This window comes from Coregonus lavaretus, assembly GCF_964263955.1.
Source record: "Coregonus lavaretus genome assembly, chromosome: 4".
NCBI classification, from domain to species: Eukaryota; Metazoa; Chordata; class Actinopteri; order Salmoniformes; family Salmonidae; genus Coregonus; species Coregonus lavaretus.
In genome coordinates this window covers 43,820,716-43,884,399 of record NC_139991.1, presented here as the reverse complement: position 1 = coordinate 43,884,399, position 63,684 = coordinate 43,820,716, and the positions used below count along the sequence as shown (strand labels likewise).

The 63,684-nt window shown below is 44.6% G+C and overlaps 3 protein-coding genes across 3 annotated transcripts; 1 reads left to right on the top strand and 2 right to left on the bottom strand.

Moving 5' to 3' along the window:
• Positions 1-3,112: 3,112 nt before the first annotated feature.
• LOC311127093 (chemerin-like receptor 1) lies at positions 3,113-4,443 on the bottom strand. The gene is made up of 2 exons (XM_084158858.1): positions 4,411-4,443; positions 3,113-4,260 (listed from the first exon to the last, which is right to left on the bottom strand). Exon 2 carries the CDS (start codon positions 4,217-4,219, stop codon positions 3,194-3,196), a length of 1,026 nt encoding a protein of 341 aa, XP_084014984.1. The 5' UTR covers positions 4,220-4,260; positions 4,411-4,443; the 3' UTR covers positions 3,113-3,193.
• A 28,228-nt stretch (positions 4,444-32,671) lies between these two features.
• On the top strand, positions 32,672-44,429 carry LOC311127856 (iron-sulfur cluster assembly scaffold protein IscU-like). The gene is made up of 5 exons (XM_084159747.1): positions 32,672-33,001; positions 42,825-42,938; positions 43,203-43,313; positions 43,505-43,583; positions 43,718-44,429. The coding sequence occupies exons 1-5, from the start codon at positions 32,795-32,797 to the stop codon at positions 43,807-43,809; spliced, it is 603 nt and encodes a 200-aa protein (XP_084015873.1). The 5' UTR covers positions 32,672-32,794; the 3' UTR covers positions 43,810-44,429.
• A 1,618-nt stretch (positions 44,430-46,047) lies between these two features.
• Positions 46,048-46,959, bottom strand: tmem119b (transmembrane protein 119b; the record flags this gene model as incomplete). Its single annotated transcript, XM_084159607.1, has 1 exon — positions 46,048-46,959. The coding sequence occupies one exon, from the start codon at positions 46,957-46,959 to the stop codon at positions 46,048-46,050; it is 912 nt and encodes a 303-aa protein (XP_084015733.1).
• Positions 46,960-63,684: the final 16,725 nt, after the last annotated feature.

Here is a 63,684-nt window from a genome sequence, read left to right as displayed (position 1 = left end):
CTTCAGAAGTCACATAATTAGTTAAATAAAGTGTCACATGATCTGTCACATGATCTCAGTATATATACACCTGTTCTGAAAGGCCCCAGAGTCTGCAACACCACTAAGCAAGGGGCACCACCAAGCAAGCGGCACCATGAAGACCAAGGAGCTCTCCAAACAGGTCATGGACAAAGTTGTGGAGAAGTACAGATCAGGGTTGGGTTAAAAACAAAAATCAGAAACTTTGAACATCCCACGGAGCACCATTAAATCCATTATTAAAAAATTGAAAGAATATGGCACCACAACAAACCTGCCAAGAGAGGGCTGCCCACCAAAACTCACGGACCAGGCAAGGAGGGCATTAATCAGATGAGACAAAAATTGAGCTTTTTGGCCATCAAGGAAAACACTATGTCTGGTGCAAACCCAACACCTCTCATCACCCAGAGAACACCAGTGAAGCATGGTGGTGGCAGCATCATGCTGTGGGGATGTTTTTCATCGGCAGGGACTGGGAAACTGGTCAGAATTGAAGGAATGATGGATGGTGCTAAATACAGGGAAATTCTTGAGGGAAACCTGTTTCAGTCTTCCAGAGATTTGAGACTGGGACGGAGGTTCACCTTCCAGCAGGACAATGACCCTAAGCATACTGCTAAAGCAACACTCAAGTGGTTTAAGGGGAAACATTTAAATGTCTTGGAATGGCCTAGTCAAAGCCCAGACCTCAATCCAATTGAGAATCTGTGGTATGACTTAAAGATTGCTGTACACCAGCTGAACCCATCCAACTTGAAGGAGCTGGAGCAGTTTTGCCTTGAACAATGGGCTAGATATGCCAAGCTTATAGAGACATACCCCAAGAGTCTTGCAGCTGGAGTAGTTTTGCCCTGAACCAGTGGCTAGATGTGCCAAGCTTATAGAGACATACCCCAAGAGACTTGCAGCTGTAATTGCTGCAAAAGGTGGCTCTACAAAGTACTGACTTTGGGGGGGGGTGAATAGTTATGCACGCTCAAGTAATTCTTTTTGGTCTTATTTCTTGTTTGTTTCACAAGAAAAAATATTTTGCATCTTCAAAGTGGTAGGCATGTTGTGTAATTCAAATGATACAAACCCCCCAAAAATCAATTTTAATTCCAGGTTGTAAGGCAACAAAATAGGAAAAATGCCAAGGGGGGTGAATACTTTCGCAAGCCACTGTAGGTAAAAAATAGTACTACTTAAGTCGTTTTGTTGGGTATCTGCACTTTACTTTACTATTTATATTTTGGACAACTTTTACTTTTACTCCACTACATTTCCAAAGAAAATAATGTACTTTTTACTCCATACATTTTCCCTGAAACCCAAAAGTACTCGTTAAATGTTGAATGCTTATCAGAACAGGGAACTGATCCAATTCGCACATCCCTACCGCATCTGATCTGGCGGACTCACTAAATTTTGTAAATTATGTCTGAGTGTTGGAGTGTGTCCCTGGCTATCTGTAAATCAAATAAAATAAATAAAATTGTGCCATCTGGTTTGCTTAATATAAGGAATTTGAAATTATTTATACTTTTACTTTTGGTACTTTTGTGCTTGTCTCCACCCCCTCCAGGTGACGCCCATCTTCCACATTATCCCCTGTGCATTTATACCCGTGTTCTCTGTTTGTCTGTTGCCAGTTCGTCTTGTTTCGTCAAGCCTACCAGTGTGTTTTTCGTACTCCTGTTGTTGAGGTTTCCTGGTTTTTATCTTTCTGCATGCCTTGACCATGAGCCTGCCGTTCTGTACCATTTGACACTGCCCTGGATTACTGACCTCTGCCTGCCCCGACCCTGCCTGCCGCTCTGTACCTTACGGACTCTGAGTCATTTTCAATTAACGTAACTTTACTTTTACTAAAGTATGACAATTGGGTACTTTATCCACCACTGCAGTGGACTACCGCCCAAGATGATACTCCCACACTGTTATATGGAAACATTGTGTCATTTTGTGTCATAATGACTGTAAAGCCGAGTGTACACTACATGATTTTGGCCCTGATTTTGAGATCGGAGACAGAATCCCCATGTCGTTGCCTACTCGGGGCGCGTGGCCGTCACCAATGCTTGTTTAATGTGAGCGGGTTCGAGACACAATCTGAAGGCTACCGATCCCGTCTAAGAGGAGAAATCTATTTGTACGTTTTTAACCTCAACCTTTTCCTATGATTCATGACATTATTTTCAGTCATTGCACAACCCCAGTTCCTGAACGGTCACGTGTTGTAGCACACAGATGCTTAATTGTCAAGGCCTGGGAAGGTTTCTTTTTTTTTTGTTACCCAAATATACTGAACAAAAATATAAACACAACATGCAACAATTTCAACGATTTTACTGAGTTACAGTTCATTTAAGGAAATCAGTCAATTGAAATAAACAAATTAGGCCCTAATCTATTGATTTCACATGACTGGGCAGGGGCGCAGCCATGGGTGGACCTGGGAGGTGAAGAAGCCGGATGTGGAGGTCCTGGGCTGGCGTGGTTACACGTGGTCTGCGGTTGTGAGGCCGGCTGGACGTACTGCCAAATTCTCTAAAACGATGTTGGAGGCAAATTATGGTAGAGAAATGAACATTACATTCTCTGGCAACAGCTCTGGTGGACATTCCTGCAGTCAGCATGCCAATTGCTCACTCCCTAAAAACTTGAGACATCTGTGGCATTGTGTTGTGTGACAAAACTGCACATTTTTAGAGTGGCCTTTATTGTCCCCAGCACAAGGTGCACCTGTGTAATGATCATGTTGTTTAATCAGCTTCTTGATATGCCACACCTTTCAGGTGGATGGATTATCTTGGCAAATGTGAAATGCTCACTAACAGGGATGTAAAAAAAAATTGTGCCCAGAATTTCAGAGAAATCTTTTGGGGATCATTTATTTCAGCTCATGAAACATGGGATCAAGACTTGACATGTTGCGTTATCAGTAGATACTTTAAGAAAACATGAGTGGCCATACCTGTGACAAATAATTTTATAGAACTAACATAATAGATTTCCAACAGACGTGTTAATCAGACATGCCTTTTGATATTCATTAAAACTCATATGTACACAGTAACACCTTGAATGAATACATTACAAATCATATTACATCGATAGAAGCAGTACAAAAAGGTACCATCATTACAAACTTACAAACAACCTCAATAAAATGACACAATCTTAAACCTCAGACGTGTGTTAATGCTTTACTCTCAAAAGACCCAGACTTTGAGAGGTTACGTCCACCTGTACGTCCATCTTCTGCCATTGCATTCTCTATCTTCCACAGAACAGACCTCTTTAGGGTTTGCCGAAAGTCATGACCCATGAACACATACAGTATGGGGTTAAGGAAACTGTTTGCTGCAGCCATTGTGCCGCCCACCTTCAGCCCAGTGTCGAGCATATCAAGGCTGTGGTTCCCCAAGTTCAACTCCAACAGGACAAAGGTGTGATAGGGCACCCAGCAAACGAAGAAGGACACGATGAGGACAGTCATTATCTTGACAGGTTTAGTGGATTTCATGGGGCGACTCCTGAGCTGCACAAAGATAACTGAGTAGCATAAGACTATAATCAAAAGAGGAATCACAAAGCCACAGACAAATCGACTCAGAGCCACTGCCTTGTGACCAGTCTGGTAATCAGTGTAGCACAGTGTATCAGCCCCGTGTGTTTTGATCTGACGGTGGACCAGTGAGGGTACAGTCAGGGCAGCAGAGAGGGCCCACACGAGGACGACCACTCCGGATGCTCTGGGCACTGTCCGGTTGTTCTGTGCCCAGACAGGAAAAGTGATTGACACACAGCGGTCAACACCGATCAGAACAAGCAGGAAGACGCTGCTGAACATGTTGAGGAACATAGTGGAGGAGGTCAGCTTACACATGACCAGCCCAAAGGGCCAGTGTGAGGTGGCCATGTAAACAATGTTAAAGGGCAGACAGACACAGAACAGGAAGTCTGAGATGGCCAGACTGAGGTACCAAGTGGTGTTGACCGTTGTCCTCATCTTGAAGCCAGAAATCCAAATTACTATAGCATTTCCACTGAGACCCAGTAGTGATATAAGGATATTGATTACCATCACAGTTTCCACCGAAAAGGACCTGGGACGGTTGAAAGTCACTGAGCCACTCACAGAGATGTTTTCATATGTTCCATTGTCAGCAGTATAATCTTCTCCATATTCTTTATATTCAAAATCCTCCATGTTCCTGTAAGACTTTTCTAGTCAAAGACTCCTAAGACTTCCTGTTGATATACGCACAAATGATCAGCCAACACATTGAAAGCATACAATTACAGCTAGTCCTGTGCTCAAATAACTTCTCATTATGTGCCTTTTGTCAAACTTCAGACTTTAGCACTTTGACATAAAAAAGTGTAAAGTAAAAAACTCACCTTGTGTCAGTGAGAAATGACAGCAGCTATCACAGCATACTGAGAGTGTTCTCTGAGTTTAAATAGCCCTGCCTTTTGACCAATGGCTCACTTCTCCTTTCTTTTCAAGCCACAAAACCATAAAGGGGAACCTAGAAATAAGTAAAGGAACGAGGTGGGTAGATAACTAAGCATGTAATTGTAGCTGGATTTCCAACTGCAATAATTAAAAGTTGACAAATATCGTCTTCTTGTGTTAAACTTAGGAAATGAAATAAACCTGCACGGTTGGTTTGTTTTGTATGTTTTTTAGATTGCTGATAGGAAAGGTCAAGGATACCTCTCTTCACCATGACCACGAACACTCTTCTGTCACACAAGGGCGAAAATAACATACAAATCAAATCAAAGGTTATTTGTCACATGCTCAGAATACAACAGGTGTAGACCTTACCGTGAAATGCTTACTTACAAGCCCTTAACCAACAATGCAGAGTTTTTAAAAAGTAACAAAAATGTGCTAAATAAATGAAAGGAAAAATAGTAACAGAAAATGACAATAATGAGGCGATATACACCGGTACCGGTACCGAGTCAATGTGCAGGGGTACAGGCTAGTCAAGGTAATTGAGGTAATATGTCCCGTGTAGCTCAGTTGGTAGAGCATGGCGTTTGCAACGCCAGGGTTGTGGGTTCGATCCCCACGGGGGGCCAGTATGAAAAAATGTATGCACTCACTAACTGTAAGTCGCTCTGGATAAGAGCGTCTGCTAAATGACTTAAATGTAAATATGTACAGTACCAGTCAAGAGTTTGGACACACCTACTCATTCAAGGGGTTTTCTTTATTTGTACTATTTTCTACATTGTAGAGTAATAGCGAAGACATCAAAACTATGAAATAACACATATGGAATCATGTAGTAACCAAAAAAGTGTTAAACAAATCAAAATATATTTTAGATTTTAGATTGTTCAAAGTAGCCACCCTTTGCCTTGATGAAAGCTTTGCACACTCTTGGAATTCTCTCAACCAGCTTCACCTGGAATGCTTTTTCAACAGTCTTGAAAGAGTTCCCACATATGCTGAGCACTTGTTGGCTGCTTTTCCTTCACTCTGCGGTCCAACTCATCCCAAACCATCTCAATTGGATTGAGGTCGGGTGATTGTGGAGGCCAGGTCTTCTGATGCAGCACTCCATCACTCTACTTCTTGGTCAAATAGCCCTTACACAGCCTGGAGGTGTGTTGGGTCATTGTCCTGTTGAAAAACAAATGATAGTCCCACTAAGCCCAAACCAGATGGGATGGCGTATCGCTGCAGGATGCTGTGGTAGCCATGCTGGTTTAAGTGTGCCTTGAATTCTAGTATGTGTGGGTGTGTGGTTAGAGTCCAGTGAGTGTACATCGAGCCTGTGCAAGAGAGTCAGTGCAAAAAATAATAATTGATAAGAATAAAATAAGGGGGTCAATGCAAATAGTCCGGGTAGCCATTTGAGCTTATGGCTTGGAGGCAGAAGCTGTTAAGGAGCCTTTTGGTCAGAATCTTGGCTCTCCGGTACTGCTTGCCGTGCGGTAGCAGAGAGAACTGTCTATGACTTGGGTGGCTGGAGTCTTTGACAATTTTTAGGGCCTTCCTCTGACACTGGTATAGAGGTCCTGGATGGCAGGGAGCTTTGCCCCAGTGAAGTACTGGGCCGTACGCACTACCCTCTGTAGCACCTTGCAGTTGCCATACCAATTGGTGATGCAACCAGTCAGGATGCTCTCGATGGTGAACAGTGAGTACAGGAGGGGACTAAGCATGCACCCCTGAGGAGCCCCTGTGTTGAGGGTCAGCGTGGCGGATGTGTTGTTGCCTACCCTCACCACCTGGGGGCGGCCCGTCAGGAATTCCAGGATCCAGTTGCAGAGAGAGGTGTTCAGTCCCAGAGTTCTTAGCTTAGTGATGAGCTCGGAGGGCACTATGGTGTTGAACGCTGAGCTGTATTCAATGAACAGCATTCTCACGTAGGTGTTCCTTTTGTCCAGGTGGGAAAGGGCATTATGGAGTGCAATAGAGATTGCGTCATCAGTGGATCTGTTGGGGCGGTATGCGAATTGGAGTGGGTCCAGGGTTTCTGAGATAATGGTGTTGATGTGAGCTATGACCAGCCTTTCAAAGCATTTCATGCCTACAGATATGAGTGCTACAGGTGGTAGGCTCGTTGAGTGCGGTCTTAGTGCCAGCATCGGTTTGTGGTGGTAAAAAGACAGCTACGAAGAATATAAATGAAAACTCTCTTGGTAAATAGTGTGGTCTACAGCTTATCATGAGGTACTCTAACTCAGGCAAGCAAAACCTCAACACTTTCTTGATATTAGAGATTGCGCACCAGCTGTTGTTAATAAAGAGACACCGCCCCCCCCTTGATCTTACCGGAGGCTGCTGTTCTGTATTGCCGATGCACGTAAAACCCAGCTAACTGTATATTATCCATGTCCTTGTTCAGCCACGACTCTGTGAAAAATAGGAAATTACCGTTTTGAATGTCCTGTTGATAGGATAGTCTCGAACGGAGCTCATCTGATTATCCATTCGCTGACGCAGTCTCGCCAGGCATCTGGTTCGCCGACCGCTGTAGTGGCGTCTCCTCTTACTAGTGACAGGGATTTTGGGTCTGGTCCGGGAAGAGCAGTATATCCTTCGCGTCAGACTCATTAAAGAAAAAATCATAGTCCAGGTCAAGGTGAGTAATCGCTGTTCTGATGTCCAAAACCTATTTTCGGCCATAGGAATCGATGGCGGAAACATTATGTACAAAAAAGTTAACAGTGCTAAAAAACACACAAAATAGCACAATTTGTCAGGCGCCTGTAAAACGGTGGCCATCCCCTCCGGTGCCATTCTTATTCCTGGTCTAGGGATGACCTTTTACCTTTTATATGACCTTTTAACCTTTAGTTAGATGAACATGGATGTTTTTCACTTTAGGCTAATTTAGATAGGCCTCTATATGTAACATTTATTACATAGCTTCCGCCGCAGTCACTCCATGGTCAATCACTCCATTGGAGCCACTACTCTGGTACTGGTCCTCAATTGCCAGGAATGTAGTACACACCTGGGTGATGCCAGTTCACTTGCAGAAGTGAAGTATTCTTTACATACATTTCCTGGTCTACCCTTTCAACCTTTAGTTAGATGACCATGTATGTTTTTCACTTTAGGCTAATTTAGATAGTGTACGAAAGACTATTGAGAGTAAATATTAGTTCATCATAGGAGAGCTGTAGCTCCGCCCACCGGTGATGTGGAGCAGAGCATGCTGGACGATCTCTGAGGAGAATGAAGTAACTAGAGAAAGTACACAAGCCATGATAAGTTCCAGCCATCTCCTGCGATTATCTTTAGTTAGCATTGTTTTAGCCAAGGCCAGTGTGCGTCCATTAGAAATGTGTGTTCATATTTCTTACAATTCATGTGTTGTGGATGCACTCCTTTGTTATACTAATTAGCATTTTTATCGCGAGATAGAAACTGTAAGCTTTCTAACCCTGTTGTTTCTGTCATCTCATTTCAGACATTTAGCAGTTCAGTGTCTAGTCTTATATGCCCTGTGGTTATATGGATGTATACTGTATAGATTATGTGGGTATTTTGTTAGCAATGAGCCTTGTGGATGCATTATACATTCAAATTCATGCAGTTGTGTGAGGATGATGGTGCTGCTCAGTAGTGCTGTGTAGTTGCACTCCTCTGATCATTCATTAGTGAAGTCACAGCCATGTTGTTAGGTTGTATTGCCCTGTGCAGCAGATAACCTATTGTAGCCATATTATGTATAGCTTATGTAATTGGAGGTTGTATTAAGCCTATATCTGCAATTTACTATTGTATTTAATTTCCCCCTTTTCAGAACCACACACACTCTTCGTTAACACAGTTGTCAAGCCATACACTGTGCTGTGCTGTTACCTCTCCATGTGAATCATCATCATTAAACAACCTCAACTGGAATCCTACCGGTCTGTCATCTGTGCCCTTACAAGCACCTAGGAGAGAACACATAGTGCTAATTAAAACCTAAACCTACAGAATATACAGTCCACCAAGTCCTTAACTACATTGTGGTCCATTCGAGATGGATCTTCAGTGCTTTTTCCCGGAGCAAGATGCAAGACTACTAAGTGAGTGAAGCTTTCACACAGCCAGCAGTTCATCCGAAGCGTCAGACACGGTCACCACAGCATCTACAAGATTACGAGGTAGGCTATGTGAGCCATAGACGGCACGCTTCACCACACCATAGCACAACACGGTATGATGTACATGGGCAAGAAGAGGAGTGGTATTCTCATCATGAAGGAGCAGCCAAGATGGCCCCCTTCACCTCGCCATGTGCAACCTCATCCACTCGCCAGGTTCAATGGGATGCTGCCCCAGAGAGGGACCATCAGAGCTATCACCACAGTGGGTATGGTTCAGAACCCCAGCTAGCCCACAGCCTGCAGAGAAAAAGAGAGCACATGAAGGTAAGCAGAAAAGCCTCCACACCGTACGCTTACCGGAAACACAGGAAGCTACCAATAGCTTACCAAGCAGAGCTACAGGAGATCCGGAAAGAGAACAAGAAGCTACGTGTCTCTTAACCAGCCGTACAGAGAGAATTTGCCAAGTTTGACGGAGTTAAACAGGAAATGAGGACGCTTGTAGATAAGGTCTGCAGTCTCCAGCCACCCCTTGACCCGACTGCAGCCAGCTACACCCCCACAAAGTCTACTCAACAACAATCTGGCCCCGCTGCACGAATTGAATCGGTTCTCCCAGTCCACCTCATTCCCCCACCTGAGCTAGAGGAAGAGTTCAGCGAGGAGTTCAGCGAGGAGTACGATAATGATGAAGAGGAATACAATGATGTTGAGTGGCCTGATCCACCACCAAGAATCAGAGCAGCCAGAGAAAGAACAAATGGTACACCTCCTGGATAAGATGATGAGTGAGCTCAAAGTCATGAGGGATCAGGCTACTTCTGCTGCTGCTAAGCAGAGCAGACCAGCATCAGTAGTCAAGACTCCAGGCCACCCTCCAAGAGAGGCTATACCTTCACCGTGTCCCAGAGAGTCAAGTTACCACCCTGATGTGGACTATAGCCAACCTCCTCACCAGGCCAGTGCTGCACCTTCACAGCGCTACGTCGGTGCAGTGACCCGGCAGTCTTTTCCTCCTATGGCTCACCCTCATGCAGCAGCCTATGAGCTACGAAGAGCCGCCAGCCAAAGGCAACCAGAGCACTCACCAGGTCGTCAAACCGGTCAGGTTCCATGGATACCTAGGCCAGACCATCAACCCCATCCACAGCCCCCTAGAGGCTTCACCGCCCCAGCAGCAGTGCAGACCTACAGAGGGCCTAGGCCAACCATCCCTAACTTCAACAGCCGACACCCAAATGAGTTCGCTCGCCTGAAGATTGAACTAGGGAACCTCCTGCCAGCTGACGGGAACGAGCTCTTTAAGTATCAGATCCTAGTGGATCACTTAAAGCTAGAAGAAGCCTGCCTAGTGGCAGATTCATATCTCAACTCCCACATGCCTTACTCAGACACCATGGCAGCCCTGAACGAGAAGTTTGGACAGCCACACCATGTTGCCCTGAAGAAGATAGCCAGTGTCATGGACTCTCTCGATGTATGCCATGGAGATACAGCTGCCTTCGAGAAGTTCGCACTACAGGTCCAGTCCTTAGTGGGCATGCTCCGGACACTGGGTACAGATGGCGACAAAGAGCTGATGTGTGGGTCTCATGTGGCATACCTACTCAGCAAGTTACCACCTGAGATGAGGTCAGACTTCCACCGTCACATGTTTCATCAGCCAGGTACCACATACACCTTACTTGAGTTCTCAGAGTGGTTACAGTACGAGTCCTGGTGTCAAGACTATGATGGCCAGTCTTCAAGCAAAGGGCATAAGGACAGACTTGGGCAGAAGTCAGAAGGGCGCCATGGGAAACGGCAAGAAGAAAGGCAAAACCATACTGTCCTTATTGCAACCACCCTGAGCACTATCTCAACCAGTGCTCAGCCATCCAGACGCTCACCAAGGAGCAAGCAACAGAGTGGATCAAGACCAACAAGAAGTGCTAGTATTGTGGAAGGGATCATCAGGCGTCACAGTGCACCCTCAAGAAGCCCTGCGGTCTCTGCAAGGGAATGCATCTACAAGTCCTTCACGAGGTCAATGCCAGAACCCCCAAAGAGGCATCAAAATAGGAGAGCTGCCCGGTAAGCACAGCCACAGAGATGCTTTACCTAGACAGACCAGCTGACTGTAATCGCGTCCTACTGAAGTCCCTGTGCCCAAGGAAGCGAAGGTAACCTGCCTAAATGATTACCGCCCCGTAGCACTCACGTCGGTAGCTATGAAGTGCTTTGAAAGGCTGATCATGGCTCACATCAACAGCATCATCCCGGATACCCTAGACCCACTCCAATTCGCATACCGCCCCAACAGATCCACAGATGACGCAATCTCACTGCCCTTTCCCACCTGGACAAAAGGAACACCTATGTGAGAATGCTGTTCATTGACTAAAGCTCAGCGTTCAACACCATAGTGCCCACAAAGCTCATCACTAAGCTAAGAACCCTGGGACTAAACACCTCCCTCTGCAACTGGATCCTGGACTTCCTGACGGGCTGCCCCCAGGTGGTAAGGGTAGGCAACAACACGTCTGCCACGCTGATCCTCAACACTGGGGCCCCTCAGGAGTGCATGCTTAGTCCCCTCCTGTACTCCCTGTTCACCTACGACTGCGTGTCCAAACACAACACCATCATTAAGTTTGCTGACAACACAACAGTGGTAGGCCTGATCACCGACAACGATCAGAGCCTATAGGGAGGAGGTCAGAGACCTGGCAGTGTGGTGCCAGGCAACAACCTCTCCCTCAATGTGTGCAAGACAAAGGAGCTGATCGTGGACATGGCAAAGGCTATAGGTTATTGTAAAACTACAAATATCCTTATCAACAGCATGCTGACCGGGAGTTTTGTTGCACCTGCCCATTTCTGACAAATACCCACCTCACCACGACTTTAAGACTAACTGTTTATGTCCTTCATCTCATTCGCGAGTAAAGAGCTGTCCTATGCTTGTGAACATAAAATAGTCTAAGAACAACTACCCAGGTGCTACAGAGGGTAGTGCGTACGGCACAGTACATCACTGGGGCCAAGCTTCCTGCCATCCAGGACCTATATACTAGGCGTGTCAGAGGATAGCCCAAAAAATTGTCAAAGACTCCAGTCACCCAAGTCATAGACTGTTCTCTCTGCTACCGAACGGCAAGCGGTACCGGAGCGCCAAGTCTAGGACCAAAAGGCTCCTTAACAGCTTCTACCCCCAAGCCATAAGACTGCTGAACAATTAATCAAATGGCCACCCGGACTATTTACATTGACCCCCCCTCCATTTGTTTTTGCACTGCTGCTACCCGCTGTCTATTATCTATGTATAGTCACTTTACCCCTACCTACATGTACAAATTACCTCGACTATCCTGTACCCCCGCACATTGACTCGGTACCGGTTACCCCTGTAAATAGCCTCGTTATTGTTATTTTATTGTGTTACTTATTATTATTTTTTACTTTAGTTTATTTGGTAAATATTTTCTTAACTCTTTATTGAACTGCATTGTTGGTTAAGGGCTTGTAAGTAAGCATTTCATGGTAAGGTCTACACCTGTTGTATTAGACGCATGTGATAAATAAAGTTTGATTTGATTTGATCAGGGTGCTCCTACACCATGGAGACCGTACCCTCGACACCTACGCTATTCTGGATGACGGGTCCGAGCGTACCATGCTCCTTCCAGATGCTGCACAGAAGCAGCTTGGGTTACAGGGGACCCCAGAAGAACTAGCCCTCAGAACCATCGTATTCAACTGCTCCTACCAGTTCCAGGGTCTCAACCTGAATGAGTCCCTGCTGCCAGGACCTACCTTGGGTGCGTCACTCCTGGGAGTACTGTTGCAGTCCCACGAGCACGCTGTTGGGATCAGTGGCGATATCAAGGGGATGTTTCATTAGGTCCGCCTCCTGCCTGAAGATAGGCCCATCCTACGGTTTGTGTGGCGCGACATGAAGAGAGAAGAGCCCCTGATGTCTTTGAGTGGCAGGTGCTTCCCTTTGGCACCACATGCAGCCCATGCTGTGCAATCTTTGCCCTCCAGAGGCATGTCACAGAAAACAGCGAGCCTGGCGAAGATATTCGGTTCTCCGTAGAAAGGTGCTTCTACGTTGACAACTGCCTCCAGAGCGTGCCAACACCAGCAGAAGCCAGACAGCTAGTGGACAAGCTACGAGAGCTCCTGGCATCTGGCGGGTTCGAGCTACGCCAGTGGGCCTTCAACATGCCAAGCATCATCAATCACCTACCAAAGGAGGCCAGATCAGACAACCTCGAGCTTTGGTTTGCCCAAGAGAAAGAATATTCACCTGAGTCTATCCTAGGCCTCAGCTGGCACCTTGGGGTACAAGCATCGAGCCGTGGACTACGGAGTGCCGACCATACGGAATATGTACAAGGTTCTCACCAGCCAGTATGACCCCCTTGGGATCATTCTGCCATACACCACCTGAGCCAAAGTGTTGGTCCAGCGCCTCTGGGACAAACATCGGGACTGGGATGACCCTCTTCTCCCTCAAGATCTTCTCCCAGCTTAGAACAATTGGGAAGGAGAGCTACAGATCCTACCAAGCATCACCCTGCAGATGTCTACCAGTCGAGTGTCACCAGAGAGGTTCATGTGTTCTACGACGCGTCAGAGAAGGGCTACGGGTCTGTCGCGTACCTGAGGACAGAAGATAGTCACAAAAAGACCTACCTGTCATTCCTGATGGCCAGGTCCAGAGTTGCTCCTAAGCGCCTACATTCCATGCCAAGACTGGAGCTCTGTGCAGCCGTCACTGGAGCCCAGCTTAACAAGCTGCTAGAGAAAGAGCTTACCTTGAAGATTGACCAGACCACCCTGTGGACAGATTCCACAAACGTGCTGATGTGGCTGCAGTCGGAATCATGCCGTTTCAATGTTTTTGTAGGCACTCGGGTGGCCGAGATTCAAGTACTTACAGACCTCCGTGCGTGGCGCTTTGTGGATTCGGCGAGGAATCCCACAGATGACATCACAAGAGGCAAGACTGAAAGACCTTGTGGAGCCCAACAGATGGAGCCAACCACCGTTTCTCCTTCAAAGTCCAGACGAGTTGCCAGCTAAGCCAAACGCTCATCCTGACGAGGACACATCTGAACTCCGGAAGCCCAACTTCTGCTGTGTCACTGCAGTTGCTGGTCCCCAAGACCCAGATGTGAGCCAGTGTACCACATGGAAGGAGCTTCTAGAAGTCACTACGCAAGTGCTACACGGGGCGGCAGGTCAGGGTGGTGACCCTACTGCCGAAGACTATCAGAAAGCGGAGACCGTCATTTACAAGAGAGCCCAGCGAGAGAGTTTCCCAGATGAGCTCCATCTCCTGAAAGCTGGCAAGCCTGTCCTGTCGAGTAGTCGCCTACTTACTTTGTCACCTGAGCTTGACGGGTCCGGAAAGCTCATCCGAGTTGGTGGTAGACTACTTCGTGCCGAAGATCTAGAACATGCTACAGTTCATCCCATCGTCCTCGATCCTGGTCATCCATCCACTAGACTCCTGATCCAAGATTACGACAACCGTCTGTGCCATTCCGGCCCTGAGAGGGTGTTTGCAGAGATCCGCCGCACCCTTTGGATCCTCCGAGGGCTGGAAGCCATCCGTTGCTTCCAGCACACCTGCACAGAATGCCGTTGATGGAAATCCAGACCTACTGTCCCCAAGATAGCTGACCTGCCAGCTGCACGCCTGCGCCTCTTCAAGCCAGCCTTCCACTCCACGGGCATGGACTGCTTCGGGCCATTCCAGATCAAACTGGGGCAGCACGTCGAGAAGAGATGGGGGATAATCTTCAAGTGTCTCACCACGTGGGGTGTATACTTGGACCTCCTGACCAACATCAATGCTGACTCCTTTCTGATGGCCCTTAGAAGATTCATCGCCTGCCGAGGGACGCCGGCTGAGCTGTTCTCTGACCAGGGAAACGAACTTCCAGGGAGGTGAAAAGGAGCTGCGTGAGGCCTTCGCTGTTTTGTCTCCCAACCTGCAAGAGCAGCTTGCAAAACAGAAGATTGCCTTCCGCTTCAACCCCCCTGCAGCACCGCACTTCGGAGGAGTTTGGGAGAGAGAGACTTGCTCCATTAAGACTGCAGTGGGTGCCCAGTCAGTGACCGAAGAAGTGCTCAGAATTGTTCTCATTGAAGTGGAGGGTATCCTGAATTCGAAGCCCTTGGGCTACGTGTCCTCCAGTATCGCAGACCTGGACCCCGTCACCCCTAACCTCCTGTTGATGGGGCGGCCAGACGAATCCCTGCCGCAAGTGGTGTACCCGGAGACTGAGCTCCTTAGCAGACGTTGATGTAGACACTGCCAGATCCTGACGGATCACTTCTGGTCCAGCTACATCAGGCACTACCTACCCAGCCTGCAAGCCCGCCAGAAGTGAAATTCCATCCCTGCCTACCTCAAAAGGGATATGGTGGTTATGTTGGTGGAACCCCAGCTTCCGAGAGCCCTCTGGCCCATCGGATGTGTCATTAAAGTTCACCCAAGCACAGATGGTCATGTGAGGTCTGCCGAGGTCAAGATCAAGGACAGAACATACACCCGTCCTGTTGCCCAGTTGGTAGTCCTCCCAGCTCTCCCGGACAGAGAAGACGATAACAGTATGCCTGCTGTAACCTCTCCCAAGAGCCCTTAGCCTTTCTCAGGAGCAAATTGACGTCGCAATTTGGGGGCGGCTGTACGAAAGACTATTGAGAGTAAATATTAGTTCATCATCGGAGAGCTGTAGCTCCGCCCACCGGCGATGTGGAGCAGAGCACGTTGGGCGATCTCTGAGGAGAAGGAAGTAACTAGAGAAAGTACACAAGCCATGATAAGTTCCAGCCATCTCCTGCGATTATCTTTAGTTAGCATTGTTTTAGCCAAGGCCAGTGTGTGTCCTTCAGAAATGTGAGTTCATATTTCTTACAATTCATGTGTTGTGGATGCACTCCTTTTTTATGCTAATTAGCGTTTTTACCGCGAGCTAGCAACTGTAAGCAGTGTTGCCAACTCCTCAGTAAGGAAAGTAGCTATTGGCTGTCCTAAAAGTCGCTAAATGACGTCATCACCTAATTTGCATAATTGGCCATGTGCATGTAATTGTGATGGACACTGTAGGAGAGAGGAATAATGTCATGGGAGAGACAAAAAGTGAGTGAAAAACACCCTACATTTACATCCCGCCAGCCAGCGGCGGCTTCCCGCATGCGCGATTCATTTGCAGTCTGGATGCGGAGGGGTGAACATCTCCTGCTCTGACTGCAGCTGGGAGGGACTGCTGCGCGAGGACTGGGCCGCCTGTGAGTGCTTTGGGACGGGTGGGGCCCACGGCAGCGCCCACGGCAGCACCCGCTGCTCGTTGAGAAAAGTTTGTCGCTAGTCGCTTTTTTGAAAATGTGTCGCTAGAGGGGTCTGAAAACTGTGGGGATCTAGATGTGATGACTAGCTTAGAAAGAATGCATTAATGATTAAACATAAAAGGTTTGTACTGTACTGATATAAATTGTTTCACATAACAAGCTGTGATTCATGTGAGGAATGTTAGGGAGTAGGGTGAGACAGACTTGTATTTCTCACAGACACGAACACTGCCTCTTTGTGATCTGTGAACCGTCCTTGGACGTAGGTACAAGGAGTACAGGGGAACAGAGTCTATGGGTGATGACTCTACAGGTTGTGATGATAACAAACTTATGCCTGGCAACAGTGTGCAACAGTGGAGCGCCAAGGGGCTGGGACCAGCCTGTGCGCCAACGATTGGCTGAGTAAGTCTAAACCACGCTCAGTCTCTACTCTGATAGGCCCAGCAGGGAGCGGGAACTATCTCTGTCAGATTATTTTAAGAAGAACTCATAACTATGGCTTAGTTCTCTGAGTGCCCTGCGTGGTATTTCAGTGGACCTGTATATACGAACATCATATTTACCATTGAAGTGTTTTGCATTAATTAAAATACTAGTCTATTTTAGAAGACGTGTATTGACCTCTTTTGTTCCTAATACCAGATTTGAATTGACGCAACTTAACAATTGGTGACCACCGACTGTGATCTGGTAGAAGGGACTTCGCTGGGTAATGTCCGGCCCATTGGACATCTCTGTCATTGAACGGTGTGTTTCACAAAGAGTCCGGACTACTAAAAACAGATAAGCAGACACCTATTGTTATATAACTAAAGTTCTGCACATTGGCTTTATCCAAATTAATTTTGTGAAACACCTGTCTGATGTAAGTGAACTAAATTATGAAACTATTATGAGTAGATAAGCACAATATTGTGACATGCAAACATTTGGTGAATGTGATGTTAAACCATGGTACCAGAGAGTATTTGTACTACCGGCAAGGTCCGTAACTGCGGGGTACGGCTAGGTTCGGAGACTATACTGACATCTATCGGCAAGGTCCGTAACTGCGAGAGTACGGCTAGGTTCGAAGATACAGGGAATAATTGACTTAAGTAATTGCTATCGGCAAGGTTCGTAACTACGTGGGTGCGGCTAGGTTCGAAGAATTACACCGGCAAGGTACGTAACTACGAGGGTACGGCTAGGTTCGGGAAATTTTAGATAAATACTAGCGACTGGCAAGGGCCGTAACTTCAAGGGTACGGCTAGGTTCAGCTGAGTATTTTTTAGATAGGGAGGAGGATAGTAGGCGATTTTGAATTTGACAATGTAAAGGTAAAGATAATGAATAACTAGTATGACTAAACTGAAACGTTTGAACTGATATAACTGAACTGTAACGTTGGTGTTTGAAATAACATAATACTGGTTTTAAATAATTATGTTGAAGCAATTTGGTTTAGTATTTGATTTAACGTTTGATGGTTAACATAGCATAATACTGGTTTTAAATAATTATGTTGAGGCAATTTGGTTTATTATTTGATTTAACGTTTGATGTTTGACCCTGCAAAATACTGGTTAAATAATTAGACTGAAATAATTTGGTTTATCGTTGAAATATAAATATGCACTGACTTTAACTAATTAGGTGGGAATAATTTGATTTAAATAAATAGACTAACGTACTTTAAATAACGGCAGAATATTGGAAACGCTGAAACGAAAAGCAGACAAAGCCTGTTCCGACTGGACACAGGAGGGGAGGGGCTGGAGACAGAGAGAGTGTGGCTTTTGGAGTCAGGAAAGACTGGGAGTTGGCTGGGAACACCACGGGGCGATTGTTTCTGAGGTGCCTGTGGGTTTCTGACGATATATACGTATGAACTTGCTCACCCGAACGTAGACGTACATCATGGGTGAGAAAGTAGAGAATATTTACATTTGCATTTTTGGTAATTTAGCAGACGCTCTTGTCCAGAACGACTTGCAGGAGCAATTGTGGTTGGGTGCCTTGCTCGAGGGCACATCGGCAGATTTTTCGCCTGGTCGGCTCGGGGATTGGAACCGGCGACCTCTCGGTTGTTGGCGCGGCGCTATTGGTCACTAAGCTGCCTGCCGCCCCATATGAGTTTAAGGTTGTGCCGTTGTTTGATCATGTGATAAGGTTTAATGGGTAATCGGACCATAACTAATGTGGTTATAGAAGTAATGTATAAATAGTGGAGAGCCAATAGGGGGCTCTATTGAACTATTATGTTTTGTTGGGCATTTCGGTGGCATTTCGGTGAAGTCTGTGTGTATGAGTGAATTCAATGGCTGGTGTGGGTGGTGACCGGATGCTACTGAGTATTTGGTTTGGTAATGTTGAATGGACGATTTGTAGCGTGTTTTGGGGTTAAATAGAAAAACTAACTTATTCAATAGGGAATGGGTGAAGGGAGAGAGAGCATTACTTTGTGTTGCTGAATGAGGTGAAAGCTAGTGCAGTTTTCATTTGGTGACGTCGCTTGCTCTATGAACTGGAAGTATTTACTTTGAAAGCATCGCGGAATGTGTGGAGTGACTGGCGATGTATGGAGAGGGTCCCTGGTTCGAACACAGGTAGGGAGAGTGGGTAAAGCTTTCGCATTGGGGCTATAGACCTAGATTACTATGTGGATTGAGAAATGTGAAAGGTTGAATTAGATAGCTTAAGTAGAAGTATTCTAGAAACGTCTATGAAAATATGTTACAAGGTACCCGCGCCTTCCCCGTAGTTCAAAAATGATAGGGATATGAATTAAATGTGTGCTGGTAAATTATAGCAAGTATTTGTTTTATTAATTAGGGCCTAATCAGAGAGAACAGTTAAAGAAATTGAAAAGCGAACTGAAATGGCGATAGAGCTGTGAAAATTGAGTTGAGGACAAAGGAGAGTAATTTATGGCTCTGGTTAGCGGGAGAAAAAAATAATAATAGAGACAGTCAAGCGAGTTGGGTTGAGCTGTGGGATTTCAAGTGGAGGTCTGAATGCTTGACTGGAAGGCAGTGCTTTGATACATTCTAATTGTTATTACTTTATTCGATGGGTTGCTTGACGCCAGTGGTGTTACTTTTGATGTAACCGTGATTGTATTGGCTAAAAACTGAAATATGACATTTACAGGGGAGACAGATTTTCCGAGGGGGTTGATAAAATAATTGATAATGGATAATTTGAGATGAGATCACATGTAGCAGAGTTAGGGTAATCAATTAAATAATCATTGTATACTCGGGGAATTTTGAGTGGTTTTATGGATTAGTTATGAGGAATTAGATTGATAAAAAACAATTATTGATGGGTTAAGACTGGGGATATCTGTATCATGTTTTGTGTGTACTACCATCTTTAAATTATAACCAGGAGAAAGAGAATTAGCTCAACTCATTGGAATGTTGCCCAGGGCTAGGGGGAGCAGTAGTGAAGTTAGGCAGTAATTAGGTCATAAAAGTGAGATACCAAATTAAGTGAGGCCTGGCTATTTGTGTCACGCCCTGGCTCTGGGACTCTGTTATGTTGAGCCAGGGTGTGTTGTTTCTATGTGTTTTGTGTGCTAGGGTTTTATTCTAGTTCATTTGTTTCTATGTTGGCCGGTGTGGTTCTCAATCAGAGGCAACGTGTATCAGCTGTTGCTTGTTGTCTCTGATTGGGAACCATACTTAGGCAGCCTGTTTTCCACAGTGTGTTGTGTGTAATAGTTCACCAGTCAGAGGTGCAGTGTTTGTTTCCTCCATTTGGATAGGAGAGAGTTTCCGCACTTGTTGTGCGCGCTATTTTGGCGAGTAGAGTTTTACGCGTTGTGTGCATAATTTTCGTGTTTTGCCTTCCGGGCTCTTGTTGACGCCCGTTAGTTTTTTGTGTATTTTACTAAAGCCTGTTGGACGAAGCCTCTGTTTCCTGCGCCTGATTCCTGCACCACATCCACATTTTCACACTGACAGAAGATCCCACCATAACTGGACCAAGCAGCGTGTCCAGGAGCCAACGCCAGAGGTGACTCTGATGAATATCAACCTCGACTGGGTCAAGCAGCGTGAGGAGGAGAGAGGCTGGACTTTGGAGCAGAGGAGCGAGAGTCTGGCGAGAGCCATGGAGGCCTGGCCCACGGGGAGGAGAGACGCCCAGAAATTTTTTAGGGGGGGGCTCACGCCGTGGACGACGGGGCAGCAGGAGGCCGGGATAGAGTGGTTCAGCGGGTTGGCAAAGGAGGCCGCCAGGTTATGGGAGTCACTGGTCACCAGGGGGAAGGAGAATGTAGAGGCACGGCGAGAGGTACTGGGGTGTGTTGCCAGTCCGGTCCGGCCCGTTCCTGATCCCCGCGTAGGGCCAGTGGTGTGTGTCCCCAGTACGGTCCGGCTTGTTCCTGTCCCTCGCACCGAGCCTGTGGTGCGCGTCGCCAGCCCGGTCCGGCATGTTCCTGCTCCCCGCACCAAGCCTATGGTGCGCGTCGCCAGCCCGGCCCGGCCTGTTCCTGCTCCCCGCACCAAGCCTATGGTGCGCGTCGCCAGCCCGGCCCGGCCTGTTCCTGCTCCCCGCACCAAGCCAATGGTGCGCGTCGCCAGCCCGGCCCGGCCTGTTCCTGCTCCCCGCACCAAGCCTGTGGTGTGCATCGTCAGCCCGGTCCGGCCCGTTCCTGCTCCCCGCACCAAGCCTGTGGTGCGCTTCGTCAGCCCGGTTCGGCCCGTCCCTGCTCCGCGCCACAAGCCAGTGGTGCGCTTCGTCAGCCCGGTTCGGCCCGTCCCTGCTCCCCGCACCAAGCCAATGGTGCGCGTCGTCAGCCCGGTCCGGCCCGTCCCTGCTCCCCGCACCAAGCCTGTGGTGCGCGTCGTTAGTCCGGCACAGCCCGTGCCTGTTCCACCGGTGCCTGGTCCGGCACCGGTCAGCTGCTCCACTCCGGAGCTAGAGCAATCCGCTCCACCAGTGTTCAGTCCAGCTCCGGCCAGCAGGGCCAGACCGGACCAGGGGCGCTTTGGGGGGTTTGTTGGAGGGTGGGGGTCAAGCCCGGAGCCGGAACCGCCTCCGAGGAGGAATGCCCACCCGGCCCTCCCCTGTTCGGTTTATGTTTGGCGCGGTCGCAGTCCGCGCCTTTGGGGGGGGGGGGGTACTGTCACGCCCTGGCTCTGGGACTCTGTTATGTTGAGCCAGGGTGTGTTGTTTCTATGTGTTTTGTGTGCTAGGGTTTTATTCTAGTTCATTTGTTTCTATGTTGGCCGGTGTGGTTCTCAATCAGAGGCAACGTGTATCAGCTGTTGCTTGTTGTCTCTGATTGGGAACCATACTTAGGCAGCCTGTTTTCCACAGTGTGTTGTGGGATCTTGTTCCGTTGAGGGTTTGTGTTTGTAACCAAGGACGTCACGTTATCGTTTTGTTGTTTTGTTCGTGAGTTCTCTAATAAATAAGTATGTTCGCATTCCACGCTGCGCCTTGGTCCTCTGTGTATGACGATCGTGACAATTTGTGGTTGTTCTTTTTCAAATTGGGTTTTTCAAACAAAAAACAACACACCTAGTATGATGTTTATAAAGCCTTGTTGTTTCAATTTTGGGGGGTTTTCAGCAGGTCAAGGGTGATAGGTCTTAGAGGAGCACACACAGTGAATTTTATGGAGTTTTTTAGGTTTTGGCTGAGTTTGGGGTATATATGATTTCTTATGAGAATGAATGTCATGAGGACTTAATGAACACTTGGGATAACTAACATTTATGAAATATTTAGAATAATGGTAATGTTTGGTATACTGTGGGATGGAACAGTTCGTTGAATAATTTCAATTGCCTCTGAACTCTGTTTTAACCTTCTGGTGTTAATTAATCATCCACACTAGTAAATTCTAAAGGCATGAGAGGAGGACTTTAAGATAGTAAAATAAACTAAGTTGAGGGTAATTTATAATACTGTGAAAAAGATTATAATTTGGTAATAATATATATGATTTGAACCATAAAATAACAGAAGAGAGAGTGGAGGGATGGCAATTGGATAATGAATTACCAATATTACCTAAGTGATTGTTTAGGTAGGTGGTAATATTGACACATGGGCAAATCATGTGTCAAAAGGGGGATGGTAGGATTAAATAATAAATATATGCGAAGGAGAGGACAAAATACTTTAAAAAAAACCCAACAAGAATAGAAATTGAGAGCTGAACATGTATGTGTGAAGATAGTTTATTAACCACACCCGTATGTCAGAGGTTTTGTGCCCCACAGGTGAACTAAAGGAGAAGGTGACCCACTATCTAACCAGGTGACTGGTGAGCATCCAGTCCCTAAAGAAGAAAAACTGGAAGCAGGCCTGTTGGGAAGGGCCCTATCAGGTTATATTGGTCACTGCCTTTGCCAGCAGAATAGCTGAGAGATCCACCTGGGTGCATGTCACACACTGCAAAAAGGTAAACCCAGCTACACCTGACGAACAAACACAGAGTTAGGAGAAAGAACCGATCACCACTAGGGCTCGGGGGTTGGCTCCTTAACGAAGATTCCCTTACCCTGTCTGATCATCCCTGTGTGAGTTCGATAGAAGGTAAAGCAATGGGTTGGCCTCTGGCGTCTGACATGTTCTCAGGGCGAGGGTGGGGATTCACAGGTCTCCTGACGGTAGGTAGCTGTCTGATTGTGGGGGCCATATTCCTAACACACTCAAACCCTCCTGATCTGCCAGAAGTAGTAGTTAACCTAACACAAGTTGATAAAATAATACCTGAGCACAGTCTACGAAGGCATAGGAGACAGCTAGACGTAGGGAAAGGGGAAGTACTAGGGACTTTAGGGAAGGACATCACCTTTTGAGGTCTTTGAGGACCAGTTGGGGACTACTGGCTGGTAGTATCGTAAAGGATGGGAGATATATATGTATGTCACCATGTACATCCTGGGACTATGTAGTTGCTCATACCGAGCGGGGGGGGGGGATATGTCAATCTCCATACACAGTTTAAGGACAGGTGTAGTATTGTGAAAGTAGGGAATTACCAGAAATGGCAGTGCGACCCATATAAGGGTAGGTACTGTCTGAAAGTCTGAATTACGCTAAAAAAGAGGATATCTCACTGAACAAGTGAGATATCCTCTTCAACTGGGGCATCCTATAGAGTAAACCTCTCTGAGGGAGGTAGTGAGACCGGGGCTGTGGTGAAGATAGTGCAAACTATAGACCTGAAGGAAGTCGTACAGGTGGAGACGGGGTATAGAGATCTTAACCTGTGGTTGGAATGGATTCAGTATACGGCAAGAACTCTGTCTAAAGAGGACTGTTATGCCTGTGGGACAGCCAAACCAAGGTTAACAACTACTCCGTTCCCCTTGACAGGCTTTAACTCTCTGTCAGGTTTATCCTCCATGATTAAATTGTTCAAGCCACCTGAGAATGTGGTGAAGGAGTCTTGTAGTAACTTGCACTATCTGTATCCCCCGATAACAAAGTCACCCGACCTAGGTTGCCTCCGTTTGAAGTCTCAGGGGATTCTTATTATTGTTTTTCTAGGACTAGTAAGATAGGATAAAGGGTAGGGCATCTTAGCTCCTGCTCCCACACAGAGAATATCACAACTAAAGAGACCATGACTAATCTCTCCTCTTTGTTGCAGCCAGAGGATTTTAGGAACCAAAACCAGGCCCGTGCTGACATCTGATGGTTGTGTGGTGATAACAGATTGTGAACTCACCTACATACGCAAACAATCAAACGTGTCAGAGACTGGTGAGTTGTCACGTAGAAAGTGGGACCTCCTCCCGAGATCCTTTGATGAAAGGATATATATTGATGGGATAGGAGTACCTCGAGGGGTTCCAGAAGAATTCAAAGCTAGGAATCCGATCGCAGCTGGGTTTGAATTAAGTCTTTTCTGGTGGTCAACAATTAATAAAAACGTAGATTGGATAAATTATATTTACTATAACCAGCAAAGATTTATAAACCACACTCGTGATGCAATAAAGGGATTGGCTGAGCAGACAGCGGCAACTAGCTTAATGGCATGGCAGAATAGAATAGCTTTAGATATGCTTTTGGCTGAGCGGGGCGGAGTTTGTGTTCTGTTTGGATCTATGTGCTGTACTTTCATCTCCAACAATACAGCACCGGACGGGTCCGTGACCAAAGCGCTTCAGGGACTCACCACGCTGGCGAACGAACTGGCTGAGAACTCTGGTATTGATAGCTCCCTAAACGGTTGGTTTGATAACATATTTGGTAAATGGAAAACTATTGTTGTAACTATTCTGGGTGAAGTTATAGCTTCTATGGGTATACTTGTTCTTTGTGGATGTTGTCTTATTCCCTGTGTCCGAGGGTTGGTGAGAAAGGAGATGGAGAAGGCGGTTTCCCAACAGATGGTGAGATACGGCCCAATCCCGGACTCCGACCTAAGGAATGACGGATATGACCTACCAGGCTTGGTGGAGTGACACCCTAGAGGGTGTCTAAAGGGGGCCAAAATTTACTTCCCTGTTTGTGTTTTATGTTTTAATAATCTTGTGTTTTGTGTTCTATTAATCCTGTGTTTTATGCTTTATTAATCAAGTTAACCATTGTGAATGTTTGTCTTTCCTTATGTGAAGGTTTGAAGTTCCTGGGTGGCTGGTAGCCAACCTAGTACCAGTTGGGTGTAGATGGAAGGACTGAAGGCCTTTTTATTATCATTATTGCCTATTAATAAAAGTGTGATTCTTTTTGTTTGCATTTTATTTTAATGAGTGACACCCTGTGTTTTCTTATTTTGGGTTCACACCCAGTGGGTGTGAAAAGGGGGATTGTGGGGATCTAGATGTGATGACTAGCTTAGAAAGAATGCATTAATGATTAAACATAAAAGGTTTGTACTGTACTGATATAAATTGTTTCACATAACAAGCTGTGATTCATGTGAGGAATGTTAGGGAGTAGGGTGAGACAGACTTGTATTTCTCACAGACACGAACACTGCCTCTTTGTGATCTGTGAACCGTCCTTGGACGTAGGTACAAGGAGTACAGGGGAACAGTGTCTATGGGTGATGACTCTACAGGTTGTGATGATAACAAACTTATGCCTGGCAAAAGTGTGCAACAGTGGAGCGCCAAGGGGCTGGGACCAGCCTGTGTGCCAACGATTGGCTGAGTAAGTCTAAACCACGCTCAGTCTCTACTCTGATAGGCCCAGCAGGGAGCGGGAACTATCTCTGTCAGAGTATTTTAAGAAGAACTCATAACAATGGCTTAGTTCTCTGAGCGCCCTGCGTGGTATTTCAGTGGACCCGTATATACGAACATCATATTTACCATTGAAGTGTTTTGCATTAATTAAAATACTAGTCTATTTTAGAAGACGTGTATTGACCTCTTTTGTTCCTAATACCAGATTTGAATTGTGTCAAGTTGCGTCAATTCAAATCTGGTATTTGGGACAAAAGAGGTCATTACACAGTATCCAAGTTAGTCTAGTATTTATTAATGCAAATGTTTAAATGGTAAGTATGAGAGTTCGTATACGGGTTCACTGTAATACCACGCAGGGCAGACAGAGAACTGATCCATTGTTATGAGTTCTTCATAAAATACTCTGACAGAGATAGTTCCCGCTCCCTGCTGGGCGTATCAGAGTAGAGACTGAGCGTGGTTTAGACTTACTCAGCCAATCCGTTGGCGCACCGGCTGGTCCCAGCCCCTTGGCGCTCCACTGTTGCACACTGTTGCCAGGCATAAGTTGTTATCATAACAACCTGTAGAGTCATCACCCATAGACACCGTTCCACTGTACCCTAAGTACCTACGTTCAAGGACGGTTCACAGACAACGGTTCACAGACAACAAAGAGGCAGTGTTCGTATCTGTAAGAAATACAATTCTTATCTGTAAGAAATACAAGTCTTATCTCATCCTACCCCCTAACGTTCCTCACATGAATCACAGCTTGTTATGTGAAACAATTCATATCAGTACAGTACAAACCTTTTATGCTTTAATCATTAATGCATTCCTTCTAAGCTATTCATCCCTCCAGTTTTGAGAAAATAGATCCCCACAATCCCCCTTTTCACACCCACTGGGTGTGAACCCAAAATAAGAAAACACAGGGTTTCACTCATTAAAATACAATACAATACAAACAAAAATAATCACACTTTTATTAATAGGCAATAATGATACTAAAAAATAAAAACCCTCAGTCCTTCCATCTACACCCAACTTGCAAACGGTTGGCTACCAGTCACCCAGGAACTTCAAACCTTCACATAAGGAAAGACAAACATTCACAATGGTTAACTTGATTAATAATGCATAATACACAGGATTAATAGAACACAAAACACAAGATTATTAAAACTCTAGGGTGTGATTAAACATTTTTAAAGGGAAAATGTAGGATTCCCTCTTTTGACACCATTTATGGTGTCACTCCAAATAACAGTTTAAACAGAATATAAACACCCCTGAGAATAACAGGATATGGAAATCAAATCACAACAAAAAATGTTAATAAAAGAAAAAAAAAAATTTTTAACCCTCTGTTTCTCCCCTACACCTAACATGTACTGAGTTGGCTACCAGCCACCCAGGAATCCTTTACCTTCACATCAGGAGGAAGAAACAACCACAGTGGTTAGTAAAAACATAAGGTAATAAATGAGCAAGAACTGAAAATAAATGCGTGTTTTTTATTTTTGTTATTTTTGTTATTTTTTTTAGGCAAACCATGGATCATCCAGCTTGGTCTCAGAGTCAGTAGCAGAGTCACCCGCATCATCCTGGGCCGGTAACAACGGCATTATACCTGACGCCTGCACCACTCCTACCACTGACTTCCTGAGACAGGGGATGATGCAAGCAGCACAACACATTAACAGCAAAAACACAATTACTAGGGTCAGAAATCCAGTAACCACCATAGAAGAATACTTACCGAACCAGTCACTCAACCAGGAGAACAGCCCACCACTCTCCACTCCAGCCATGCTCTTCATTTCTGCTGACAACTTATCCAGGCCAACAAGGGCCTTTGTGATGCTCCCGTCAGGGCTAGTATTGTTAGGAATAAACGTACAGCATTGTTCCCCAAACATCTTACACACACCCCCTTGGTTAGCAAGCAACATGTCAAGTGCTAGTCTATTTTGCCTAGCCACCCTAGAGGTGGCCTCTAGTTGTTCGGACATTCCAGTCAGGGCAGTGCGTGTGTAGTTAACAAATCGCTGTTGGTTATAATAGATGTAATTTATCCAAGATCGCTGTTTAGCAGCATCTATAGCAGGTCCTATGATTGGCAACAAATGCCACAACCCATCATTCCTGTTGAGTGCCTGGAACTGTAATGGTACTCCCACAGGCACCCCCAACAGGTTAGAGTGGATCTCCTCTCCTGCTGACCATGGGGCACTACGTCTCCCCCGCCTCATTCTCTCTCTGTCTGGGGCTAGCTGGGCGATCCCCAAAAGTTGGTCTGAGGAAACATCAATAATGGTCAGTGGTACAATCAAACTAGCTAATGCACACGTGCCCTGCCAGTCCCCCTTTAGAATCGGGGTTAGTTTTCTATTTGGCCCACAGATCCACCACACATCAGCCACCCCCTTTGTCTGGGTTTTACCCTCTACTGGCCAAGTGCTGTTCATAGTTACATTCACAGCACAGTCCCCTGGTGGTAGCCTACCATAGTTAACACCCTTACCTGTTCCAGTAATGCAACTGTAATTACCTCCATAAGCCTGAACTCCCGCAGGTGCCTTTTGTGGGGGAACCTCAGGGAAAATCAAACTTAGGGCTTTGCACAGGGTGGTGTTTGGCAGTGAATGGTAGAACTCTTCCAATATGCACTGCCATCCTTCCTCTTCTCCTAAGGCGAATGGGTGGGTTGCCAACCCAGGTCTTGCATGCCCACAGATAACACAATTCTGCCTGACCAGTATCCTAGCCGTATACCTCATGTATGCCAACCACATATTTTCTTTCCCTTCATAGCCAGTTTCTGTCCCCAATTGGTCGCTGTCCGTTATATCCCTAACATTAATCACCTGAACGGGGTTTGGTACCTTAGTGGGTTGAAGCTGAGCTGGTCCTGGAGTGGTGATGTGGTTCAACTGGGTCTGTCACTCCCCAGCTGCAGGTTTGGGTGTGACCGCGATGGTGAACATACCCATGGTGTCTGGTCCGGATCGTACTGCTGCTAAGGTGTACACACCTGCGTCTGTAAGTTTAATGTCTTGGATGGTTAGTAGGATTTCATCGCCTTTACATGCACCCCCTTTTGACCCCTGCACACCCCTTATCATTGAAAACCTAGCTGCTTTAGAAGCATCTCCTAATGCATATGGATAGCCTCAACGCCATTCCCAGAAGGTGCCAACATTTGTGATCATATAGTCCCAATATGGACACCACTTTCCCTCACACAGATAAGTACCTCTCTTTAACACATGGGGATACATTTTGTTACAGTTTTCCTTCTGGTTCCAATTGCAACCAGTGTCCCCAATTCCACTAGCCCTATTCCTCCATGACCAGATCTTACATGGTTCTAGGGACATCACTTGAGATTCCCCTTCCTGTAAGGTAATGACTATATTATGATACTGACTGGAAGTCACTGTTCCCCTTAGGGCCAGCCCCACTACTAACCATAACATCCTCCCCTTCTGCAGCCAAGTCCTGTTGTACTTGATCTAGAGTTCTTCCTGGAGCTTTATCTTTGGCACAATGCGTTCTGTGGTACCACACGTCCTTCTTACTCGTGTTTACCCTCAGCGAGTGACTTGATACCTCTTTCACCTGAAAGGGTCCCTCCCACCTTGGCTCCGTCCACTTCCTGGAATGCACCTTTAGTCTCCCACCAGGATGTCTCTGTTCTCGTCCATGGTTTCAACAGCAGGAGTGCGCACTTCCACCACCTGTTTAGATAATCTTTCAACAAGAGAAATTAGCGCCTGCATGTAGTCTGTGTATCTGATTTTTGCAATATCTAGCCTAGGAATAATAAGATTGTCTGCTGGTGGCCCTGGCATTCTGCGTCCTGTCATAAGCTCATGTGGAGTCAAGTGGGTATCAGACCCAGGTGAATTTCTCATTGACATTAGAGCAAGGGGTAGGGCATTTCAGTTTGGTGCCTGCCATGATTTTAGCCATTTTTCATTTCAGAGTCTGGTTAGCGCGTTCAACAAGTCCCTGCGATTGGGGATGATACACTGACCCGAACTTGTGAGTGATCCCTAGGGCCTGTTCTACCTCTCTCAGGTGTTCATTCTTGAAATGGGTACCATTGTCGGAACGGATCATTCGCGGGACTCCAAACCTTGGAATGAGGTCTCGCCTCAACCACTTAATCACGGCCTTTGCGTCTTCTCTTGCTGTGGGGATGGCTTCCACCCATCTGGTGAATCTTTCCACCATTACCAACAGGTACCTTTTTCCTTCCACTCTGTTGTCCTGTCCCATGTCCGTGAAGTCTATGCAAACGTCTTGAAATGGTGCATCAGGTATTGGGAAGCTACCTATCACTGCTCCAAGTGACACTTTGTTGTTGTATTGTTTGCACACTTCACAGCTCTCTGATGTCTCTCTTGCCATGTCCAACATGTGTGGATGCCACCATGCTTTCTCAACTGATTTTGTGACACTTTTCCATCCTCCATGAGCCTTCTCATGCTCTTCCCTTAAGATTGATCTGAGGAGTTTTGCAGGTCCCACTGTTTTTCCTGTGTGAGATCTCCAAATCCCATGATGGTCTCGCCTTGCTCCCTGTCTGCTCCATACATTCTGTTCGTAGGCGCCTGCTGCTTCTTGCAACTGTCTTACTGTGTCTGTCGTCAATTCCTCCTGTCCTTGAGTGGCTCGTTGCACCATCTGCTGGGCAGTGTATCCTCCTGCATCCTTTGCTGCTTGATCAGCCCGATCATTTCCTTCACGCACTCTGGTGCTTTCTCTGCTGTGACCTTTGCACTTCATTATTGCCACTCGTTTGGGAAGCTGGATTGCATAAATTAACTTCTGTACTTCAACCTTGTGTTTGATGGGCTCATTTGAGCTGGTCACAAATCCTCTCCTCATCCACTGTGGTCCATCAATGTGTGCAATCCCATGTGCATAGGCAGAGTCTGTGTAGATGTCCACATTCTTTCCTTCACTTAGTTGTAGAGCTCTCCTCAACGCCCTAAATTCAGCTAGCTGTGCTGAAGCTTCATTGGGACCAAGTTTCTCTGCTTCCATTACTTCATGTCCTCCTTCTGTGTCTTGTTTCACCACTGCATAGGCAGCAGTGTTTCCTTCCTTTGGGTCCTTTGACCTGTAGCAGCATCCATCAGTGAACAGGGTGATTTTGTTCCCCTCCAAGGGTGAGTTTTGCAGGTCCATTCGGACTTTGATCTGTTTGGCTGCTCTATCCTCACAGACATGTGGTTCTCCAAGACCCTATTGTAGCCATATTATTTATAGCTTATGTAATTGGAGGTTGTATTTAGCCTGTATCTGCCATTTACTATTGTATTTAATTTCCCCCTTTTCAGAACCACACACACTCTTGGTTAACACAGTTGTCAAGCCATACACTGTGCTGTGCCGTTACTGCTCTATGTGAATCATTGTCATTAAACAACCTCAACTGGAATCCTACCGGACTGTCATCTGTGCCCTTACAAGCACCTGGGAGCAGGGGCGGTGTGTTCATTAGGGCGATATGGGCGACGCACTGCCAAACGGGAAAAGGAAGGGATTTTTTTTCTAATCAATTATATCACGGCAACAGTAGTTATCAGTGTTCTAATCTAGACGTCTGATCTGCCACTAAATGTCCAATCAGGCTAAAGTCGTGCTTCAAATGGCCCCGCCCCTTTTGGGGCGATTTCAGTCAGGTTGAAAATCGCCCCAGAAGTCTCTCATAGACTCTCATGTAAAATCTTTTTTTTTCAAATATCAGAGCTTTCAATACAATCTCTATGGGTTCCGGGAGGGCTTGCACTTACGCGCTTTCGTCATACGTAACATAACCATGAACGTAACTAAGAAAAGAGCGGGTAGCAGCGTCAATCAATTCACGTACTACTGTCAAGATGGCTAGCGTTCAGTGCAACTCGATTGTCTCTTTGAAAGAAGTTCCTTTTTGTCGGCGAACAAATCAAGATAAATTGGCAATGAAACAATTAGGACCTCCCAGATCAAATTTAATAATTCAACAGGTTTCTACTAAAGGGGGAAAGTCCTACACCCGAGGATTTTCCAAAAATTGGTACGAACGAAAAACCTGGCTAGCAGGCTGCGATGTAGCTAATGCAGTCTTCTGCTACCCCTGCTTACTCTTTCACCCTGAAGGCGGCACGGCAGACAGCACCGCTTGGACAGCGACTGGTGTAACGGACATGCACCATCTTTCAGAAAAGATTAAGAAACATGAGCTGTCAAAGACCCACATGGATAGCTGTTTGAGATTGTCTGCTTTGGGGAGAGTGAACATTGCCACTCAACTGGATGAGGGATACAGGCTAGCTGTCCGCCGCCACAACGATGAGGTTAGCAAGAACCGCCACATCCTCAGCCGGCTAATCCAGTGTGTGAAGTAAAAAAAAAGTTTTAAAAAAAACATTCTGTTCATGTTCATTTTTACTAATCTATACAATTGGCCAGAATATGGTTGTTCATATTTACAAATCTATACAATTGGCCAGAATATGGTTGTTCATTTTTACAAAGCCATACAGATAGCTGTGTTTACCTTTTCTAGAAATTATTTTCAAATTCTGTTTTCAGGCAAAATGTCTATCACTGTTCATTTTCACAAATCTATACAAGAGGGCAGAATATGGAAGTCTATGAAAATTTCTTATTACCAATAACTTGCATCAATGTTTTCAGTAGCCTCTATCAAAAGCTCCTGCTTGCTTGTTGTGAATTATGCTCAGGTGCACATATTTCCAATTCAACCATGAGGCCTTTTTGAAGCAAGTAATGTGTATATCAGAATTCTTTAGTTAAACTTAGCAGCACCTCATCATTCTGGTTTGGTCTTCAATGTGTAAAGCCAAGATGCCCAGACCACACTAGGTCAAGCCTCACTTGTTCATTCCCCTATTTGGGACAACGTTACTTTGCTTTTATTAAGTAGCACTTTGGTCATATCCTACATTCCACAAAATGTAGTTCTAAAGATCCACTTCAGTGTTGCCAGATCTCGCGAGACAAATAAGCAACCAGGCCTGTGAAAAAAAGCCCAAAACTAGCAACTTTTTCTACGGAGCCCCCCTAGGTTCTGGGTGTAGGTCACCTAAATCATCAGAAAAATTGCCCCCCCTGAGAATTTTTTCAGGAGCAGCCACTGCCTGGGAGAGAACACATAGTGCTAAGTAAAACCTAAACCTACAGAATATACAGTCCACCAGGTCCTCAACTACAGATAGGCCTATATATGTAACATTTGTTACAACTGTGTTATTGGTTAAATGTGTTAAATGAAGTCACACAAACGACTTCTAGGATGGAAGTTTCAGACTTAATGTATTCAGTGATGATAGAGCAGCGGAATTAAATTCAGGTTGAGTCGTCAGGCAATAATTATACTACCATGTGTTTGTCTTTAGGGCTCATTCCTAACCTTTTGAAATATTGGCTGAATATTGCTAGAATAAAAAGTTATATCAAAGGCAAGCCATGCACTTCCTGTCATTCACTGGGATTAGTCCAAAAACTCCTCCTACACTGTCACGCGCATGATAATGCGGCGTTCATCTCCGACTTCCGATTTTAGTGCGTTCAAGACAACTGGGAACTCGGGAAAAAAAACATCCCGACTGGGAAAAATCGTTTTGGACGGTCATTCAACTCGGAATTTTAATTTAGGAACTCGGGCCTCTTTCTAGAGTTCCGACTTTCCGACCTGAAGAGCACAGACGTCATGATTTTACCTCGTATTTTCCGAATTCCCAGTTGTCTTGAAAGCACCATAAGAGTAGGCGCCCAATCTCATGGTTTCAGAGTGCGTCATTTCAGACAAACAGTGAACATGGCGGGTCTAGTAGCAAAGAAGTGCATCACCCCTCTTGTTGTGATCAAAAGGCTCTCTTACCCGGAATATAAAGCCCAAGCCGCCTACCACGAGAAGGTAAAAATAACCTGTATAACTAGCTGTGGTTGATAGCTGATAAATTCAACCAAGTGTGACTGTTGAGGTCGTAAACTCGCCCAACGTGAATGGCTTGGTAGCTAACGTTTGACAACTAGTAGGTTAGCTACCTACATTAGCCGGTAACTAAACTTGCCCAGAAGCAATGGTAGCTACGCTAGCTAGGTTGCATTGATTATGTATTTGTTTAGATTTGTCATACAGTACACTAGTTAGTTGAAATATATTCATTAAAGAATGCGGTAGCTTAGGTAACAACATGCGTCACACGCCTTGCCTAGTACTGTTAACTTAGATACAGTTAATTAGCTAAGGTTACCTTTACAGTCTAAATAACATGTTAGAAGATCGTTTTTTTATGGTAATTTTTTCTGCCAATGCAATGTTCATGTACAGCAGCATGTCGGTGAGGCTGGTGTTATTTGAAGGTTAATCTGTTACTTCCTGAGCTGTTAGCTATTTCCACAGTTGTTTTGTTAACAGGTACCTAACTAACTCATTTAGTTACGCTAGGTGACATGTACTGAAGCAGCATCCATAGTGGTAGCCCTGGCAATACGCAGTTTCATTGATTCTGGATGTTATTACAGAAAGTCTGAAATAATAACATTTCCACAGTAACTCGGTTTCTGTTTTAACCTACATTAGATATATGTTAAGAGGACATCCTAGTCCTTGATCATGACTCTCCGTTCCATTACATTACACATTAGTCATTGGACGAAGGCCTCTTCTATACGGAGACGTTTTAAACGCTCGGTCTGAACATTGAAGGCCAAATCAAACAAAGTGTGTTTTTACGAGCGTGTATGCGCTTCAAATTAGAAAGCAAAAATAGATACATTGGTAAAGTGAGCGGATAAATTGCCAGAAAATAGACTGTTTGTGCATTGTTACGTCTGGAATTGTGACACTTATCGTTAAGTGTATATTTGAGCAATAAGGCTCGAGGGGTGTGGTATATGGCCAAATTACATTTACATTTACGTCATTTAGCAGACGCTCTTATCCAGAGCGACTTACAAATTGGTGCATTCACCCTATAGCCAGTGGGATAACCACTTTACAATTGTTTTTATTTTTATTTTTATTTATTTTTTTTGGGGGGGGGGGGGGTAGAAGGATTACTTTATCCTATCCCAGGTATTCCTTAAAGAGGTGGGGTTTCAAATGTCTCCGGAAGGTGGTGAGTGACTCCGCTGTCCTGGCGTCGTGAGGGAGTTTGTTCCACCATTGGGGTGCCAGAGCAGCGAACAGTTTTGACTGGGCTGAGCGGGAACTATGCTTCCGCAGAGGAAGGGGAGCCAGCAGGCCAGAGGTGGATGAACGCAATGCCCTCGTTTGGGTGTAGGGACTGATCAGAGTCTGAAGGTACGGAGGTGCCGTTCCCCTCACAGCTCCATAGGCAAGCACCATGGTCTTGTAACGGATGCGAGCTTCAACTGGAAGCCAGTGGAGTGTGCGGAGGAGGGGGGTGACGTGAGAGAACTTGGGAAGGTTGAACACCAGACGGGCTGCGGCATTCTGGATGAGTTGTAGGGGTTTAATGGCACAGGCAGGGAGCCCAGCCAACAGCGAGTTGCAGTAATCCAGACGGGAGATGACCAGTGCCTGGATTAGGACCTGTGCCGCTTCCTGTGTAAGGCAGGGTCGTACTCTCCGAATGTTGTAGAGCATGAACCTGCAGGATCGGGTCACCGCCTTGATGTTAGCGGAGAACGACAGGGTGTTGTCCAGGGTCACGCCAAGGCTCTTCGCACTCTGGGAGGAGAACACAACGGAGTTGTCAACCGTGATGGCGAGATCATGGAACGGGCAGTCCTTCCCCGGGAGGAAGAGCAGCTCCGTCTTGCCAGGGTTCAGCTTGAGGTGGTGATCCGTCATCCATACTGATATGTCTGCCAGACATGCAGAGATGCGATTCGCCACCTGGTTATCAGAAGGGGGAAAGGAGAAGATTAGTTGTGTATCGTCAGCGTAGCAATGATAGGAGAGGCCATGTGAGGATATGACAGAGCCAAGTGACTTGGTGTATAGGGAGAAAAGGAGAGGGCCTAGAACTGAGCCCTGGGGGACACCAGTGGTGAGAGCACGTGGTGCGGAGACAGCTTCTCGCCACGCCACTTGGTAGGAGCGACCGGTCAGGTAGGACGCAATCCAGGAGTGAGCAGCGCCGGAGATGCCCAGCTCGGAGAGGGTGGAGAGGAGGATCTGATGGTTCACAGTATCAAAGGCAGCAGACAGGTCTAGAAGGACAAGAGCAGAGGAGAGAGAGTTAGCTTTAGCAGTGCGGAGAGCCTCCGTGACACAGAGAAGAGCAGTCTCAGTTGAATGACCAGTCCTGAAACCTGACTGGTTTGGATCAAGAAGGTCATTCTGAGAGAGATAGCAAGAGAGTTGGCTAAAGACGGCACGCTCAATAGTTTTGGAAAGAAAAGAAAGAAGGGATACTGGTCTGTAGTTGTTGACATCAGTGGGATCGAGTGTTGGTTTTTTGAGAAGGGGTGCAACTCTCGCTCTCTTGAAGACGGAAGGGACATAGCCAGCGGTCAAGGATGAGTTGATCAGCGAGGTGAGGTAGGGGAGAAGGTCACCGGAGATGGTCTGGAGAAGAGAGGAGGGGATGGGGTCAAGCGGGCAGGTTGTTGGGCGGCCTGCAGTCACAAGTCGCAAGATTTTATCTGGAGAGAGAGGGGAGAAAGAAGTCAAAGCATAGGGTAGGGCAGTGTGAGCAGGACCAGCAGTGTCATTAGACTTAACAAACGAGGATCGGATGTCGTCAACCTTCTTTTCAAAGTGGTTGACGAAGTCATCCACAGAGAGGGAGGTGGGGGGGAGGATTCAGCAGTGAGGAGAATGTGGCAAAGAGCTTCCTAGGGTTAGAGGCAGATGCTTGGAATTTAGAGTGGTAGAAAGTGGCCTTAGCAGCAGAAACAGATGAAGAAAATGTAGAGAGGAGGGAGTGAAAAGATGCCAGGTCAGCAGGGAGTTTAGTTTTCTTCCATTTCCGCTCAGCTGCCCGGAGCTCTGTTCTGTGAGCTCGCAATGAGTCATCAAGCCACGGAGCTGGAGGGGAGGACCGAGCCGGCCGGGAGGATAGGGGACACGGGAGTCAAAGGATGCAGAAAGGGAGGAGAGGAGGGTTGAGGAGGCAGAATCAGGAGATTGGAGGGAGAAGGATTGAGCAGAGGGAAGAGATGATAGGATGGAAGAGGAGAGAGTAGTGGGAGAGAGAGAGCGAAGGTTGCGGCGGCGCGTTACCATCTGTGTAGGGGCAGAGTGAGTAGTGTTGGAGGAGAGCGAGAGAGAAAAGGATACAAAGTAGTGGTCGGAGACATGGAGGGGAGTTGCAGTGAGATTAGTAGAAGAGCAACATCTAGTAAAGATGAAGTCAAGCGTATTGCCTGCCTTGTGAGTAGGGGGGGACGGTGAGAGGGTGAGGTCAAAAGAGGAGAGGAGTGGAAAGAAGGAGGAAGAGAGAAATGAGTCAAATGTAGACGTAGGGAGGTTGAAATCCCCCAAAACTGTGAGGGGTGAGCCATCCTCAGGAAAGGAACTTATCAAGGCGTCAAGCTCATTGATGAACTCTCCAAGGGAACCTGGAGGGCGATAGATGACAAGGATATTAAGCTTAAATGGGCTAGTGACTGTGACAGCGTGGAATTCAAATGAGGAGATAGACAGATGGGTTAGGGGAAAAATTGAGAATGACCACTTGGGAGAGATGAGGATTCCTGTGCCACCACCCCTCTGACCAGATGCTCTCGGGGTATGCGAGAACACATGGTCAGACGAGGAGAGAGCAGTAGGAGTAGCAGTGTTTTCAGTGGTAATCCATGTTTCCGTCAGCGCCAGGAAGTCGAGGGACTGGAGGGTAGCATAGGCTGGGATGAAGTCAGCCTTGTTGGCAGCAGAACGGCAGTTCCAGAGGCTGCCTGAGACCTGGAACTCCAGGTGTGTGGTGCGTGCAGGGACCACCAGGTTAGAGAGGCAGCAGCCACGCGGTGTGAGGCGTTTGTGTAGCCTGTGCGGAGAGGAGAGAACAGGGATAGGCAGAGGCATAGTTGACAGGCTGTAGCAGATGGCTACAACAATGCAGAGGAGATCGGAATGAAATGAACTAAACATCTGGGAAAGGAGAGAGCAGGGCCTCCCTCACCAAAAAAATATAACTCTCCCAACTTCCACCTCAGAAACTATAATTGTTTCACTGAACCACCCGAATAAAACTCTCCCAACTTCCACTTTAGAAATTAGAATTGTTTTAAACTACAGCGGTTCAATGTTTCAAGGAATAGACTCAACTTACTTTATTCAGCTAACTAACTATGACGCCATAGCTAACTAGCATGCTAGCATCCAATAACACACAGTTTAGCACCAATACTTGGTTACAACAAACTACCAATAGTGTGTTAACACACTAAACAGATAATTCGTGTCCGTGTCTAGTTCTTTCATAACGCAGCAATAATTAAACGTTGGCTAGCTAGCACAAAGATATTGTATTTAGCTACTACAGTACAGCTAGCTGGTAGTGTTGGCTAGCTAGCAATGGCTGCTGTGTTGACTTTGTTTGAAAAACGGCGTCGCTGCGAATGAATGTAGCTGGCTAAAAGGATATTGTATTTACCGAGGTGAGTTAGCTAGCTAGCTTCGTGCTACACCCGGCACCGCCGAATACAAAAGTAACCTACAATAACTACATACAACAACTACCCACAACAACCCACGATGCCTAGCTACAATACCCAACTACAATCTAAATACATAGTTTAAGCCTTACTCGACAAAGCCCAAGCTATGCATAAAGCCAAACTTACCCGACGCCAGCTATCTGGGTGGTTTTCTGCAATCAGTAGCTGTAATTAAGTACACTAGCTACTAACTACCTAACGTTAATGCTTCAGATAATGAGGTTAGAAAAACAGCTGAATGGTAGGTAGCTAGCTGGCTTAATTACAGATACTCTTAAGCATGAAATAACATTGGAAACAACTATCCACCGTTGCTAAAAGTTACCAGTGGGTACCCGCTAGCTAGCTAGCTCTATCGGTTAATGCTTCAGATAATGAGGTTAGAAAAACAGCTGAATGGTAGGTAGCTAGCTGGCTTAATTACAGGTACTCTTAAGCGTGAAATAACATTGGAAACAACTATCCACCGTTGCTAAAGGTTACCAGTAGCTACCCGCCAGGTTAGCTAGCCTCGTGCTTCGCCGGGCTCACTCGAATACAATACTTACCTACAATAATTACCTATAATTACCTACAATAACTACCTAAATAAACTACCTACAGTATCTAACTACAATACCTACCTACCTACAATCTAAATACATGGTTTAAGCTTTACTCAACACCATATAAGAAGCCAAGCTTACCTCCTGCTAGAGAAAACACAACCTCACCCGACGTGAATACCGGCAGACTGCATAGCATAGAGGCTCTGAGTCTCCATGAACACACGGCAGTGAAAATGCCATACCTGCGCTGACTTGAGGAGCTGTAGTCAACCAACGTGTAGCTAGCTTACCATCACAACCTAGTGAGGCTAAGGGCTGTTCTTAGGACACAGCCCTTAGCTGTGGTATATTGGCCATATATCACACCCCCCAGGTGCCTTATTGCTATTATAAACTGGTTACCAACATAATTAGACCAGTGAAAATAAATGTTTAGTCATATCCATGGTATATGGTCTGATATGCCACTGCTTTCAGCCAATCAGCATTCAGGTCTCGAACCACCCAGTTTATAATTGGTTTTATACATCGGCTAGGTCTAATCCTGAATGCTGATTGGTTAAAACCGCATTCCAGCTGGTGTCTATTCCACAAGTTGCCACAGGCTAAATCTATGACATTAAAATGCCTATTTACTCTGTTCCATCTGACTGCGCAATCCACTGTCTCATCAGCCCAGCCAGGCAACGTATAAACTTGATCTCCACAATAAAAAGCATCTACAGTCGTGGTCAAAAGTTTTGAGAATGACACAAATATACATTTTCAAAGTCTGCTGCCTCAGTTTTTATGATGGAAATTTGCATATACTCCAGAATGTCATGAAGAGTGATCAGATTAATTGCAAAGTTCATCTTTGCCATGAAAATGAACTTAATCCCAAAAAAACATTTCCACTGCATTTCAGCCCTGCCACAAAAGGACCAGCTGACATCATGTCAGTGATTCTCTCGTTAACACAGGTGAGAGTGTTGACGAGGACAAGGCTGGAGATCACTCTGTCATGCTGATTGAGTTAGAATAACAGACTGGAAGCTTTAAAAGGAGGGTGGTGCTTGAAATATTGTTCTTCCTCAGTTAACCATGGTTACCTGCAAGGAAACACGTGCCGTCATCATTGCTTTGCACAAAAAGGGCTTCACAGGCAAGGATATTGCTGCAAGTAAGATTGCACCTAAATCAACCATTTATCGGATCATCAAGAATTTCAAGGAGAGAGGTTCAATTGTTGTGAAGAAGGCTTCAGGGCGCCCAAGAAAGTCCAGCAAGCGCCAGGACCGTCTCCTAAAGTTGATTCAGCTGCGGGATCGGGGCACCACCAGTGCAGAGCTTGCTCAGGAATGGCAGCAGGCAGGTGTGAGTGCATCTGCATGCACAGTGAGGCAAATACTTTTGGAGGATGGCCTGGTGTCAAGAAGGGCAGCGAGGAAGCCACTTCTCTCCAGGAAAAACATCAGGGACAGACTGATATTCTGCAAAAGGTACAGGGATTGGACTGCTGAGGAAAAAAGCTTGTCCGGAGAAGACGAGGTGAGCGCTACCATCAGTCCTGTGTCATGCCAACAGTAAAGCATCCTGAGACCATTCGTGTGTGGGGTTGCTTCTCAGCCAAGGGGGTGGGCTCACTCACAATTTTGCCTAAGAACACAGCCATGAATAAAGAACGGTACCAACACATCCTCCGAGAGCAACTTCTCCCAACCATCCAAGAACAGTTTGGCGAAAACAATGCCTTTTCCAGCATGATGGAGCACCTTGCCATAAGGCAAAAGTGATAACTAAGTGGCTCGGGGAACAAAATATCGACATTTTGGGTCCATGGCCAGGAAACTCCCCAGACCTTAATCCCATTGAGAACTTGTAGTCAATCCTCAAGAGGCGGGTGGACAAACACAAACTCCAAGCATTGATTATGCAAGAATGGGCTGCCATCAGTCAGGATGTGGCCCAGAAGTTAATTGACAGCATGCCAGGGCGGATTGCAGAGGTCTTGAAAAAGAAGGGTGAACACTGCAAATATTGACTCCTTGCAATTGTTTGAATAAACCTCTTATTGCTGATAAATAAGTTCTGCCTGATTCCTCTAACGAGTTTTCCTCAACAATGCTAAGTAGTTGCAAAGTTGCTAATTAGCTAAAATGCCAAAGTTGTTTGTGTAAGGTGAGTCAAAAGGAACAATCTCAGGCCTCATTTTTCAAGTGAATGTCTTTTAAGGGAGTATGCGAGCACACTCATTCGGTTCGGCTAGGCACCAGCCAAACTGAAGCATGCTTACGCCTTAACCCCTAGCCTAGTTAACGTTAGCCACCTAGCTAATGTTAGCCACAACAACAAATTGGAATGTGTAACATGTCATGTTTTGCAAATTGCAATTCGTAACATCTCATACGAAATGGATGATGGACATCCACAAATTAATACATATTATACGAAATGTAACGTCATACTAATTAGTTTTCTCTGATTTACATTTACTATTTTACGTCTACCCCTGAGTCCAGGTTGGGGAAAACAGTGTATAGTAACTGTATATTTTGCATGTGAAATTATTTTAATGTGATATGAAATTAGAGGGATTTATGTTTTTAGAACCGGTACCACAATTGAGAACGATTCACGTTTAGATGGAGTATTTGGCTGTTTTGGCTTTCAGAGCCAGTTCACATTTTAAACAGAACATGTAAGGTCCTTGGAGTATAAGGAGTAACTTTAGGCTCCTTTCGTCCAATAGTGGGCTAACAATATCCATGTAGCTAGTATACTGAAGAGAGTGCATAATCCATGAGAATAAAATCTATTTTGTGGAATTGTATATATTGTTTAGGCTAGCATTTCATTACTCATTCTGAACATACTGTATGAATAGCTTATATAGACAGCCTACTGGAAGCCTTTTTTGGCCAAAAGGAACATAAGCGCAGTCATTTCCGGCTGCTCCCACAGATATGTGACGAGATTTAGATTTAGGCTAGGCCTAATCAAAACCCCTATACATATCTAGCTCTATCACTCCCGTATCCCTGCACATTGTAAATATGGTACTGGAACTGACTGACCCTGTATATAGTATGCTTGCTTACTTTCTTGTGTTCTTATTTTTATTTCTTGTGTGTTTTTGTTCTACCTTATGTTATTTTTTGTATTACACTGTTATTGATAACTGCATTGTTGGGTTTAGAGCTTGCAAGAAAGGCATTTCACTGTGCTTGTGCACGTGACATTTAAAAACTTGAAACTTGAATAATACAACTATTAACAGTACCAACTGGCCCCAAACAAATTCACCAGGGCCTCATTACCCAGTTACGTTGTACCTTAAGCATTACAGTGATCGTACCAGATAGGCCTAATCAATGCATCGTTATTTACGAGCCAACTTTACTAGCCAAGTGTTTCCCAAACAAGCACATAGAGAGATAATTCGCTAATTTCGTCGTTAGACCATGTGTCGATACTGATGGGATCAAAAGTAAAGCAACACTGCTCTCGGATCAGGTTTCTCCATTCAAATCTTACCTTAGAATTATTCCACAATACTGACGACAGATCAGCTCATAGAGAGATATTACCACCTATGGCTGCAAATATTGAGGCGGCTTATTCTAAATGCTTACCCTATAATAATGCACTAAATCAAGATTTGGCACATCATTGCGCACGTTGCACATCATGAAATATATTGAGGCAAAAATTAGACAGCCTAGAATTCAATTGAATGACCATAACATTTAGTTCAATGTGATTGAAAGAACAGGCCTATAATGTTTTTTTCTTTTGCAGCCATCTCGGTTCTCATTTGAAGCATTGTCTTATCCTTCGCTTATTTGTAACAATTGCAAAGACATTGGCAACTTTGTATTTGTAGTCAACTTCATTCTGAAGTTATTGGTGGTTACAGAGACAGATAAGCCTGATTCTGTGTTTTAGAATGTATAAAGTGACGGAAGGGCAAAAAAAAACATCTAACGACGCAGTTGGCTGTTCTACGAGTGGTCTGACTGAGGCAGTCGGTAAATAAGGGTTTTCAAATGCAACTTTAGTAACTATGGTTTTGGGAAACAGCTTGGCTACTCAAGATGCATCGTAAGATGGTTCTAACAATGATCTTAACGCTACGAAGGCTCTGGGAAACGAGGCCCTGATATTTAGGATATTCAGACAGACCTCATGATGATAATCTCGTCAAAAACTTTGTTCCCAGCATTGTTCAATAGTGTAGAGAATGACTCAGCATCATGGCTATTACGTCTGGGGGGAGGGAGGTTGCAACAGGAATTACTGTTGTGGACAGTGGAGCCCAGTCCTAATCTGTTTATTTTAATTTGCCTTACGTAATGTCAACTCCTCGTTGCGTAACAGCAATGCAAGAGGCCTCTCAGCCTTGAGCCTGCTTTTTTGGGAGACAGTCGGAATGTGATTTAGGATGCTGTTATGTGAATGTTTGTAACTGAAGCAAGGAACATTCCCAAGAGGGGGTCATCATAAGCTTGAATTAAGTGGAATTTACAATATGATGTTGACTAACCATGACATTTCTTTCCTTTTTCCAATTTTTAGGTAGTGGACCACTATGAGAATCCAAGGAATGTTGGATCCCTGGACAAGACCTCCAAGAATGTGGGTACAGGCTTGGTGGGTGCCCCAGCTTGTGGAGATGTGATGAAACTGCAGGTGCGTTGGTCCCCTGTCCTCATTACTCCCTCTGTTTCACCAAGTCCACCTCACAGGAACCTCCGATGGCCTGGGATTCTGAATGAAGTCACAATTTGCTGTGTTCCAAAGAAGTCTCAACACAGATGGGATTTACAGAGAAGCGGCATGCTCTATTTAGTTACCAAGCATATGTGTTTTTAGTAATGTAACAACATTGTTTATGAATTCATTTATGTGGACAAATGTCACAGTTGAATAAAGTGACTCCTTTCCTCTCTGCAGATTGAGGTAGACGATCAGGGGAAGATTGTGGACGCCAGGTTCAAGACGTTTGGCTGTGGCTCAGCCATCGCCTCCAGCTCCCTGGTAACGGAGTGGGTGAAGGGCAAATCTGTGAGTGAACATTCTGCACCCATGACACTTAATCTGCTTCCTGTTTCACTGTTCTGTCTGAATGTTGCTCTAGTTGCGTGTCTCTATTCAAGTCTTTTCCGCCACCCTGTTTATTTGTTCCTTTTGTTACATATCATGGTTGGATGGAGTGTATTTCTTGGTTGATGGAATGTTGCTGCCTTGGCTTTCAGATTGACGAAGCACTGACAATAAAGAACACGGACATTGCCAAAGAGCTCAGTCTTCCACCGGTCAAACTTCACTGCTCCAGTAAGCCCTTATTTCAGTTTAATATCTAAGGCTGTTCTTTCCCAACTGTCTAACAAGTTGGAAAATTCTAAACCATTTATTTTTGACCTATTATTAAACTCATTTGAAATTCCTGACTGTGCCCTTTTCTCCAGTGCTGGCTGAGGATGCCATCAAAGCTGCCCTCCATGACTACCGTCTCAAACAACAGGATGGCAAGATTGAGGCTGTCAAAGCCAGCAACTAAGTGAGGGCTTTGCCAATGTTATCCTGAACACCAGTGTCCTGCACCCTACTACCAAGGGGACACTAAGTGTAGTCCTGGATCCCCACTCCACCACCCTTCTATATATGGGGCACCCTAAATGAGTCCAGGTTATGTCCACCCATACAACGGACATAGATAGCACAGTATACACACCGAGCCCCTGTGGCATTATGTTTTTCCAATCTTTACTCTAGCCTGTCATGTTAACGCACAATTTAAGGGCACTGATCGGGGGATTGGTACAAAGTAAGTCTTATTTTCAAGAGTGAAAAATGTGAAGTGAGTCGAGTGGACGAGACTTGAGTTTGCTTTGTTTTTGTTTGCGCTTTGTTTAGTATTTTGTCATGGTTTGGGGGTCTGTTCCATTGGGAACTGATTCTGATTGCAGTGGTGGAAGTATTGAATAAAACTTCTAAGGCTGTCTTCGTATCCCATCAACACTCATGTACTAATGATTTGAAGGCAATGATAAAATGCAATGCGGAAGATGTAAAACAAACGGTAGCAAACTATCAAGGTATCTATTTTGATTGTTTAGTGACATTTCAGACATCATTCCTGGTTGTAATGCAAAGTAATAAAGTAATATGTGTAAGTAGTATGGCATGTCTGTCTTTTTGTTTTAGTCATTTAAAGTCTATAATCAGCTTTTAGGTATTATCTGGTATTTGGCTACTGGTGTGTGGACTACCAGATAAGAAATTGAAGCAGTGCTGTATTTCTCCACCAGATGGGAGCATTGGCATACTTTATCCAGAGCCGTTTTATACACGCTCCGACTTCATTCATCCATTCAGATAAATGGTTCTGCTTTTATCATTACCAACCCAAACACTCAACACATTTTAGAAAGCTGCTGTTTCTTACTGTCTTCACAAAATCTACTGTATTCAACCAAAGTACAATATGGAAATTAAGAAAGAAAGCCGCACACTTTTTATACAGTTTACTCTCCATTAGTCGGCACCTCTACAAACATTTGGATTGTGCATCAGTGCATGTTTTCAACCACACCGGACTAACCAGCCTATATTGTAACAGTACAAGTGTAACAGACTGTTGTGTTGGGTGCTTTCCCAAGTTCTGGCACAGGACCTGGGTCTGCAGCAGAGCAACTGTTGTCCCTTAAAGGGCCAATCCGGAGTTGCTACATATTTTTGGACTGTTTAATGATATATAGGCATTGATTCTTGAAGAATATAACTTATAAATGCTTCATGAGCTTAGTTCAACTGTCGTTCCCCATCAGAACCCAAACTATAAGCTTGTTTTACTCCAATGTTTGTAAACGAACACTGTATAGCTTCAAAACATGGTTAACTATCAGTTTGATCTCATGGTTGGTCAGTCCTTGCATCCATAGCTCTGTCTATGAATTTGAGAGTTGTTACATTTCTTAAGCCTCATCCCTCAGCTGTTTACCAAAACAAGTAGCTGGGTGGGTGCTTTGTTCTTGTTTGAACTCCGGATTGGCCCTTTAATGGAGATGTTTAAAGAGAAAGGATAAACATTTGACTAACCAAACGATAAACACAGGTTTTATAATGCAAAAATACCTCCCTTAATGTAGGAAACCTGCTAAATTGAAGTTGTTGCAGATGCTGCACCATGGGGTACTCATGGTGAATTTACCATCTACTTATCCATATTTGTTCTTCAAGGGAAAGCAATCTCATGTTGCCCTAAATAATGATCTCTTACCTGGGATTAACACCTCACTAACCTACCAATGAATGGAAGAGGGAGAAAAACAAAAGGCAGTACTTTGTACAAATACAAATAACACTAAAACCTCAAACAAGACTACAGCATCCATAGGGGTGTATGCTCAAGTTACATAATATACCCTTTAAGGTGTGACATGGAAAGATGGCTACTGGGAAACAAAACTTAAAGTATATGATTACATACAACTGAATAGACATCATTTGGTAAATCCAAAGAGCGGTATGTAAAGCTGACAGCTTTGCTTTAAAGATTGTCACTCATGCAAAAGCATCCAAACCCTTGAGCTCAAACATAATGTCCACTGCAGTGGAGGCTGGTGGGAGGAGCTATAGGAGGATGGGCTCATTGTAATGGCTGGAATGGAATAAATGGAACGAGATCAAACATATGGAAACCACATGTTTGACTCCGTTCCATTGATTCCATTCCAGCCATAACAATGAGCCTGTCTTGCTATAACTTCTTCCACTGGTCCACTGTCCAGCATAGTTAAAATGCTGTTTTCTCCCCAGTGATCAACGGAATAGACTGCGTGACAGTGGAGTCCTCCTGACTATCCCCTTCCTGCTGGGCCTGTGAGTGCCCTGGGCCAGATGGAAGCGCAGCTCTTGTGAGTGACTCATCATCCTCTGTTTGGCCTATATGTCCTGGAAGGATCTCTGGCTGCTTGGGGCAGCTGCAGTGTTGGGCCTCACTGTCTGAGAGCTGGCATACCTCCTCCTCGCTCTGCTCAGGTGGAATCGATGGCTCGTTGTCTTTCTCTATGATTTCTCCCTCAGCCTGAACATTCACCTCAGGACTTTTCTCTGCAGCTGCAGCTATCTGTGTTGGGTTGTTTCCCTCTCGCTCGCCCAGGGGAGGTTTGGAGGGAGTGCGGAGGTTCTTGGCTGCCCTCATGATGTCTTGTTGGAGCTGCTTGCTGGAATCCATTGGTTCAGCCTGCTGCCCATTGGAGGGTTTCTCTGGCACCTCGTTGAAGAGCTTGGTACCTCCGGTCTTGTCCCTCTGGTCCACGTACATCTTAGAGGGGAAGGACGAGGGGTAGTAGGCATTGACCTTCCGTTTGCGGCTCATGATGCAAGCACAGCAGAGGATGAGGAAGATGGTGATGAAGAGGATGGAGGCAACAAGGATGAGGAGCATGTTCTCCTGCAGGAAGTGAACCATCAGGCTGAGCAGGAAGGGCTCTACGTGGGTGGACCCATCTGAGGTGGTTGGGGACTCTGAGGCGGGGCCACTGGTGGCAGGTGGGGAAGGGGTGGGGATGAGGCTTCCCAGCTCCTCCCCCTCTGCACTGCCCTCCAAGGAAATGTTGAAAGGGAGGGGTGTGGCCAGACTGGGACTGCTGGACCACAGCATCACAGAAAGACCAATCAGATGAAGTGCCATGAGGAATGTCATCTCCTGTAGGACCTGCAGAAAACAAAACAAGAACAGTGTCAGTGCTGCAGTAACTGTTGTCAATTTGCATTTCCACTGTTATTGAATTGCACAGACAGTGACAGCGAACATCTACTGCTTTTTGTGAGTGTTGCACAAAACATTGTAAAGGCTTCACTCATCTACAATGAATGAAAATATATTCGGAGTAATTTCTATTCTTGATAGAATGTCTATAGCTGTAGAGCCCTAAATGGCATTTTAAGACTGAGACAGCAGCTGAGAACTGATGAGAGGCAGGCAGGATTTAAAGTCTGGATTCCAATCATAGCATGTCACAAGCAGGCAAACACACAATGACAATGCACACAGACAGATACAGTATATGCACACAAAGGTCTCGATTCAATCAGATTCATCGAGAGCATCCTGACTGGTTGCATCACCGCCTGGTATGGCAACTGCTCAGCCTCCGACCGCAAGGCGCTACAGAGGGTAGTGCATACGGCCCAGTACATCACTGGGGCCAAGCTTCCTGCCATCCAGGACCTCTATACCAGGCGGTGTCAGAGGAAGGCCCTAAAAATTGTCAAAGACTCCAGCCACCCTAGTCATAGACTAGTCTCTCTGCTACCGCACGGCAAGCGGAACCGGAGCGCCAAGTCTAGGTCCAAAAGGCTTCTTAACAGCTTCTACCCCCAAGCCATAAGACTCCTGAACAGCTAATCATGGCTACCCAGACTATTTCCATTGCCCCCAGCAGATCATTGTTAAGTCGATGTCGGAGGTGTAAGTTAACTGCAATGGCGCTGTCAAATTGGTGAGCGGCTGCTCTTGTGGTCATTGTCACGACGCCACACCCATCCAACCCGCGTTCAAAGCTCAGAACGAGAAAGTGTAGGCTATATGGAAATAATGACACTCAAATCATTAGCCTAATCGAGTTGTAGATTACAACACACATTCCAGTGTTTAAACTTGTAACAAGGCTGCATGGAATTTCTACTAATGAGACTTGGTGGCAATGTCTGCGATAGGTATAACGATGGGAGCCGCTTGCTGATATGACAGCTCCAACGCAGTTACACCTCCGTGGGTTACTGAACTGATTGAATCTAGGCCAAACTCCTGACAGTTACTGATATTTGGTTACATGACTAAAGAGTTCATCCTATTTTGTCAATCTGCTTCTGGTCAATGTGAATTTATTTAAACAACGTCTCCTTTTCATGATGCTTCCCAGAAATACATCACGACTCTCTCATTTCCCTGAAATTGAATTTGGCTTAAAACAATCAACTAAACTTTCCTGCACAGTGTATAGGAGAGCTCCCTATAAATCACTGTCACCTATTTTTTTTTTTTACATTTTCCCTGGCTGCCACTACTCTTGCTCAACAAAAAATGTTACCCCGATACTTGGGAAAAATGCCCCTTTACAATTTTTAAAAATCATTAAATAACAAAAAAAGTGTAAACTGTAACCGCTTATTTCCCTCCATAGTTTGTTTGCCTAAGTATGACCATCATCAACATACCACATCTTTACCAAACTTTGTGTTTTTGTGTCAGCAATTGGATATTGTTCTTAGGGGGGGGGGACTAGTTACCCCACGTTACCCTAGCAATAACAAGAAGAACCGACTCTTACTTTCACAATGACTGAGAAAAACCAACTGTTTATTGCCGATGGAAATGTAATGAATAGAGCTGTCATGATTTCTTACTCAATATGTCAGAGGCATGTCTTTTCTACACAGTATATTTCTATCTGAATGTTCCACAGTTGTGCTCTGCTGAATGTAGCCCTGGAGTAGACTGCTGGCCTGGTCCGTGTAAACCAACCGACCCCCTCCTTCACCCCCTTTTCCCACTCCATCTGTGTGCAAGCTGGGCCACATGAGGCATTGCACTCATCAGGAAAGGGGGGATGGGAGTGCATCTACAATTTATCGCCCATTCACCCTCAATGTATACTTTCACACACCTACACATACACATGCAGAGATGCGAAAACACACAAAGGATACAGATGTATTAGTCCCTATTGAAGTGTTCAAGATACCATTTGATTGAGATGCATGGAGATGATCAGACATTTTTCAACAGTCATACAGTTAGCACTGCCTTTGTGTGGAAAATAATGACAAAGAAACATTTTCAAACGATTGAATAATTCAAGACTTAGTCCCACTTCAAAGTATACCTTCTTTCAAAAATAAAAGCTCTATTCACCACACATTTATCTGCACAATATCTCATGCAAATATGGGAAACCCATTGGTCTCAGAGAACATCATGTTGGTGAACTCTCTATTGAACTAGCCTGATTCCCTGCTGGCGGGCTGCTTGCCTGGAGACATGTAATGATGCTGTCATGGTAGCTAAACTGCACTGCAATGGTCATGTGAGGTCATAACTGACCACTAAAGTTAACTTATATTTGATAAGAATGTTATTAGCTAGTATTTAATCTGTTTCTAACCCTATGTGGTAAAATGTAGAATAAAAGTGGCTCTACTCACTGCCTACAGAAGTGGTCACACAGAAAAGGCTCCTCTGGAAATGTGGATGCTTGAGAGAGGAAAATGGTTGGAAAAATGAACTGAGAGACAAGAGGGAAAACGTGCCTGCCTCAACTCCTCCAACAAGTAACTTCTACAGTTTCAGATTTTAGACTGGACGTTTCTCTGACCGGCACACAAAGAAAAAAAGCGTAAAGTTTTTTGCCATTAGGACACATCCCTCCTTCCCCCTCTCTTTTCCTTTACTCCCCTCCTCCCTCTCTGGCTGCCTTGCTTCCCAGAAAATGACTGGGCTCCTGGGCTCCACACAGATTGTTCTTGTTAGGCAGTAGTCTAATGTGATGTGGGGGCAGGGGGCTTGGCTCTCCTGTCCCATATCTAGATGCTCAAGGCCAGAGTCAACAAGACTGCAGCAAACTGGCTGGAGCTCAGAGTGAGTGGAAAAAAATAAGCGTTCAGGGGAATAGACAGAGACTCAACTAACTGCAGACATTTTATTGGATGATTTGTTTGTCGCTTGGCTTACTCCCTCTGTCTTCTTACATGTACTTAGCCCTCTTAAAACATTTTGGGCCTCCTAAACAAGAACTCTATCAAGGCCTTTCAGATTGCTGAATTCACTTGCACTTACCCTCTCACACACTTTCCTCACTCCTAGATATACACATCTCCCACACTAGCTAGAGTGAAAATCTCAAGAGGTTATAGTTATGGCTAAAGGTTTTTTTGGGCCCACACTGTCCCTCTGACACCCAGGTGACTTACAGCAGACCAGCCACGTTAACAGACATGCAGCTCCACAGTTTGATCGTCTCTCACAGGAAGGGGTTAATGTTTCCTGTGTGGACACCCTGGTCTCATAGACTAGACGTAACATAGTAAATGTAAATCCGGGACACTCAAATTAGTATGATACATTATATGTACAAAGGTATGTGGACACCCCTTCAAATTAGTGGATTCGGCTATTTCAGCCACGCTTTTTGCTGACAGGTGTATAAAATCGAGCACACAGCCATGCAATCTCCATAGACAAACATTTTCTGTAGAATGGCCTTACTGAAGAGCTCAGTGACTTTCAACGTGGCACCGTCATAGGATGCCACCTTTCCAACAAGTCAGTTCGTCAAATTTCTGCCCTGCTAGAGCTGCCCCGGTCAACTGTAAGTGCTGTTATTGTGAAGTGGAAAAGTCTAGGAACAACAACGGCTCAGCCGTGAAGTGGTATGCCACACAAGCTCACAGAACGGGACCGCCGAATGCTGAAGCGCGTAGCGTGTACAAATTGTCTGTCCTCAGTTGCAACACACACTACCGAGTTCCAAACTGCCTCTGGAAGCAACGTCAGCACAATAACTGTTCGTCGGGAGCTTCATGAAATGGGTTTCCATGGCCGAGTAGCCACACACAAGCCTAAGATCACCATGCGCAATGCCAAGCGTAGGCTGGAGTGGTGTAAAGCTCGCTGCCATTGGACTGTGGAGCAGTGAAAACGCGTTCTCTGGAGTGATGAATCACGCTTCACCATCTGGCAGTCCGACAGGAGAATCCGGGTTTGGTGGAAGAAGAAGAACGCTACCTGCCTGAATGCATAGTGCCAACTGTAAAGTTAGGTGGAGAAGGAATAATGGTCTGGGGCTGTTTTTCATGGTTCGGGCTAGGCCCCTTTGTTCCAGTGAAGGGAAATCTTAATGCTACAGCATACAATGACATTCTAGACGATTCTGTGCTTCCAATTTTGTGGCAACAATGGGAATGCCCTTTCCTGTTTCAGCATGACAATGCCCCCGTGCACAAAGTGAGGTCCATACAGAAATAGTTTGTCGAGATCGGTGTGGAAGAACTTGACTCGCCTGCACGGAGCCCATACCTAATCGCTCAACATCAGTCCCCGACCTCACTAATGCTCTTGTGTCTGAATGGAAGCAAGTCCCTGCAGCAATGTTCCAACATCTAGTGGAAAGCCTTCCCAGAAGAATGGATGCTGTTATAGCAGCAAAGGGGGGACCAACTTCATATTAATGCCCATGATTTTGGAATGAGCTGTTCGACAAGCAGGTGTCCACATACTTTTGGTTATGTAGTGTATGTTACGTTTGGTGTGGTTAATTAAGACAGAAGGTTACTTAAGGCAAAAACGAAGGTAGGGTGGTTGGTCGGGGTTGATGGGTGGGCCTATAACGCAAAAGTCTTTGTAACTACTTAGCATGTTAGCTAAGCCTTCCCTTAACTCAAACCTTAACCCCTAACCCAGCTAACGTTAGCCACCTAGCTAACATTAGCATTAGCCACAACAAATTGGAATTCGTAACATATTATACGTTTCGCAAATTCGTAACATATTGTACGAATTGCAATTCGTAACATAATATACAAAATGGATGATGGACATCCACAAATTAATATCATACTAATTGGAGTGGCCCAGATTTTATTTTTGTATGTTACGTCTATCCCTGAGTCCAGGTTGGTGTGGACATATGTAGGGGGGTTGGGGCACGTGCTGAGGGCCTTGCCAGAAACAATGAGCAGGGTGTTCTATGGGTTTAGTTAAACATGCGCAATGTGTAGCCACAGTTAAGAGAGAGAAAGAACCAGCAAGCGAGAATGTGTGTGTGTGCACATGCACAGTGATATGGATGTGTATAGAGTAAACACAGCTATAGGTTAGAATGTGTGTATGTTTGGCCGGCCAGCTGGTTGACTATGTTTGAGATTCATCCAGACCGGCCAACCTTTATTTGGTCATCATGACAGTGAGGTGGTTACAGAGTTTATACCCTAGTGTCTAGTCTATGATTCAATTTGTCTTATAAGCTGTGTCTACATCCCTCAGTGTCATCTTTCCCTGGCATGAAAATTCCCACTTTGATTCCAGTTTTATAATATACAGCCTGTTGATGTGTATGAAGCATGTGGACTGAGATGTGAATCTCAGCTTCTGCAAATAAATAACTTTGATATTGATGCCAGAAAGGGCTCTTGAATGCATGTAAAGTAATGCTTATCTACTTATTATGAGTACATAGTAAAACAAAGGGAAATATCAATGCATATTACAAACCATAGGGCATAGTTTTATAGTGACAAATCGAGAGGGTCCATGTTTGAAAAACTGAAATGCCACCTGGCTTTAATCACCACAGACACAGTCATGAGCCATCTGCCCTTTGTTTAGTATCCCTGTGTCATTTATGTACAGTTTTGTTATGATCTATTCATCTGTTCCAGTCTTTTGTGATCAATTCCCACTGGGCACACCACGTCATTTCAACTTGGAAATTTGGGTAATATTTGGTTCGGATGTTGATCAATGAGATTTCATCCTTTATTCACCCACTCAAAAAGACAGCCAGATGTTTGTTGAATTCCCAATGTGTTATCACTATGCTTTCAACCATCTAAAAGCACAACCAAATTCCAATGGAAAAACAATGTCTGATTTTTGGTTTAGTTATCAACTAAATGTGTTATCACTGCGCTTTCAACCATTTAAAAGCACAAGAAAGTTCAAATGGGGATACAATATAGTCAGATATTTTGTATAATACAATAAATAACTTAATGTGTTATCACTGTGCTTCATCTAATATCACAACCAAATGACCTGGATTGCAGTTGAGATCACATTAACAGTACATAGTGCAAGTGATCAATGCTGTTCAAGATTCTGCGCAGATTATTACAGAAATTGTGAAGATCTCCACAGACCTGCGACCTTTGCTATCGTGAACATGCAGGCTTTCTATGATTACATAAGACATTTATAGTTACAGTAGGCTAACCTCAAAATGTGGCCATGGATGTGTTAATAATTTTAAGGTTGAACAACTACTGTTACATTAGTTTGTAACTTTAGGCTATTTATTTTATTACAAAAGGTTTATTGAATTGTGTTTGGTTGACAACGCAACCAAATATCAACATTTAAATAATTTAATGCTTGGATAGTTTCATCTGAGCCACTGGCTTAATCCTATTCTTTAACTTTTATTTTTGGTTAAATTAGAGAAGTGAATCCAGCATAGAGTATTGTTAAGTTGTCGACAAGTTAATAGGCTATTTACTGTATCGCAAAAGTGATGTGTTTGGTTGTCAAAAATGGGTTACCATGGTGACTTAATCCTGTGGTTGAAATTTCAATCTCAAAACAACAGATGACTTTTTGTAAATCCAATGTATTTTAAACGTAGATTCCACATCACAATAAGTTGACAAATTACATTGAAACAACGTTGATTCAACCAGTTTGTGTCCAGTGGGTTTCAGTTAAATTGTCCAGCCTCTTCATTGTATTTGACTGGACTCAGAGACAAACAGACATGTGACGTCTCAAGGAAACCTGTCCTTTCTTTCACATTAAGCCTTTAATAAAGTCAAACATCTGAGGGCTTGAGAGGTTTAAAGGGGGTTCGGTTTAGCAATGAGATCTTTGTATTATGAGTTTCTATGGAAATACAGTACCTTGCAAAAGTATTCATCCCCCTTGGCGTTTTTCCTATTTTGTTGCATTACAACCTGTAATTTAAATAGATTTTTATTTGGATTTCATGTAATGAACATACACAAAATAGTCCAAATTGGTGAAGTGAAATGAAAAAAATAACTTGTTTCAAAAAATTCAAAAAAATAAATAACGGAAAAGTGGTGCGTGCATATGTATTCACCCTTTTTGCTAAGAAGCCCCTAAATAAGATCTGGTGCAACCAATTACCTTCAGAAGTCACATAATTAGTTAAATAAAGTCCACCTGTGTGCAATCTAAGTGTCACATGATCTGAAAGGCCCCAGACTCTGCAACACCACTAAGCAAGGGGCACCACCAAGCAAGCGGCACCATGAAGACCAAGGACCTCTCCAAACAGGTCAGGGACAAAGTTGTGGAGAAGTACAGATCGGTTGGGTCATAAAAAAATATCAGAAACTTTGAACTTCCCACGGAGCACCATTAAATCCATTATAAAAAAATTGAAAGAATATGGCACCACAACAAACCTGCCAAGAGAGGGCTGCCCACCAAAACTCACGGACCAGGCAAGGAGGGCATTCATCAGAGAGGCAACAAAAAGACCAAAGATAACCCTGAAGGAGCTGCAAAGCTCCACAGCGGAGATTGGAGTATCTGTCCATAGGACCACTTTAAGCCGTACACTCCACAGAGCTGGGCTTTACGGAAGAGTGGCCAGAAAAAAGTCATTGCTTCAAGAAAAAATAAGCAAACACGTTTGGTGTTCGCCAAAAGGCATGTGGGAGACTCCCCAAACATATGGAAGAAGGTACTCTGGTCAGATGAGACTAAAATTGAGCTTTTTGGCCATCAAGGAAAACGCTATGTCTGGCGCAAACCCAACACCTCTCATCACCCCGAGAACACCATCGCCACAGTGAAGCATGATGGTGGCATGATGGTTTTTGTCATTATGGGGTATTGTGTGTAGATTGATGAGGAACATTTTTTTATTTAATCAATTTTAGAATAAGGCTGTAACGTAACAAAATGTGGGAAAAGGAAGAGGTCTGAATACTTTCAGAATGCGCTGTATCTACCACCTTGTAAAGGACATTTCATCACATGTATTTCCTTGGATTCTCCTGACCCTGTCTATAGTCAGATATTCTTCATACAGTTGGCCCACTGTACATCAAGGTAGATTGTTTAGTTATCAAGACCTCATAAGAACTCACAAGAACAATGTTTTCTGCAGAAAACAAATAAATAAAGAATGTTGAAGGCTATAACATTCTAAACTCATAAAACCCAAAACAGCCCATGCACCCAGTGACAAAACGAACATTCATCATAAGCAGTCATAATCCAAGTCCAGGTTTTCTTCTAGCTCTGTAAGTGTGTATGTGCGGGAATGATTGTCCTAAAAAATAACTCTATAAATCAATTGTAGATCTTAAATCTCTCCAGTAAACTGTCCATGTAGAATGAAGAGCCCTTGTGAAAACATGCCTCTCTGTCTCCTGTTGTTAAGTGAAATACCATCAGGGCTTGGTTCGGGAAGGTTTCCAAAGACAAGCAAACCCTTTTTACATCAATCATCCTGTTTTAGGGGAACTTCACTATCAACTGTCTTACAGATTCATGTCAGTGTACATTTTTTAAAATGAAATCTCACTCATAACTACTCAGTCTGCATTGGGTTGCATGACGTTTGAGAATGATTGACCACCTGACTTCTCCAAACTTGGTCACTGTTTGTTGTATACATGTCACGATAAAGTAACGTATCACTGGTTCTCCATTTGTGGTTTCTATGTCTCTTCCTCTACTGTAGTGATTCCCAAACTCGGTCCTGGGGACCCCAAGGGTTGCACGTTTAGGTTTTTGCTCTAACACTACAGAGTTGATTCAAATGATCAAAGCTTAAAGATTATTTGAGTCAGCTGTGTAGTGCTACGGCAAAAAACAAAACGTGCACCCCTTGGGGTCCCTAGGACCGAGTCTACTGGCTGCGTGAGACAGATGTGCAGCGAGGCCCAACCAACAACTTCAAAGAAGAAGCTGGAATCTATTCTAAGAGCAACAGTTTCCATATTCACAGCAGTCGACCAGTCAGATGTGCAATTCAAAGTCTAATCAAATGAAAAAAGTCCTCCTCTAACCCAGAGTAAGGAGTAAAACTACAAAGGTTTTATACACTCCCATAGTCACTGTTTTTAATCCTTTCCCTTGATAAACTTTATGATGGCTGGGATGAACTGAACAAGACCATCAGCCATCAGGCTTGGAGGAGTTGTGTACCCTGTGTAATTGGACCATATAGCACCTCACACAGTGTAATATAGTCGGACACCGTCTCCATCCACACTCAACGAGCTGTATAGGGCCATAAGCAAACAAGAAAATGCTTGTCTGAAGCGGCGCTCCTGGTGGTCGGTGATTTTAATGCAGGAAAACTGAAATCCATTTTACCTCATTTCTACCACCTGTGCAACTAGAGGGGAAAAAACTCTAGATCACCTTTACTCCACACACAGAGACGCATACAAAGCTCTCCCTCGACTGACCATAACTCTATCCTCCTGATTCCTGCTTACAAGCAAAAACTCAAACAGGAAGTACCAGTGACATGCTCAATACGGAAGTGGTCTGATGAAGCGGATGCTAAGATACAGGACTGTTTCGCTAGCACAGACTGGAATATGTTAACGGGATTCATCCGATGGCATTGAGGAATTTACCACATCAGTCACTGGCTTCATTAATAAGTGCATCAATGACGTCGTCCCCACAGTGACCGTACGTACATACCCCAACCAGAAGCCATGGATTACAGGCAACATCCGCACTGAGCTAAAGGCTAGAGCTGCCGCTTTCAAGGAGCGGGACACTAATCCGGACGCTTATAAAAAATCCTGCTATGCTTTCCGATGAACCATCAAACAGGCAAAGCGTCAATACAGGACTAAGATCGAATCATACTACACCGACTCTGACGCTCATCGGATGTGGCAGGGCTTGCAAACTATCACGGATTACAAAGGGAAACCCAGCCGAGAGCTGCCCACTGACGCGAGCCTACCAGACAAGCTAAATGCCTTAGTATGCCTTCTATGCTTTCTTCAAGGCAAGCAACATTGAACCATGTGTGAGAGCACCAGCAGTTCCAGATGACTGTATGATCACTCTCTCTGTAGCGATGTAAGTAAGACCTTTAAACAGGTTAACGTTCAAAAGGCCCGGGGCCAGACGGATTACCAGGATGCATACTCAGAGCATACGCTGACCAGCTGGCAAGTGTCTTCACTGACCTATTCAACCTCTCCCTGACCCAGTCTGTAATACCTACATGTTTCAAGCAAACCACCATATTCCCTGTGCACTCACATCTGTAGCCATAAAATGCTTTGAAAGGCTGGTCATGGCTCACATCAACACCATCATCCCAGAAACCCTAGACCCACTCCAATTCGCATACCGCTCCAGCAGATCCACAGATGACACAATCTCTATTGCTCTCCACACTGCCCTTTCCCACCTGGACAAAATGAACACCTACGTGAGATTGCTGTTCATTGAATATAGCTTAGCGTTCAATACCATAGTGCCCTTCAAGCTCATCACTAAGCTAAGGAGCCTGGGACTGAACACTTCCCTCTGCACAGGTGGTGAGGGTAGGCAACAACACATCTGCCACGCTGACCCTCAACACGGGGGCCCATCAGGGGTGCGTGCTCAGTCCCCTCCTGTATTCCCTGTTCACCACGACTGCGTGGCCATGCACGACTCCAACACCATCATTAAATTTGCCGACGACACGACGGTGGTCGACGACGATGAAACAGCCTATAAGGAGGAGGTTAGAGACCTGGCAGTGTGGTCTCAGGACAACAATCTCTCCCTCAACGTGGGCAAGACGAAGGAGCTTATTGTGGACTACAGGAAACGGAGGGTCGAACAAGCCACAATTCACATCGACGAGGCTGTAGGGGAGCAGGTCTAGAGCTCCAAGTTCCTCTGTGTCCACATCACTAAGGACCTATTATGGTCCAAACACATCAACACAGTCGTGAAGAGGGCACGACAACGTATTATCGCAATTACCTCAACTACCTCTTACCCCTGCACATTGACTCGGTACTGTTACTCCTTGTATATAGCCTCATTATTGTTATTTTGTTGTGTTACTATTTCCTTGTTCTTTTTAGCAAATATTTGTCTTACTTTTTAACTCTGCATTTTTGGAAATGGGCTCGTAAGTAAGCATTTCACGGTAAAGTCTACACCTGTTGTATTCGGCGCATGTGACCAATAAAATCTGATTTGATTTTTTGATTTGATATCTAGACTCTAGACTGTGGTCGTTGGTCATTGTCTGTCAGCAAGCTGTGGACGGTTACATCATCTCCCCCCTCGTCATCACTATCTAACTCTGTTCCATGCAGCAGGGCTCTGTTGCTCTTCGGGATGAGGGGTCTCCCATGTGGGCCATTGGCATCGGGGAGCAGAGCAGAGATACACACCATCTCTGTGCCCCGGTGGTCTGAGCCCACTGTGTAGCGGTGCCAACATCATGGTGCCAACTCTGAAATGAGAAAACAGGACACACGTTACTGATTGTATGTGGTATGCTATTAGATATCAAATAATATCAGAAAATCTGCTGCAATATGGCAGTGGCATCAGGAAGCAGACTATCAACGCTCACATGCAGGGCAACTAATGGATGATGTAACTGGCCTTTGAAAACCGTTGTTTGTGACAAAGCACCATGCCACTGTGGGTGGTGACATCGTCAGCATGTCATGGTGAAACAGTATGTTACTCATAACTATCACCACACCCATGTAACGGATGAAACAGGAACTCAAAGGTATCATGGACTTTATAATTATATATTAAGAATAATATATTATTCTTTGCAAACAACTTTGGTAGCATCAATAAAATTAAAATAAAGCATTTAAAGAATAAAACAAATGAGGCACCTCAAGACAAGCAAACTCTGGAACAAATGAAATAGGCACATTTTACACACAGCATCCAGTCTTCAAAACCTCTCCATTGAAACAGGCACTTACTGTCAGTAATCCTTAAGTCTTACCTCTCAGATGGGGAACTGTAGTAAAAGACGTGGAAGGATAGGAGGCTCAAATTGGTGATGCTGGAGTTAAGCACATGCCTGCATGCCTTGACGAGCTGATGGTAGAGGCACAACAGGGATCTACCTGATATGAAGAAACAGGAAATGTGCACAGTTCTGCATAAATTGAGTTCTCACTGACGCAAGTGTGCGACTGACAAGGCCAGAGATGCCTTGAGGTTTTTTACCTTTCCCTTATTTAGGGTTTTTGAGCGGATAAGATTAAATTTGCAGTGCATTTATGGACTTTAGTTTTGGCTCTAAGAATGTGAAACTTAAGAACTACACTCATCAGATCAATAGTAGATCAATACATCTCAAAAACCACCCAATATCATACTTTGGGAAATATGAAACTTTCCAAAGGCCCTCTCTCTCACTATAGTTTTAAAGGGTAAGCAGTGGTGTAGTGGAGGGTGTACACCATATACCCACCATATACTGTACCCACCCGTGCGTCAATCTAAGTAACATAATAAAAAATCCCCATCAAAATCCTTCCGTTTAAGAGAGATATCCGTTTTTGCATGGGCTGCGTCTCAATCCACCGCCTCCGCCTATGTCAGCCTTCCATATCTGCGGTGGAAGGGGACCGAGCTACAGCGGTGTTTGTCAGTCCATGAGACATCCCCAAAATCGTCCTTCTCAAGAAAACGTCTGTAGCGTCCGAACGGTTTGGCCTACAAACTAATATGACCCCGCTGTGGAAAGGGAAGACTCTCACCTCCACAAGTGTCACGGGATTTGTCTGAAGGTAACCTATACAAATGAATGGAAGTAGTTTTGTCCCAACATAAGGGGTTAAATATGTGTAAAGAATATATATATATATATATATATATATATATATTCTTTACACATATTTAACCCCTTATGTTGGGACAAAACTACTTCCATTCATTTGTATAGGTTACCTTCAGACAAATCCCGTGACACTTGTGGAGGTGAGAGTCTTTATATATATATATATATATATATATATATATATATATATATATATATATATATACTTCCTGAGCTTTCTTATATCTCATAGATATAGGACAGACACTTCAAAACCTTATTCCTTATGATAGATTTTTTGACTGTATTTTTTGCCATTTATGAATGTGTTATTCAATGTGCTTCTATGGGCTATAGTAAATGCAATTTGCGGGAAAACACTGTTCTAAAATGCGCACTGCACATGCGACAGGTTTCAGATAGAAAGGCTTTCCCAAAAACCTTCTGAATTAAATGTTAATTAGCTATCTTGCAAAATGATATCATGATTATTTGCATTATTTGCAAACTCCATGTGCGCTACAGAGACAATGGTAACCAAACAACAGTTGGTTGCAATTTCAATTTAATCCTCCAGAAACGACAGAACAAATAATGCAACAAATATTGTGGTTAAATTCAAATATACTAATTGACAAAAAACCTTTATTTTTTGACAGAATGTTTAAAAAAGGTATAATCTTCGTAAATGATATCATCGGTAGGACTGGTGGAGTTATGTCGCACATGCAGCTAACAAAAACATATGGAAATGTCTGCTCTACCCAAAATTACAACCAAATAATTGCAGCCTTACCGCAAAAGTGGAAGAGGAAAGTTGAAGGGGGAGAAAGTAAGGAACTTGTCTGTCGGCCTTGCATTAAAGAACATAATTGGTTAAGGAAAACTGTGATAAATAAAAAAGTATATCAGTTTCACTTAAGGACCAAAGGATTGACAGCCGTCCCATATAGATTGCAAAATAATTGGGAAGAGATCTTTGACGTACCGATCCCATGGCATAGTGTTTATGAACTGACACGCAAAACGACACCGGATTCAAAAATTTGAATCTTTCAATTTAAATTATTATATAAAATTCTTGCTACCAATAGAATGTTATTTATATGGGGGATACAATCTTCCCAGCTCTGCAGATTTTGCTGTGAAGAGATAGAATCATTAGATCATTTGTTTTGGTTCTGTCCATTTGTAGCTTGTTTTTGGACACAGGTCCAGGAATGGCTAAAGGATTGCAATATTTACCTGGAACTAACCTTGCAGATAGCATTACTGGGTGATCTGAAAAGTCATAGTCAATCAATCAATAATATAATAATACTTTTAGCAAAAATGTTTATTTTTAATTCACAATCTGTAGAAGCAATGAGAATAGAAAGGTTCAGAACTTTTGTAAAACATCACAGTACGGTTGAAATATATATGGCAAATAGAAATCCTATATGGATGGTGTTAAGAGATAGATGGGAGGTATTGAATAGAGTTGAAGGATGGGACTAATAACAAATAACAACAAATAATAACAAAGATAGCTAATAATGTAAGCATACTGTGTCCATAATAAGTATATAGGTTGTATGTTGGGAGCTTTTGGGAAAGAGCACAGTTAGAAAGATATGGCATTTAGAAGCAAACCGGATGGACATCATGAAAATGATCGGAGAGGTTGAGAGTAGAAGAAGTTCAGGAGCAAAAAAATAAATAAATATATATATATATATATATAGATATAGAATTATTGTAAAATTAACTCTGTCCATAAGGTGTAGATAGTAAGTATAGACCGGAAGTAGAGGCCTGGGCGTTGTTGTTCACTAATTTACTCCAAGTAGGGAAAGGATGGTGGGGTTGAAAAGTAATAAAGGGGAATATATATATAAAAAATAAAAAATAAACATGGGGGATTGGAAGTGATGCAGACAATTACATTGATAGAAGATACAATCTATCTGCAATATTAAGCTGATCCATCCCCCCCCCCAAAAAAAAAAATATATATAAAAAATTTAAAAAAAAAAACAAACAAAAAAAACAACAGTGACTGCACACTTGAATTTCTTAGATTTTTCCCAGATCTCAAAAGTGGTTTCCTGATGTGGTTTAAAGCTACAATATGTAACTTTTTGGGCAACCCAACCAAATTCACATAGAAGTGAGGTAAAGATCTGTCATTCTCATTGAAAGCAAGTCTAAAAAGCAGTAGATCTGTTCTATGTGCGCTATTTCTATGCTTCCCATTTTTAAGTTTAGTTTTTGCATCTTTTACTTTCGGTTTTGTACACTCAATCAATCAATCAAATGTATTTATAAAGACCTTTTTACATCAGCAGATGTCACAGTGCTTATACAGAAACCCAGCATAAAACCCCAAACAGCAAGCAACGCAGATGTAGAAGCATGGTGGCTAGGAAAAACTCCCTAGAAATGCAGGAACCTAGAGAGGAACCAGGCTCTGTGGGGTGGCCAGTCCTTTTCTGGCTGTGCCGGGTGGAGATTATAAGAGTACATGGCCATTAAGGCCAGTTCATTCTTCAAGATGTTCAAACGTTCATAGATGACCAGCAGGGTCAAATAATAATCACAGTGGTTGTAGATGGTGCAACATGTCAGCACCTCAGGAGTAAATGCCAGTTGGTTTTTCATAGCCGAGCATTCAGAGGTCGAGACAGCAGGTGCGGGAGAGAGGGAGGGAGGGAGAGAGAGAGAGGGAGAGGGGGGTAGAAAGAGAGAGAGAGGGAGAAAGAGAGTCAAAAACAGCAGGTCCGGGACAACGTAGCATGTTTGGTGAACAGGTCAGGGTTCCGCAGGCAGAACAGTTGAGAAGCAACATGACAAGGTAGCACGTCTGGTGAACAGGTCAGGGTTCCACAGCCACAGGCAAAACAGCAGAAACTAAATCAGCAGCACGACCAGGTGGACTGGGGATTAAGGTCTGGGGAGTTTCCTGGCCAAATTTCGATATTTTGTTCCCCGAGCCACTTAGTTATCACTTTTGCCTTATCGCAAGGTGCTTCATCATGCTGGAAAAGGCATTGGTTGTCACCAAACTGTTCTTGGATGGTTGGGAGAAGTTGCTCTCGGAGGATGTGTTGGTACCATTCGGAGGATGTGTTGGTCCTCTGTAGCTCAATTGGTAGAGCATGGTGCTTGTAACGCCAGGGTAGTGGGTTCGATCCCCGGGACCACCCATACGTAAAAATGTATGCACACATGACTGTAAGTCGCTTTGGATAAAAGCGTCTGCTAAATGGCATATTATTATTATTATTATATTATTTATTCATGGCTGTGTTCTTAGGGAAAATTGTGAGTGAGCCCACTCCCTTGGCTGAGAAGCAACCCCACACATGAATGGTCTCAGGATGCTTTACTGTTGGCATGACACAGGACTGATGGTAGCGCTCACCTTGTCTTCTCCGGACAAGGTGTTTTCCGGATGCCCCAAACAATCGGAAAGGGGATTCACCAGAGAAAATGACTTTACCCCAGTCCTCAGCAGTCCAATCCCTGTACCTTTTGCAGAATATCAGTCTGTCCCTGATGTTTTTCCTGGAGAGAAGTGGCTTCTTTGCTTCCCTTCTTGACACCAGGCAATCCTCCAAAAGTCTTCACCTCACTGTGCGTGCAGATGCACTCACCTGCCTGCTGCCATTCCTGAGCAAGCTCTGCACTGGTGGTGCCCCGATCCCGCAGCTGAATCAACTTTAGGAGACGGTCCTGGCGCTTGCTGAACTTTCTTGGGCGCCCTGACGCCTTCTTCACAACAATTGAACCTCTCTCCTTGAAGTTCTTGATGATCCGATAAATGGTTGATTTAGGTGCAATCTTACTAGCAGCAATATCCT

Bases quoted from the DNA above. Each gene is read 5' to 3' on its own strand.
- LOC311127093 (XM_084158858.1), bottom strand. From the start codon at position 4,219: ATGGAGGATTTTGAATATAAAGAATATGGAGAAGATTATACTGCTGAC.
- LOC311127856 (XM_084159747.1), top strand. From the start codon at position 32,795: ATGATTTTACCTCGTATTTTCCGAATTCCCAGTTGTCTTGAAAGCACC. The intron at 33,002-42,824 runs GTAAAAATAACC...TCCAATTTTTAG, and splicing joins AAGCCGCCTACCACGAGAAG to GTAGTGGACCACTATGAGAA. The intron at 43,584-43,717 runs GTAAGCCCTTAT...CCTTTTCTCCAG, and splicing joins GGTCAAACTTCACTGCTCCA to TGCTGGCTGAGGATGCCATC.